Below are 60,948 nucleotides of genomic sequence, written 5' to 3'. Positions count from 1 at the left end.
CTATATATAGCACAGTGAGTAACTGCAGCCCTATATACAGCACAGTGAGTAGCTGTACCCTATATACAGCACAGTGAGTAGCTGTACCCTATATACAGCACAGTGAGTAGCTGTACCCTATATACAGCACAGTGAGTAGCTGTAGCCCTATATACAGCACAGTGAGTAACTGCAGCCCTATATACAGCACAGTGAGTAGCTGTACCCTATATACAGCACAGTGAGTAGCTGTACCCTATATACAGCACAGTGAGTAGCTGTAGCCCTATATATAGCACAGTGAGTAACTGCAGCCCTATATACAGCACAGTGAGTAGCTGTACCCTATATACAGCACAGTGAGTAGCTGTACCCTATATACAGCACAGTGAGTAGTTGTACCCTATATACAGCACAGTGAGTCCCTTTGCTCACATTATTTCAGGGGTAGTATCATTTCTTTCCAGACCTGTTTCATGAGTTTTATTTTATTTCTTTTTTGTTAAATTCTGTTGAAGCATGATTCAAAAGCAATGTATGTTTTTCATTTGTTTATTTTCCTAGAAATTGTATTTATTTTATTTTTCAGACTCAAGTTATTTCTGTGACCATTGTTGGTTATAAATAAGAGATACCAATTATTTTGTGCATGTGTGTATCTATTCCTCAAGTCAGTATGAAGTGGAGAAACTAAATTAATATAGTTTTTGCTATATAGCACTCCATTCACTTATAATGGACTTCCACGGCAGCCATCTTCAGCAGTCCCACAGGATTAATGGAGCATTTAGAAGGAGCCCTTGCAGGATTGTTTCATCCAGTGGTCAGAGACTAAGCCTTATCCTGTGGAACGGAGTTTAGAGTATTTAGCTCCAATACATATAGAGAAAAGAAGTCTCTGCATTGAACTTTTTAATGTATAGTATGCTTGACAATGGCAATAAACAGTACCTCTATGTTGATGCTTTCAAACTGAAGTAGAAACATGAGAAATAGCTAATAATTCCATCATGGCCTTGTCCCCCATTTGTGTCTTGGGTGTGGCGTCTGAGTAGGTGCTCCCCGGCAACAGATCTAGGCTCGAAGTAGATCCTCTCCTCTGGCTGTCCGACTTGAGACCACTATTTGATGGAAGGAAAATGGACCAAACATAGTGTAATACCATCTTCATTAAGAATGTAGATTTCAATACAATATTATTATACTCAAAAATGGTCTTTCAATACAAAAAATACCAAACTCCTTTGCCATTCCAGTATGGCTGCTCTATCTCAAGCACCACCCAACAAGTTTCACAAATCTGGCTTCTTCTGGGTCCTGGCCACATCTCAGCAATGTCATCTGCAGTACAGAAAACAACCATTAGGTTAAGTGTTACATAGCCAAGTAAATCAGGACATCATAAAGTAATGCCTACAGGGGATTGTGCTTTTCTCTTTCTGATGATCGCTGCAATGGTGCCACCCCACCAAATGCTGATCTGGGCTAGTCAACCAATCACTAACATGGAGGAGCTTTGAAAATAACAAAGTCAATCTACACATCCTCATTCCATGACCGTGCCATGACCTGTGTGCTGGGGCTTGTGGTTCTCCATAGAATTGTGATCTTCAACAGTAGCATTTCCTGCATTCCTCCACCCTTTTAATACTTCATCCCTTCATCATCCTTATTTCTCTTCCAATACCTTACCTCCCAACTGTCCTAGATCCAGTGGGGCGGGAATTTTTTGGGCTCTGTTCCACTGTTGCCACACAGAGTTCATTACAGTTATAATTCATAGAACCAGCAGATCACTGCACAATGACTCTACTTCTGTGGTGTGTTGTAGAGGCGGCAGGTGATGACATCATGTGATGATGTCATCCCTGCCTGCTGGCTTTAATCCTACATAAGCAGAAGTAGGGGAAAAAGGAACTTCACTGAAAGAATGGGGAAAGGTGAGTATGTGTTTATTATTTTACTGTGGGGGCACAATAAAAGAGGGAGCTTCTGGGGGGCACAATAAGAGGGGGAGCTGCTGAAGGAGGCAAAATAAGATGGGAAGCTTTGGAGTGGCACAATAAGAGGAAGGAGATCTGCTGGGTGGGGCAAAATAAGAGGTGGAGCTTGGGGCAATATAAAGCTGCTGCGGGAGGGGCAAAAGAATGGATGGAGTAAGGGGCACGCTAAGAAGGGGAGCTTACAAGGCAAAATAAGATGAGGACCCAGGGCTTGGATAATAAAAAAATAAGCTGGTGGGGGTGGCAAAATAACCCGGGGAGCTGCTGGTGGGGCAAAATTAAAGGGGGGGCTGCTAAAGGACTAATTTAGAGGTAGAGCTCCTTTGGGGCAAAATGAAGAGGGTAAGCTGCTGGGGGGGAATGGAGGGCACCAAGGGGGAAATTATACTGTGAGGAGGTTGAGTTAGGGGTGGAAATGTAGGACTTAGGGCAAAAGTAAATGCTTCTCTGCCTTTCTCTCACCTCCTTTTTTGAATTTGGGGGATGCTACACATTTAACCACCTTCATGTATATATACTGTGACCCCATAGCACATATTATCAGGGCCGGATTAAGGTTGGTGGGGGCCCCTGGGCGCAAAATCTGGTGGAGGCCCCCATTGAGTGTAGCATGCATACACATCCTCCTGCTCACTTTCCACTATCCCCGCCTCGCCCCCAGTAACACAGCTACATACAGCCGCCTCGCCCCCAGTAACACAGCTACATACAGCCGCCTCGCCCCCAGTAACACAGCTACATACAGCCGCCTCGCCCTCAGTAACAGCTATATACAGTGCCTCGTCCCCAGTAACACAGCTACATACAGCCACCTCATCCCCAGTAACACCGCTACATACCGCCGCCTCGTCCCCAGTAACACAGCAACATACAGCCGCCTCGCCCCCAGTAACACAGCTACATACAGCCGCCTCGCCCCCAGTAACACAGCTACATACAGCCGCCTCGCCCCCAGTAACACAGCTACATACAGCCGCCTCGCCCCCAGTAACACAGCTACATACAGCCGCCTCGCCCCCAGTAACACAGCTACATACAGCCGCCTCGCCCCCAGTAACACAGCTACATACAGCCGCCTCGCCCCCAGTAACACAGCAACATACAGCCGCCTCGCCCCCAGTAACACAGCTACATACAGCCGCCTCGCCCCCAGTAACACAGCTACATACAGCCGCCTCGCCCCCAGTAACACAGCTACATACAGCCGCCTCGCCCCAGTAACACAGCTAAATACAGCCGCCTCGCCCCAAGTAACACAGCTACATACAGCCGCCTCGCCCCCAGTAACACAGCTACATACAGCCGCCTCGCCCCCAGTAACACAGCTACATACAGCCGCCTCGCCCCCAGTAACACAGCTACATACAGCCGCTTCATCCCCAGTAACACAGCTACATACAGCCGCCTCATTTCCAGTAACACAGCTACATACAGCCGCCTCGCCCCCAGTAACACAGCTACATACAGCCGCTTCATCCCCAGTAACACAGCTACATACAGCCGCCTCATTCCCAGTAACACAGCTACATACAGCCGCCTCGCCCCCAGTAACACAGCTACATACAGCCGCTTCATCCCCAGTAACACAGCTACATACAGCCGCCTCATTCCTAGTAACACAGCTACATACAGCCGCCTCGCCCCCAGTAACACAGCTACATACAGCCGCCTCATCCCCAGTAACACAGCTACATACAGCCGCCTCATCCCCAGTAACACAGCTACATACAGCCGCCTCATCCCCAGTAACACAGCTACATACAGCCGCCTCGCCCCCAGTAACACAGCTACATACAGCCGCCTCGCCCCCAGTAACACAGCTACATACAGCCGCCTCGCCCCCAGTAACACAGCTACATACAGCCGCCTCGCCCCCAGTAACACAGCTACATACAGCCGCCTCGCCCCCAGTAACACAGCTACATACAGCCGCCTCGCCCCCAGTAACACAGCTACATACAGCCGCCTCGCCCCCAGTAACACAGCTAAATACAGCCGCCTTGCCCCCAGTAACACAGCTACATACAGCCGCCTCGCCCTCAGTAACAGCTATATACAGTGCCTCGTTCCCAGTAACACAGCTACATACAGCCACCTCATCCCCAGTAACACCGCTACATACCGCCGCCTCGTCCCCAGTAACACAGCAACATACAGCCGCCTCGCCCCCAGTAACACCGCTACATACCGCCGCCTCGCCCCCAGTAACACAGCTACATTCCGCCGCCTCACCCCCAGTAACACAGCTACATACAGCCACCTCAACCACAGTAACACAGCTACATACAGCCGCCTCGCCCCCAGTAACACAGCTACATACAGCCACCTCGCCCCCAGTAACACAGCTACATAGAGCCGCCTCGCCCCCAGTAACACAGCTACATACAGCCACCTCGCCCCCAGTAACACAGCTACATACAGCCGCCTCGCCCCCAGTAACACAGCTACATACAGCCACCTCATCCCCAGCAACACAGCTACATACTGCCACTTCATCCCCAGTAACACAGCTACATACAGCCGCCTCATTCCCAGTAACACAGCTACATACAGCCGCCTCGCCCCCAGCAACACAGCTACATACAGCCGCCTCATCCCCAGTAACACAGCTACATACAGCCGCCTCATCCCCAGTAACACAGCTACATACAGCAGCTTCATCCCCAGTAACACAGCTACATACAGCCGCCTCGCCCCCAGTAACACAGCTACATACAGCCGCCTCGCCCCCAGTAACAAAGCTACATACAGCCGCCTCGCCCCCAGTAACACAGCTACATACAGCCGCCTCGCCCCCAGTAACACAGCTACATACAGCCGCCTCGCCCCCAGTAACACAGCTACATACAGCCGCCTCGCCCCCAGTAACACAGCTACATACAGCCGCCTCGCCCCCAGTAACACAGCTACATACAGCCGCCTCGCCCCCAGTAACACAGCTACATACAGCCGCCTCGCCCCCAGTAACAGCTATATACAGTGCCTCGTCCCTAGTAACACAGCTACATACAGCCACCTCATCCCCTGTAACACCGCTACATACCGTCGCCTCATCCCCAGTAACACAGCAACATACAGCCGCCTCGCCCCCAGTAACACCGCTACATACCGCCGCCTCGTCCCCAGTAACACAGCTACATTCCGCCGCCTCACCCCCAGTAACACAGCTACATACAGCCACTTTGCCCCCCCAGTAACACAGCTACATACAGCCACCTCAACCCCAGTAACACAGCTACATAGAGCCGCCTCGCCCCAGTAACACAGCTACATACAGCCACCTCGCCCCCAGTAACACAGCTACGTAGAGCCGCCTCCCCCCCAGTAACACAGCTACATACAGCCACCTCGCCCCCAGTAACACAGCTACATACAGCCGCCTCGCCCCCAGTAACACAGCTACATACAGCCGCCTCATCCCCAGTAACACAGCTACATACAGCCACCTCATCCCCAGTAACACAGCCACATACAGCCGCTTCATCCCCAGTAACACAGCCACATACAGCCGCCTCATTCCCAGTAACACAGCTACATACAGCCGCCTCGCCCCCAGTAACACAGCTACATACAGCAGCTTCATCCCCAGTAACACAGCTACATACAGCCGCCTCGCCCCCAGTAACACAGCTACATACAGCCGCCTCGCCCCCAGTAACACAGCTACATACAGCCGCCTCGCCCCCAGTAACACAGCTACATACAGCCGCCTCGCCCCCAGTAACACAGCTACATACAGCCGCCTCGCCCCCAGTAACACAGCTACATACAGCCGCCTCGCCCCCAGTAACACAGCTACATACAGCCGCCTCGCCCCCAGTAACACAGCTACATACAGCCGCCTCGCCCCCAGTAACACAGCAACATACAGCCGCCTCGCCCCCAGTAACACCGCTACATACCGCCGCCTCGTCCCCAGTAACACAGCTACATTCCGCCGCCTCACCCCCAGTAACACAGCTACATACAGCCACCTCGCCCCCCCAGTAACACAGCTACATACAGCCACCTCAACCCCAGTAACACAGCTACATACAGCCGCCTCGCCCCCAGTAACACAGCTACATACAGCCACCTCGCCCCCAGTAACACAGCTACATACAGCCGCCTCGCCCCCAGTAACACAGCTACATTCAGCCGCCTCATCCCCAGTAACACAGCTACATACAGCCACCTCATCCCCAGTAACACAGCTACATACAGCCGCCTCGCACCCAGTAACACAGCTACATACAGCCGCCTCGCCCCCAGTAACACAGCTACATACAGCCGCCTCATCCCCAGTAACACAGCTACATACAGCCGCCTTGCCCCGAGTAACACAGCTACATACAGCCACCTCATCCCCAGTAACACAGCTACATACAGCCGCCTCGCACCCAGTAACACAGCTGCATACAGCTGCCTCATCCCCAGTAACACATCTTTATATCTACCTTCACCCCTACCAGATATGCAGTCCCATGTAACATACACCTCAGCCCGCACAGCCACACACACACACACATTCACTGTATAGAGCATATACATACATACCATATACACAGCAGATACAAAAACCCACATCATATATATACATATATTAAGGTGTATATGCTGATATAAATGTATGCGCGTATAAATACAGCATATACATATATACACAGTAGATTCATATATACACATATCCACAGCATATACATATATACACAGTAGATTCATATATACACATATCCACAGCATATACATATATACACAGTAGATTCACATCTGTTGTGTGTGTATATATATATATATATATACACACACAACAGATGCATATATACACAGCATACACACAGTAGATGCATATATACACATTTATACACAGTATATACATATTTAGGGCTCATTTACACGGCCGTCTGGGGGGACGTACATACGGCCGCAAATTTGTGGCCGCATATATGTCCCCATAGAGGGCAATGGCGGGCCGGCAGCGGTAGGGTGCTGATCCGCGCTGTACACCGCAAAAAGATAGAGCATGCTCTATCTTTTTACGAGTGTGCGGCCGTGCGCCGCTGTTTTCTATGGAGGGAGAAGGGATCACCTCCTCCTCCTATCCAGCACACGGTAGTATACCCGCATGGCGGGCATAATGCGTGTGAATGTACCCATACACAGTATATACACAGTAGATGCACATATACAGAGTATATACACAGTAGATGCACATATACACAGTATATACACAGTAGATTCACATATACACAGTATATACACAGTAGATGCACATATACACAGTATATACGCAGTAGATGCACATATACAGAATATATACGCATTAGATGCACATATACAGAGTATATACGCAGTAGATGCACATATACAGAGTATATACGCAGTAGATGCACATATTTAGAGTATATACACAGTAGATGCACATATACACAGTATATACGCAGTAGATGCACATATACACAGTATATACGCAGTAGATGCACATATACACAGTATATACACAGTAGATGCACATATACACAGTATATACGCCGTAGATGCACATATACACAGTATATACGCCGTAGATGCACATATACAGAGTATATACGCCGTAGATGCACATATACAGAGTATATACACAGTAGATGCACATATACAGAGTATATACACAGTAGATGCACATATACAGGGTATATACACAGTAGATGCACATATACAGGGTATATACACAGTAGATGCACATATACACAGTATATGCACATATACACAGTATCTGCACAGTAGATGCACATAAACACAGTATATGCGCAGTAGATGCACATATACACAGTATATATATGCAGTAGATGCACATATATACAGTATATACGCAGTAGATGCACATATACACAGTATATACGCAGTAGATGCACATATACACAGTATATATATGCAGTAGATGCACATATACACAGTATATACGCAGTAGATGCACATATACACAGTATATACGCAGTAGATGCACATATACAGAGTTTATACACAGTAGATGCACATATACAGAGTATATACACAGTAGATGCACATATGCAGAGTATATAAACTGTACATACACATATACACTGTATATACACATATACACTGTATATACACATATACACTGTATATACATATATATACACCTACATATTTACACACAAATACATAATTACACACAAATACATTTTTACACACAAATACATATTTATATACTTACATATCCAGGTGACTGTTCGTGGCGTCAGGCGGCTGTTCGAGCGGGGGGCGGGAGGTGCGGGGGATCTGTGGGCCGGACTGTTGCTTGTACGGGCGCGGGGGGAGGGGGGTGCGCGGGCCGGACTGTTGCTTGTACGGGCCGGTGGGGGGGGGGGGTTCGCATGTTAGGAGGGGGCGGGGGGACCGTGTTCGGGGGCGGCGGGAGTTGCTTGTTCAGCCGGGGGGAGGGGAGCGGTGTTCAGCCAGGTGCTTTTTCCAGCGGGGGAGTTGCGGAGGGCGGGGGTGGCGCGAGTACTAGCGGGGCAGGAGCTGCTTGGATGGCCGTGCGTGTGGGCGGGTGTGGAGGCGGTCAACTTTTCCGGGGGGGCGTGTGGCTCAGCGTTGCAGGGGAATAGGCGGAGGGCTGGCGTGGGCATGCAAGCAGATGGGCGGGTGGGGAGGCTGTGACCTGTGCCGGGGGGCGGGAAGGTGGCACTGGCAATCTCCTGTGCCGTGGATGCGGCCTGGCTTCAGGGAGATTTCGGCTCAGGAGGGGAGGCGCAGGGGGTGGCATCTGGTGGGGGCCCCCTGGGGGGGCAAGATGGTGGGGGCCCCGGGGCTCGAGCCCCGGGAGCCCCGCATATAATCCGGCCCTGCATATTATTGACACAAGGTTTGTACGGAAGTTTTTTTCTTCTATACCCTTTTAACCCACCTTTTGACTTCCAGCTAGGGTGTACTAGCGGGGCAGGAGCTGCTTGGATGGCCGTGCGTGTGGGCGGGTGTGGAGGCGGTCAACTTTTCCGGGGGGGGGGCGTGTGGCTCAGCGTTGCAGGGGAATAGGCGGAGGGCTGGCGTGGGCATGCAAGCAGATGGGCGGGTGGGGAGGCTGTGACCTGTGCCGGGGGGCGGGAAGGTGGCACTGGCAATCTTCTGTGCCGTGGATGCGGCCTGGTTTCAGGGAGATGTCGGCTCAGGAGGGGAGGCGCAGGGGGTGGCATCTGGTGGGGGCCCCCTGGGGGGGCAAGATGGTGGGGGCCCCGGGGCTCGAGCCCCGGGAGCCCCGCATATAATCCGGCCCTGCATATTATTGACACAAGGTTTGTACGGAAGTTTTTTTCTTCTATACCCTTTTAACCCACCTTTTGACTTCCAGCTAGGGTGCCCTTCTCAGTGACGTTCATCGCTGTGAACAGAAGAAAGGAAGAAACTTAAGAATGCTACAGTAACACCTTGATACAATGTAAAGCAGTCAGTGTACAGATTGTATAAGTGTAAATATGTTGTGCACTCAAAATAACTCAAAACAATTGTAATTTAACTCCTTTATGACTGCCATAACTATTTTCATATAACCTGTGAAAAAAGCAAGTTTATAGACGCCAAGACGGTGGCCAACTGCACATGGTTATATCTCCTGAACCGTGACACCTAGAAGCACAATTTTGGTGTCACATTAAAGACACCTGTGGATATCCACTACTAAAATTGCTGAGAAGTAAAATTAATTTTTATATACCAGTTTCAATTCCTGACTATAAATTTAACAGTGGATAGCTCTGGTTCTATGTCACCTAGGAATAAAATGTAGATATAATATTATAGGGGACATGGTATAGAGTATATACGGTAAGTAAATTGTTATCATATGTGAAACATTTACAAACTAATCGTCATTTAAAGAAGAGCAAAACAACATTGCAAAAAGACCTGGACATTCAGTCGCCAATGAATCAGTCATGAAGGGGTTAAATCTCTAAATTAATCGATATTACATACAACAAACCACACAGAAAAATACAATTAAACATTATTTTCAATCTTAATACAATAATATCTTAATTCTATTAGAATTTTCATATGAATGTTTGTTACAATAAAAGGGGTGTTCCCATTCAGCGTGTAAATATTGTTTGTACAATAAAAAGTATGAATATTCCACATTACACTTTTTGTATCAATTCCTCATGGTTTTCTAGATCTCTGCTTGCTGTCCTGCTATAGAAAGCTTCCAGGTTTAGGAGGCATGGCAGAGGTGATGATGGGACCTTCTTACTGTATAGTCGATTGTAAAGGTCCTTATGAACTATTAGAAATAGTAGTTGTAGTTGCTGTAGTTAATGTTACAAACTGAACCAAATATAAAAAGAAATCAATTAACTATGCAGAAACTAAAAACTATGATAGATCTGTTAAGGGAGTACATGGTCTTTCCAGATTATGGGAAATAGATGCTATAGAGCTGGCTAATTCCCATGACTGGGGAGGACCCAGTCCCTCTGAGTTATAGGAAATAGCCAATGACCCATGAGATGGCGAAATACTATAACCATTCAGCACCTCACCACTAGGGGGCGAAGAGGTCCTTCCCAGTCATTGGAAATAGACAGCTCATACAGAGCCAGCTAAAGCCCATAATGGGGAGGACAGGTACCTCTGAGTCATGGGATTTAGTCACAATCCTAGCAACATACTAGCAATGAACACATAAGAAGAATGGAGGAAATATATACACCGGCTCCCTGGGTGTACAATGTCTAGTGGGATGACAGCAGTGTGTCAGCTGGAGAGGTAGGTAAGTGTATCTGTGTGTGTCATGTATATGTACAGCATGTGTCATATGTACATATATACCATGAGTGTTTGTGTGAAGATGTTCAGTATGTATGCTCAGTAATGTATGTATGGCCTGTATGTACAGCATGTATATTCAGTAATGTATGGTATGCATGTATGTTATGTAGGTTCTGTAATGTATGTACAGCATGTATGTTCAGTAATGTATGTATTTCTAGTAATATATGTATGTACGGTCTGTATGTATAGCATGTATGTTCAGTAATGTATGGTATGCATGTATGTTATGCAGGTTCAGTAATGTATGTATGGTATGTATGTTCAGTAATGTATGTACAGCATGTATGTTCAGTAATGTATGTATGTGCGTCATGTATTTTCCGTAACGTATGTATGGTCTGTATGTGCAGCATGTATGTTTAGTAAATAATGTATGGTATGTATGTTCAGTAAGGCATGTATGGTATGTAGGTTCAGTAATGTATGTTCAGTAATGTATGTATGATCTGTATGTTCAGTTATGGATATATGGTCTGTATGTACAGCATGTATGTTTAGTAATATATGTATGATATATATATATATATATATATATATATATATATATATTAAGTAATGTATGTATGGTATGTATGTTCAGTAATGTATGTATGGTATGTATGTACAGCATGTATGTTCAGTAATGTATGTATGGTATGTATATTCAGTAATGTATGTTCAGTAATGTATGTTTGGTCTGTATGTTCAGTAATGTATGTATGGTATGTATGTACAGCATGTATGTTCAGTAATGTATGTATGGTATGTATGTACAGCTTTATACATATGTAAATATAAAATGCATGTTTGTGTGGAGGGGGTCTGTGGGTAATTATGTGTAATAGATGTGTGTACTTTTATTATATGGTTATGTGGGGCTAGTCGTACTATGGATGTAAGTATGTATTATATGTGTGTATAGTAGAAACATGCGTATTTAACCCCTTAAAGGCTTGGCCTGTTTCCATTTTGCATTCACCAAACTTTTTTATTTTTTCATGTAAAGAGCTGTATAAGGGCTTGTTTTCTAAGTAACAAACTGTACTGCTTAGTGATGGTATTTAATATTCCATGCTGTATATTGAGAAGTGAGAATAAAACCAGTTGAGGTGAAATTAGTGGAAAAAGCTCATTTGAATAACTTTCTTGTGGGTTCAGGTTTTATGATTTTCTCTATGCTGCATAATAAAAATGCCCATCTCTAATTTATTATGGGGTAGTAGTAATGGTCACAGTTATGATGGAAGGGGTCCCCGTTAGGAATTTTCCTCCAGGGCCCCGCAAACTCTAGTTACACCACTGGCTTCCAAATATAACCAATTTAGTATTTCAGAAATTATGGTCTCCTATCTAATAGTAAATAACTAAATATAGCTTGGTAAAAAACTCCAAGGTCAGGAGCAGGCTCTGAGTAGTAACCAACACTTGCCACACACACCACAAAAAAAAAATTGCCCCAAAATTGCCATCTGCTAACCTTTTCAGGGGCACATGCTGATGCCTATGCATTATACTCTGGTCTCCGCAGAATACGAGGCAATAGTTAGATTTATTTTATGTTTTTATATGTAATTTCCACTTACTACTCAACAGTTACATAAAGAATTACTTATCGAGTGCCAATAGGAGGAAGTTGTGACTAGAGTGAGGTACACGATAAATGGAAACTGGCTTCATCTAAAAAATGAGACGGTCAGTATATCGTCCTCTATACTGTGGATCTGGCCGATTGAGGTTAACATATAATCTTGAAATGTTCCCTCTTAGCGCATGGAAAATTTTCACCGTTGAGGCTTATGTGCTGACGTGGAAGGTACCATTTTACAGGGTACAAAGTTAAACATTTGACTTTGGCACAATGACTTTGTTTATGTAAATTGGCTGAGCTACTGAAGAGGATGAATTCTCAGTAAGACATTAAAGGGACACCAAAACCTATTCGGTACAGCCAGCTGGCAGCAGTTGAGCAGACGAAATTTCCCCAAGATCCTATCATACACCTTTGTTAAATAAAGCACAGACTGTTCTTTTGCTTCAAATTATGACAGAAATCTGTAAACAGATTAATAAATGTGTCCCAATATACACACGTGGAGAAAATTGTTGGGACCCCTCGTTTAATAAAAGAAATACCCACAATGGGTTTAGAACTGACAGAAGTAAAAATAAATTAAATTTCTATGAAAATGATTAAAAGAAAGGCAGACACTGCTTTTAACCTTGCTTCAACAGAATTAAAAAAAATAATAATACTCATGAAGCAGGCCTGGACCGAAATGACGGGTCCATTATCACTGCAATCACACAATTTCTGTACCTGCCAATGAGACTTCTGAGCAGGTATTTTGGGCCCCTCCCAACTACGTCAGCTGTCTGGGGTTTGATGGGGGCCTTTTCCAGATGGCATATTTCAGCTCCTTCCAAAGATGCTCAATAGGATTTAGGTCAGTCTTCAGAATAGTCCAATGTTTTTAGCTGTGTCTTTTGGGTCATTATCCTGTTGTAGGACCAGTGACCTGCGACTGAGACCAAGCTTTCTGACACTGGGCAGCACACTTCTCTCTAGAATCCCTTGATAGTCTTGAGATTTCATTTCACCCTGCACAGATTCCAGACACCCTGTGCCAGATGCCCCAGAATATATCAGAGTCTGTCCCTACTTTGAAACATGGAAAATGTGCTCAACATGTAGTTTGACAAATTCCAGTCTTGCTTGTTTATGATTTGTTTTCAGTAAAAGTGTCCTACATGGTCAGAGATAGAGATACAGAGAGGGAGAAAAAAGACAGAGAGAGACTGACAGGCATACAGAGAGTGAGACAGACTGAAAGAGAGAAAAAGACAGGCTGACAGGCAGACCGACAGAGAGAAACAGACAGATTGACAGAGAGACAGACAGAGAGACAGACAAAATGAGGCACATATATCAATAGAGAGAGGCAGACAGAGAGGCAGGAAGAGACAAAGACAGGCAGAGACAGATGGATAGACAGGAAGAGACAGACAGAAAGAGACACAAAGACAGGGAGAAATAGACAGAAATAGAAACAGACAGACAGAGAAAAACAGTGAGAGACAGAGACTGAGAGAGACAGACAGAAAGAGACAGGCAGAGAGAAACAGACAGAGATAGGTAGAGACAGACAGATAGAGACAGACAGTCAGAGAGATAGGCAGGCAGAGATACAGTCGAAGAGAGGGAGAGAAAGAGACAGACTGACCAAGAGACAGAGAGAGGCAGTCAGGCAAAGAGAGATAGACATGCAGTGAGAGAGACAGGCCAAGAGAAAGAGAAAGACAGAGAGAAGGAGAGAGAGACAGACTGACAGAGAGAGACAGACAAGCAGTGAAAAAAGCAAGGCCAAGAGAGAGCCAGGCAGAGATAGAGAGAGATATACACTCACCGGCCACTTTATTAGGTACACCTGTCCAACTGCTCGTTAACACTTAATTTTTAATCAGCCAATCACATGGCGGCAACTCAGTGCATTTAGGCATGTAGACATGGTCAAGACAATCTCCTGCTGTTCAAACCGAGCATCAGTATGGGGAAGAAAGGTGATTTGATTGCCTTTGAACGTGGCATAGTTGTTGGTGCCAGAAGGGCTGGTCTGAGTATTTCAGAAACTGCTGATCTACTGGGATTTTCACGCACAACCATCTCTAGGGTTTACAGAGAATGGTCCGAAAAAGAAAAAACATCCAGTGAGCGGCAGTTCTGTGGGCGGAAATGCCTTGTTGATGCTAGAGGTCAGAGGAGAATGGGCAGACTGGTTCGAGCTGATAGAAAGGCAACAGTGACTCAAATCGTCACCCGTTACAACCAAGGTAGGCAGAAGAGCATCTCTGAACGCACAGTACGTCGAACTTTGAGGCAGATGGGCTACAGCAGCAGAAGGCCACACCAGGTGCCACTCCTTTCAGCTAAGAACAGGAAACTGAGGCTACAATTTGCACAAGCTCATCGAAATTGGACAGTAGAAGATTGGAAAAACATTGCCTGGTCTGATGAGTCTCGATTTCTGCTGCGACATTCGGATGGTAGGGTCAGAATTTGGCGTCAACCACATGAAAGCATGGATCCAACCTGCCTTGTATCAACGGTTCAGGCTGGTGGTGGTGGTGTCAAGGTGTGGGGAATATTTTTTTGGCACTCTTTGGGCCCCTTGGTGCCAATTGAGCATCGTTGCAACGCCACAGCCTACCTGAGTATTGTTGCTGACCATTTCCATCCCTTTATGGCCACAATGTTCCCAACATCTGATGGCTACTTTCAGCAGGATAATGCGCCATGTCATAAAGCTGGAATCATCTCAGACTGGTTTCTTGAACATGACAATGAGGTCACTGTACTCAAATGACCTCCACAGTCACCAGATCTCAATCCAATAGAGCATCTTTGGGATGTGGTGGAACGGGAGATTCGCATCATGGATGTGCAGCCGACAAATCTGCGGCAACTGTGTGATGCCATCATGTCAATATGGACCAAAATCTCTGGGGATGCTTCTAGCACCTTGTTGAATCTATGCCACGAAGAATTGAGGCTGTTCTGAAGGCAAAAGGGGGTCCAACCCGTTACTAGCATGATGTACCTAATAAAGTGGCTGGTGAGTGTATAGACAGACAGGTAGAGAGAGACAGATAGGCATGTAGAGACAGACAGACAAATAGAGAGAGATAAACAGACAGAGAGAAACGGACATAGAGAGACAGACTGACCGAGAAAGAGACAGGCAGAGAGAGGCAGAGAGAGAGGCAGACTGAAAGAAACAGAAAGACAGAGAAAAACAGACAGAGTGAGAGACAGAAAGAAAAAGCCATGCAGAAAGAGAGAAATCAAGAAATAGACAGACAGAGAGAAAGAGTGAAAAAAACAGACAGGCAGTGAGAGAGACAGGCAAAGAGAGAGACAGACAAAAAAGGCAGAAAGAGACAGGCATAGAGAAACATATAGACAGACAGATAGATGGACAGGCAGAGTGGCACAGAAGGGAAGAGAGAGAGACAGACAGGCAAAGGGAGACAGACAGAGAAAGACATAGATAGACAATAAGAGAGACAGAGAGAGAGAAGGAGAAAGGCAAAGAGAGTTGGAGAGAGAAACAGATAGACAAGCAGAGCAAGGCTGCATTCACACACATGTATGGGGGACGTATATACGGCCGACGTATGTACGGCCGATATACGTCCCCCATACACTTCTATGGGCTCGCGGCATGGTACGGGAGCGGTACGGTGCAGCACACGTGTGGCACCGTACTGCTCTGTAGCCCGGGAAAAGATAAGACATTTCCTATCTTTTCCCGTATTACAGCGCCGTGGCCTATATGTTCCTATGGAGAGGGGCGGGGGTGAGTAGCGCTCGCCTCCTCCTCTCCCCGCGCTGCGATGTGTCCGCCGTGCTACGGTGTGGCGGGCCACGGCAGTGTGCATGTAGCCTAATAGATAAATAGAATAGTTTTTGTTATTCCATTTTATTTTGTAATAGTTAAAAGCAGTGATTTACTATCCCAGGCAACGCTGGTTGCTAAAGCTAGAGTGCAAGATAAGACAATATAAACAGAAAAATATATTCACCAAATATGGGTCAGAACAGAGAGTACAATGCAGTCCAAAATAACCGGATAGTTAGATAAGCAAAAGGTCAAAGATAGTAAATTACAGAAGACAGTATGGACACTATCTAGCTAATAGTCCACATAACCTTTTATATAATCCCAAAACCCCGATCCAGAACATGATTGGATCAGTTCTCAGACATCAGACAAGGCAGCAATAAGAAATTGCAGAGATTTTGTCTATAAAAGTGGATTTGCTGTTATTAAACCAGCGTAGAGATCACAGGAGACAGATGGGAGATGAAACCAGGGGTGTCGCTAGGATCTCCCTGGGTCAGCAGGACATTTGTCTCGCTGCTCGGGCATCATCCTCTCTCTCTTCACGATCCGTGTCCTCTGGACATAGTACACTGCTTCCTCTGCAGGATGTAGTACACTGCTTCCTCTGTGATGATGTCACGATCACATGACCTGCAGGGGGAAGCAGTGCACAGAGATGCTTGAGTAAGTAAGTGAGGTGAGAGGGGGATCTGTGTGGGGCACATTACGGGGAGATATGTGTGGGGCACATTGCGGGGAGATCTGTGTGGGGCACATTGCGGGGGGATCTGTGTGGGGACATTGCAGGGAGATCTGTGTGGGGCAAATTACGGGGAGATCTGTGTGGGGCACATTGCAGGGAGATCTGTGTGGGCACATTACGGGGAGATCTGTGTGGGGCACATTACGGGGAGATCTGTGTGGGGCACATTGCAGGGGGGGATCTGTGTGGGGCACATTACGGGGAGATCTGTGTGGGGCACATTACGGGGAGATCTGTGTGGGGCACATTACGGGGAGATCTGTGTGGGGCACATTGCGGGGAGATCTGTGTGGGGCACATTGCGGGGAGATCTGTGTGGGGCACATTGCGGGGGGATCTGTGTGGGGACATTGCAGGGAGATCTGTGTGGGGCACATTGCGGGGGGATCTGTGTGGGCACATTACGGGGAGATCTGTGTGGGCACATTACGGGGAGATCTGTGTGGGGCACATTACGGGGAGATCTGTGTGGGGCACATTGCAGGGGGGGATCTGTGTGGGGCACATTACGGGGAGATCTGTGTGGGGCACATTACGGGGAGATCTGTGTGGGGCACATTACGGGGAGATCTGTGTGGGGCACATTACGGGGAGATCTGTGTGGGGCACATTACGGGGACATCTGTGTGGGGCACATTACGGGGACATCTGTGTGGGGCACATTACGGGGAGATCTGTATGGGGCACATTACGGAGAGATCTGTGTGGGGCACATTACGGGGAGATCTGTGTGGGGAACATTGTGGGGGGATGTGTGGGGCACATTGCTGGGAGGATCTGTGTGGGCACATTGCGGGGGGGATCTGTGTGGGGCACATTGTGGGGGGGATCTGTGTGGGGCACATTGCGGGGGGATCTGTGTGGGGCACATTGCGGGGGGATCTGTGTGGGGCACATTGCGGGGGCATCTGTGTGGGACACATTGCAGGGGCATCTGTGTGTGGGCACATTGCTGAGGGAGATTACAAGGGGGCTGTGTGTGAGAACATTACAGGGGAGCTGCGTGGGGCTCATTACTGGAGGACATTACTGGATGGATATTACAGGGGACTGTGTGGGGGACATTACTGAGGGGATGTGTATGTATGCGGCAGTATTTTGGGAGAGTGTTAGGGGCAGCAGCAGGATAACACTGTCAGGGTGCGTTCACATGTTGCAGTTACAACTGCATCACAATCAGTTTTGAGGTGGTTTTAGGTGCAGTTTTGTTAATTTAACAAGTGAAAGACATGAACTGAACGAGTGAATTTAAGGGTGGTGGCACATGTGGGGTTTTGAACCCGGTTTTAGTCTGTTTTTTTGAAAACCCATCCATTTTTTTCTGTTTTAATTAAGATAATTAGGAAAACCCGGACAAAAACGGATGTGATTTTTAACGGACTGAAAACACCACCCTAATAGTGAAGTGGACATGTCACCGGCAGTCACTGGATGCAAGTCAGGATTTCTGTAGCTGTATAGCCCTAGTTGTCATTGGCACAACCACATGTGAGGAGATTATGTACAGGAGGGGGCATTACTATAAGTCTGAAAGTCCAAAATGCATTGGGGCCTGCGCCCCGGATCTTTTCCCACCCTAACAACGCCCCTGGATGAAACACTTATCAGTGCATCCTCAGCTGTACTTTACGGACAGAAGATAATGCAGGTACAGGAGTTAGAGCCGGTCCCATTATCGCTAACAATAATTTTGAGTTGACTGACTTCACAAACATACGATTAACCTTCAGACGTTCCTTACATGTACGGCGGCACCATCTATCGCAATAAAATGTCACTGCAACTGCAGACAAAATGACAAAACTAAGAATAGTAGACAGCAGGACATCATAAAGTAATGCCTACAGGGGATTGTGCTTTTCTTTTCCTGACTATCGCTGCAAAGCTAATTACATTGCCTTAGCCTACAGTGCAACGTAGCACAGTAAATGGTGGTGACTTGTGCTGTAAGAGGAGCCGGGGGAATGGGGAAAGGTGAGTATGTGTTTATTATTCTCTGGGGCGGGGATCACAATAATAGGGGCAGCTGCGGGGGAAGGCAAAATAAGAGGTGGAGTAGGGGGGCAAAATAAGAGGTAGAATATGTGGTCAAAATAATACAAGGACCTGGGGTGGAAAAATAAGAGAAGATGTTGCTAGGGGGGTAAATAAGAGGCTTTTTTTCTTCTACACCCTTTTAACCCACCTTTTGCCTTGCAGCTTGGTTGCCCTTCTCAGTGACGTTCATCGCTGCTGGGTATCAGTGCTCAATTGTTGGTGAAGAAAGATTTTTTTTTACCTGTGTGTGAACAGAAGAAAGGCAGAAACATAAGAATGCTACAGTAACACCTTGATACAATGTAAAGTAGTCAGTGTACAGATTGTATAAGTGTAAATATGTTGTGCACTCAAAATAACCCAAAACAATTGTAATTTAACTCCTTTATGACTGCCATAACTATTTTCACATAACCAGTGAAAAAAGCAAGTTTATAGACTCCAAGACGGTGGCCAACTGCACATGGTTATATCTCCTGAACCGTGGCACCTAGAAGCACAATTTTGGTGTCACATTAAAGACACCTGTGGATATCCACTACTAAAATTGCTGAGAAGTAAAATTAATTTTTATATACCAGTTTCAATTCCTGACTATAAATTTAACAGTGGATAGCTCTGGTTCTATGTCACCTAGGAATACAATCTAGATATAATATTATAGGGGACATGGTATAGAGTATATACGGTAAGTAAATTGTTATCATATGTGAAACATTTACAAACTAATCGTCATTTAAAGAAGAGCAAAACAACATTGCAAAAAGACCTGGACATTCAGTCGCCAATGAATCAGCCATGAAGGGGTTAAATCTCAAAATTAATCAATATTACATACACCAAACCACACAGAAAAATACAATTAAACATTATTTTCAATCTTAATACAATAATATCTTAATTCTATTAGAATTTTCATATGAATGTTTGTTACAATAAAAGGGGTGTTCCCATTCAGCGTGTAAATATTGTTTGCATAATAAAAAGTATGAATATTCCACATTACCCTTTTTATATCAATTCCTCATGGTTTTCTAGATCTCTGCTTGCTGTCCTGCTATAGAAAGCTTCCAGGTTTAGGAGGCATGGCAGAGGTGATGATGGGACCTTCTTACTCTATAGTCGATTGTAAAGGTCCTTATGAACTATTAGAAATAGTAGTTGTAGTTGCTGTAGTTAATGTTACAAACTGAACCAAATATAAAAAGAAATCAATTAACTATGCAGAAACTAAAAACTATGATAGATCTGTTAAGGGAGTACATGGTCTTTCCAGATTATGGGAAATAGATGCTATAGAGCTGGCTAATTCCCATGACTGGGGAGGACCCAGTCCCTCTGAGTTATAGGAAATAGCCAATGACCCATGAGATGGCGAAATACTATAACCATTCAGCACCTCACCACTAGGGGGCGAAGAGGTCCTTCCCAGTCATTGGAAATAGACAGCTCATACAGAGCCAGCTAAAGCCCATAATGGGGAGGACAGGTACCTCTGAGTCATGGGATTTAGTCACAATCCTAGCAACATACTAGCAATGAACACATAAGAAGAATGGAGGAAATATATACACCGGCTCCCTGGGTGTACAATGTCTAGTGGGATGACAGCAGTGTGTCAGCTGGAGAGGTAGGTAAGTGTATCTGTGTGTGTCATGTATATGTACAGCATGTGTCATATGTACATATATACCATGAGTGTTTGTGTGAAGATGTTCAGTATGTATGCTCAGTAATGTATGTATGGCCTGTATGTACAGCATGTATGCTCAGTAATGTATGTATGGTCTGTATGTACAGCATGTATGCTCAGTAATGTATGTATGGTCTGTATGTACAGCATGTATGTTCAGTAATGTATGTATGGTCTGTATGTACAGCATGTATGTTCAGTAATGTATGTATGGTCTGTATGTACAGCATGTATGCTCAGTATGTACGTATGGCCTGTATGTACAGCATGTATGTTCAGTAATGTATATATGGTCTGTATGTACAGCATGTATGCTCAGTAATGTATGTATGATCTGTATGTACAGCATGTATGTTCATTAATGTGTGTATGGTCTGTATGTACAGCATGTATGTTCAGTAATGTATATATGGTCTGTATGTACAGCATGTATGTTCAGTAATGTATGTATGGTCTGTATGTACAGCATGTATGTTCATTAATGTGTGTATGGTCTGTATGTACAGCATGTATGCTCAGTAATGTATATATGGTCTGTATGTACAGCATGTATGCTCAGTAATGTATGTATGGTCTGTATGTACAGCATGTATGTTCATTAATGTGTGTATGGTCTGTATGTACAGCATGTATGTTCAGTAATGTATATATGGTCTGTATGTACAGCATGTATGTTCAGTAATGTATATATGGTCTGTATGTACAGCATGTAGGTTCAGTAATGTATGTACAGCATTTATATGTTTAGTAATGTATGTATATTCTGTATGTACCACATGTATGTTCAGTAATGTATGTACAGCATGCATGTTCAGCAATGTATGTATGTTCAGTAATGTATGTATGTATGGTCTGTATGTACAGGATATATGTTAAGTAATGTATGTATGGTATGTATGTACAGCTTTATACATATGTAGATATAAAATGCATGTTTGTGTGAAGGGGGTATATTTACTGCATTTATGGGTAATTATGTGTAATATATGTGTGTACTTTTATTATGGTTATGTGGGGCTAGTCGTACTATGGATGTAAGTATGTATTATATGTGTGTGTAGTAGATACATGCGTATTTAACCCCTTAATGGCTTGGCCCTTTTTTGTTTTTGTTTCCATTTTGCATTCCCCAAACTCTTTTATTTTTTGATGTAAAGAGCTGTATAAGGGCTTGTTTGTTACACCACTGGCTTCCAAATATAACCAATTTAGTATTTCAGAAACTATGGTCTCCTATCTAATAGTAAATAACTAAATATAGCTTGGTAAAAAACTCCAAGGTCAGGAGCAAGCTCTGAGTAGTAACCAACACTTGCCACAAAGACCACAAAAAAAAATGCCCCAAAATTGCCATCTGCTAACCTTTTCAGGGGCACATGCTGATGCCTATGCATTATACTCTGGTCTCCGCAGAATACGAGGTAATAGTGCTGCATTACTCAGAAGTTAGATTGATATTATGTTTTTATATGTAATTTCCACTTACTACTCAACAGTAACATAAAGAATTACCTATCCAATGCCAATAGGAGGAAGTTGTGACTAGAGTGAGGTACACGATAAATCAAAACTGGCTTCATCTAAAAAATGAGTCGGTCAGTATATCGTCCCCTATACTGTGGATCCGGCCGATTGAGGTTAACATATGACTTGAAATGTTCCCTCTCTTAGCGCATGGAACATTTTCACCGTTGAGGCTTATGTGCTGACGTGGAAGGTACCATTTTACAGGGTACAAAGTTAAACATTTGACTTTGGCACAATGACTTTGTTTATGTAAATTGGCTGAGCTACTGAAGAGGATGAATTCTCAGTAAGACATTAAAGGGACACCAAAACCTATTCGGTACAGCCAGCTGGCAGCAGTTGAGCAGACGAAATTTCCCCAAGATCCTATCATACACCTTTGTTAAATAAAGCACAGACTGTTCTTTTACTTCAAATTATGACAGAAATCTGTAAACAGAGTAATAAACGTGTCCCAATAGACACACGTGGAGAAAATTGTTGGGACCCCTCGTTTAATAAAAGAAATACCCACAATGCGTTTGGAACTGACAGAAGTAAAAATAATTTAAATTTCTATGAAAATGAATAAAAGAAAGGCAGACACTGCTTTTAACCTTGCTTCAACAGAATTAAAAAATATAATAAAACTCATGAAGCAGGCCTGGACCGAAATGATGGGTCCATTATCACTGCAATCACACAATTTCTGTACCTGCCAATGAGACTTCTGCACCTCTGAGCAGGTATTTTGGGCCCCTCCCAACTACGTCAGTTGTTTGGGGTTTGATGGGGGCCTTTTCCAGATGGCATATTTCAGCTCCTTCCAAAGATGCTCAATAGGATTTAGGTCAGTCTTCAGAATAGTCCAATGTTTTTGCTCTTTGCCTTTCTTGGGTGTTTTTAGCTGTGTTTTTTGTGTCATTATCCTGTTGTAGGACCCGTGACCCCTGACCAAGAGACATAGAGAGGCAGTCAGGCAAAGAAAGATAGACATGCAGTGAGAGAGACAGGCCAAGAGAAAGAGAGAGACAGAGAGAAGGAGAGATATGTAGACTGACAGGTAGAGAGAGACAGACAGGCATGTAGAGACAGACAGACAAATAGAGAGAGATAAACAGAGAGAAATGGACATAGAGAGACAGACTGACCGAGGAAGAGCCAGTAAGAGAAATAGAGAGGTATATAGACAGACAGGTAGAGAGAGACAGATAGGCATGTAGAGAGAGACAGACAAATAGAGAGAGATAAACAGACAGAGAGAAACGGACATAGAGAGACAGACTGACCGAGAAAGAGATAGGCAGAGAGAGGCAGAGAGAGAGGCAGACTGAAAGAAACAGACAGAGTGAGAGACAGAAAGAAAAAGCCATGCAGAAAGAGAGAAATTAAGAAATAGACAGACAGAGAGAAAGAGGGAAAAAAACCGACAGAGGTAGGCAGTGAGAGAGACAGGCAAAGAGAGAGACAGACAAAAAAGGCAGAAATAGACAGGCAGAGAGAAAGACAGATAGATGGACAGGCAGAGTGAGACAGAAGGGAATAGAGAGAGACAGTAGGGCAGAGAGAGGCAGAAAGAGACTTGGAGAGAGAAACAGAGAGACAATCAGATAGACCAGCAGAGAGAGAGAGAGAGAGAGATACAGAAAAAAGACACAGAGTAATGGATAAGTAGAATGGTTTTTGTTATTCCATTTTATTTTGTAATAGTTAAAAGCTGTGATTTACTATTCCAGGCAACGCTGGGGGCTAAAGCTAAAGTGCAAGATAAGACAATATAAACAGAAAAATATATTCACCAAATATGGGTCAGAACCGAGAGTACAATGCAGTCCAAAATAACCGGATAGTTAGATAAGCAAAAGGTCAAAGATACTAAATTACAGAAGACAGTATGGACACTATCTAGCTAATAGTCCACATAACCTTTCATATAATCCCAAAACCCCGATCCAGAACATGATTGGATCAGTTCTCAGACATCAGACAAGGCAGCAATAAGAAATTGCAGAGATTTTGTCTAGCACAGTGGATTTGCTGTTATTAAACCAGAGTAGAGATCACAGGAGACAGATGGGAGATGAAATACTTATCTGTGCATCCTCAGCTGTACTTTATGGACAGATACAGAAGTTAGAGCCGGTCCCATTATCTCTAACAATAATTTTGAGTTGACTGACTTCACAAACATACGATTAACCCTCAGACGTTCCTTACATGTACGGCGGCACCATCTATCGCAATAAAATGTCACTGCAACTGCAGACAAAATGACAAAACCAAGAATAGTAGACAACAGGACATCATAAAGTAATGCCTACAGGGGATTGTGCTTTTCTTTTCCTGACGATCGCTGCAATTGGAATCGGGAATGGGGAAAGGTGAGTATGTGTTTATTATTCTCTTGGGGAGGGATCACAATAATAGGGGCGGCTGCGGGGGAAAGCAAAATAAGAGGTGGAGTAGGGGGGCAAAATAAGAGGTAGAACATGTGGTCAAAATAGTACAAGCACCTGGGGTGGAAAAGTAAGAGAAGATGTTGCTAGGGGGCTAAATAAGAGGCTTTTTTTCTTCTACACCATTTTAACCCACCTTTTGCCTTGCAGCTAGGGTGCCCTTCTCAGTGACGTTCATCGCTGGTGGGTATCAGTGCTCAATTGTTGGTGAAGAAAGATTTTTTTTTTACCTGTGTGTGAACAGAAGAAAGGCAGAAACATAAGAATGCTACAGTAGCACCTTGATACAATGTAAAGTAATCAGTGTACAGATTGTATAAGTGTAAATATGTTGTGCACTCAAAACAATTGTAATTTAACCCCTTTATGACTGCCAAGACACAAAGACGGTGGCCAACTGCACATGGTTATATCTCCTGAACTGTGGCACCTAGAAGCACAATTTTGGTGTCACATTAAAGAGGAGAATCTTCACAATAGTATTTCTAGGTACCACATAACCGTGGATATCCACTACTAAAATTGCTGAGAAGCAAAAGAAAAATGTTCCGTATGTTCTGTATTTTCAATAATATATGTATGTATGTACAGCATGTATGTTAAGTATTATATGTATGGTATGTATGTACAGCCAGTTTATTCAGTAATGTATGTATAGTATGTATGTTCAGTAATGTATGTATGGAATGTATGTACAGCATGTATGCTCAGTAATGTATGTATGGGATGTATGTACAGCATGTATGTTCAGTAATGTATCTATGGTCCGTAAGTACAGTTTGTATGTTCAGTAATGTATGTATGGTCTGTATGTACAGCATGTATGATCAGTAATGTATGTATGTATGGTCTGTATGTACAGCATGTATGTTCAGTAATGTATGTATGGGATGTATGTACAGCATGTATGATCAGTAATGTATGTATGTATGTATGGTCTGTATGTACAGCATGTATGTTCAGTAATGTATGTATGTATGGTCTGTATTTACAGCATGTATGTTCAGTTATATATGAATGGTATGTATGTACAGCATGTATGTTCAGTAATGTATGTATGGTATGTATGTACAGTATGCATGTTCAGTAAATTATGTATGTTCAGTAATGTATGTTTGTACAGCATGTATGTTCAGTATTATATGTATGGTATGTATGAACAGCCAGTATGTTCAGTAATGTATGTATGGTATGTATGTTCAATAATTTATGTTTGTTATGCATGCACAGCATGTATGTTCAGTAATGTATGTATGATCAGTATTTATACAACATGTATGTTCAGTTATGTATGTGTGCTCTGTATGTACAGCATGTATGTTCAGTAATGTATGTGTGGTCTGTAGGTACAGTATGTATGTTCAGTAATGTATGTATGGTCTGTATGTATAGCATGCATGTTCATACCTCCCAACATTTGTGAAAACGAAAGAGGGACAAAATGGCGGCACGCGTACCGCGGCGATCCCCCTAAGCCACACCCCCAATCACTCCCTGGCCACACCCCAAATTTTAGCCATATTAAAATAATAAAAATCATCTCAATAAAAAAAAAAAAATAATAACCTCATTGGGATTTGAACCCAGAACCTGCAGTGTCCATGTGCAATAATAACACAGCGCCTTAACTCACTGAGCTATAACCTCTGTGATTAACAAGGTGCAGAATTTTGGTAACTAAGAACTATATACTGCTTTGGTATATAGGGAGGGATCTTCTCAGATTATTGTAATTATTGAGACTATTATTATTATTATGGAGATTATTATAATTATTATTATTATTGAGATGATTATTATTATTTTTACCATTATTAACCTCTTAACGCTCAGCGTCCGATATATCGGACGCTGAGCGCAGTGACTTAGCGCTCAGCGTCCGATATATCGGACGCTGAGCTGATGCCGGTTCAGCTCAAGATCTGAGCCGAACCGGCATCGGGAAAGACGGGGTGCCGGCTGTGACTGATAGCCGGCACCCCAGTGTAACACCCGCGATCGGAGTTGTCTCCGATCGCGGGTGCTTAACCCGTTAAATGCCGCGGTCAGCGCGACCGCGGCATCTAACATGTATCTGGGGGATCTTTCCCCCACGATCGCCCCCCCCGAACCGTTTTCGGGGTGCGCCGATCGTTGCTATAGTAACTCTGGGGTCCGATCTGGACCCCAGAGTTACCTGCAAGAATTGCCAGTAAGATGGCGTCTGTGACGTCATCTTACTGGCACAGTGCCAGCCTATGCAAGTGTATAGGCTGACACTGATAATACTCTGCAATACATCAGTATTGCAGAATATTATCATGAAGAAGCAATCAGATGATTGCTTCTTCATGTCCCATGGTATAAAAGTGAAAAAGTAAAAAAAAAGGTATTCAATAAAAAAATAAAGTCATAAATCACTAAAAATGCCCCAAACCCCCAAAACATATAAAGAGACATATAACTAAAAAAAAAGTCTAAATCATAACACAAACCCCACATATATAGTATCACCGCGTCCGTAACAACCCGTAGAATAAAAGTAAATCATTATTGAACCCGCACGATAAACGCCGTAAAAAAAAACTGTTATAAACCCTCCAAAAATTATGATTTTTACCTTTTCAATCCCACAAAAAATGCTATAAAATGTGATCAAAAAACCATATGTACTGCGACATGATACTGGTGCAATGTACAACATGTCCCGCAAAAAACAAGCCATCAACCAGCTCCGTAGCCAAAAAAGTAACAAAGTTATGCCACTTGGAAGACGGCAATACATAAATGATAGATTTTTCCCCACATTAGGGTTTTGTTTGACAAATTTAGTAAAACGTAAGAAAATATATTCATGTTTGGTATCCCCGTAATCGTATCGACCCTTAGAATAAAGATAACATGATTATTAGTCTATACGGTGAACACCAAAAAAAAAAGAAGTAAAAAATCCAGTACAGAATTGATGCTTTTCTACTCCTGTCCTCAAAAAACGTTCCTAAATTTTCAACAATAGGTGATACAAACCCCAAAATGGTAACATTGGAAAAAGCATCTCATCCCGCAAAAAAAATGGCATCACATGGCCCCAATAACGAAAAAGCGAAAATTTTATAGCCTTCAAAAGGGGCCAATGAGGAAACTAAAATCCTGGCAGCTGCAGCGCCCTCCTTCCCTTCTGCGCCTCGCTGTGCCCCCATAACACAAGTCACAGCCACATGTGGGGGGTCTTTGTACTCAGGAGAAATTGCAGAACAAATTGTATGGTGGGTTTTCTCTTTTTATCTTTTGGAAATGTGTAAATTTTAGGGCTAAATGAACGTATAAGGGAACAATATGACCATTCTAAATTTCACCTCCATTTTGATTCAATTACTATGAAGATCTCAAGGGGTTAACAATCTTCGTAAAAGCTGTTTCTGATAGCTTGAGGGGTGCAGATTTGAAAATGGGTTGGTTATATAGGGGGTTTTGATGCTAAATATGTAAAATTTCATTCCAAACTGTATTTATCCCCAAAATAGTCAATTCTGAAAATCCGGAAAAGCGATATTCTATTTGCAAGCCGCGTGACATCAAAATAAATTATCCAGACATTTCAGAAATTATGAAAATGTAAAGTAGACAAATGGGAAATGTTATTCAGCAACTTATTTAGGTGGTAAATCGATCTGCCTGAAAACGCAATGATTTTGAATTTCGAAAATGGCAAATTTTTCCAAAAATTTATCATATTTTCTTTTTTTTTGTAAATAAATGCAAAACTTATCTGCCAAAATTTACCACTAAAATGAAGTACAACATGTGGGGAAAAAACAATCTCAGAATCGCTTTGATAAGTAACAGTGTTCAAAAGTTATAACCGTATAAAGAGACGCAAGTCAGAATCCAAAAAATCGGGCTGAGCCTTAAGCTACAAAATGGCTGCGTCCTTAAGGGGTTAATAATCATCTCCATAATAATAAAAATAATAAAATTTATAATAATAATAATAATAATAATAATAATAATAATAATAATAATAATAATAATAATAATAATAGTCTCAATAATGACAATAATAATCTCTGAGAAGATCCCTCTCTATATATCAGGGCATTAGTCTGTGTCACAGTGTAACACTGGCAGATAACATGTCTTAGTTACCAGAAATCCTCAGCTTTGCATCACTGGGCTTATAGCTCAGTTAGTTAAGCTCCTGTCTATGGTGCAGAGGGTCCCAGGTTCAAATCTCACCCTGGTCAAAACTTTATGTAATTTAATTATATAAAGAGCTTGTGTCTGGGGAAGCCCTAGAGACCATATATGGACAGATACTGATCTGACCTGATGACGTGGTCCCTGCTCACCGCTAAGCCCGACACTTCTCTGAAAAGGATTCCCTGCCCGATGTCTGCTCTGGGGAACCCTAGGAGATGCAGTGACCATATATGGACAGATGGTGATCTGAGCTGATGAAGTGGTCCCTGCTCTCAGGCTGAGCCGACACTTCTCTGAAAAGGATTCCCTCCCGATGTCTGTAGAAGCCATTCTGTACTGTGAGTTCAGACTTTCAAAGTATTTACTATGCAGCGGGACCTGGGGGGAGAATCCGTGACAATCTCATAGCTGCCCGTGACCTGAGTGAAGTTGGCCCCCCCACCTTGTTCAAATCAAACAAAATTGGTGTCAAACGTTTGTGCTACGTTTGTGCAGCAGAAATTTTTGTTTGTGCCGCTATCGTTTTCGAGATTTTAATTAAAGTTTCCAGAGGTCATCAGAGGTCAACCAGCCCCCCCACATTGCCCAAATGAAACAAAACTGGTGCCGAACAATTCTGCTACGTTTGTGCTGGTTTGTGCTGCGCAAATTTTTGTTTGTGCTGCTTTTGTTTTGAATATATGAACAAAAAATGAAAGTTCAAAAGTTCAAGCAGCCCCCCCACATTAACGGAATCAAACAAAACTGGTGTCAAACATTAGTGCTACATTTGTGCTGGTTTGTGCAGCAAAAATTTTTGTTTGTGCCGCTATAATTTTTAAGGTATGTTCAGGTGTTTGAGGTGTTTAGGATGAACTGGTAAAAAACAAACTTAGTGACACTTCCCTGGTTTGATCACCAGGGGGAGCTAGCAAACACATTGTACTTTGGAAGAAATGAACTCTGATGACCTCTGCAAAAAAGTATGAATATATTAAAAATGATAGCGGCACAAACGAAAATTTTTGCTGCACAAACCAGCACAAACGTAGCACTAACGTTTGACACCAGTTTTGTTTGATTCCGTTAATGTGGGGGGCTGCTTGAACTTTTGAACTTTAATTTTTTGTTCATAAATTCAAAACAAAAGCAGCACAAACAAAAATTTGCGCAGCACAAACCAGCACAAACGTAGCAGAATTATTTGGAACCAGTTTTGTTTGATTTGGGCAATGTGGGGGGGCTGGTTGACCTCTGATGACCTCTGGAAACTTTCATTAAAATCTTAAAAACGATAGCGGCACAAACGAAAATTTCTGCTGCACAAACCAGCACAAACGTAGCACAAACGTTTGACACCAATTTTGTTTGATTTGAACAAGGTGGGGGGGCCAGCTTCACTTAGGTCTGCCCGTGACGCGGGGCAGAGGTACGAAAAACGGAAAAGTCCCGTCAAAATCGGGACGGTTGGGAGCTATGCATGTTCAGTAATGTATGTATGTATGGTCTGTATTTACAGCATGTATGTTCAGTTATATATGCATGGTCTGTATGTACAGCATGTATGTCCAGCAATGTATGTATGGTCTGTATGTACAGTATGTATCTTCAGTTATGTATGTATGGTCTGTATATAAAACATGAATGTTCAGTAATGTATGTATGGTCTGTATGTAATGCATGTATGTTCAGTAATGTATGTATGGTATGTATGTTCAGCTATGCATGTAGTATAGTAAAATATGTAAAACATGTATGTTGAGAAGTGTATGTATTATATATTTGTACAGCATGTATGTTGAGTAATTTAGAAATGGTCTGTATGTACAGAAAGTATGTTCAGTAATGTATGTATGATATATATGTACAGCTTGTATGTTCAGTAATGTATGTAGGGTCTGTATGTTTAACATGTATCTTAAGTAATGTATGTATGGTATATTTGTACAGTATGTATGTATGGTCTGTTTGTACAGCATGTATCTTCCGTAATGTATGTACAGCATGTATGCTTAGTAATGTATGTGTGGTATGTATGTGCAGTAATGTATGTATGGTCTGTGTATACAGGATGTATTTTCAGTAATTTATGTATGATTTTTATGTACAGCACGTATGTTTAGTTTAGTATGTATGGTATGTATGTATGTACAGGTTGTATGTTTAGTAATGTATGTATCGTATGTATGTACAGCATGTATGTTCATTAATGTTATGTATGTACAGCATGTATGTTCAGTAATGTATGTTCGGAATGTATGTAACGTATGTATGTTTATTAATGTTTGTATGTTCATAAATATATGTAAAGCATGTATATTGAGTAATTTATGTATGGTATTTATGGACAGCTTATAAAGTTTAGTAATGTATGTATGGTATGTATGTACAATATGTGTGTTCAGTAATGTATGTATAGCATGTATGTACAGCATGTATGTTTAGTAATGTATGTATGGTATCTATGTTCAGTTATGTGTGTATGGTTTGTATGTACAGTACTTATGTTCAATAATGTATATATGGTATGTATGTACAGTATCTATGTTCAGTAATTTATGTATGTTCAGTAATGTATGTATTTTCAGTAATGTATGGATGTACAGCATGTATGTTCAGTAATTTATGTTTGCTATGCATGCACAGCATGTATGTTCAGTAATGTATGTATTATCAGTATATATACAACATGAATGTTCAGTTATGTATGTTTGCTCTGTATTTACAGCATGTATGTTCAGTATTGTGTGTATCTTCTGTATGTACAGCATGCATGTTCAGTAATGTATGTATTAATGATCTGTATGTACAGCATGTATGATCAGTAATGTATGTATGGTCTGTATGAGCAGCATGTATGTTTAGTAATGTATGTATGGTGTGTATGTTCAGCATGTTTGTTCAGTAATGTATTCATGGTCTGTATGTACAGCAAGTATGTTCAGTAATGTATGTATGATATGTATGTGCAGATTGTATGTTCATTAATTTATGTATGTTATGTATGTACAGCATGTATTTTAGTAATGTATGTATGGTATGTATGTACAGCATGTATGTTCAGTAATGTATGTATAGCATGTATGTACAACATGTATGTTCAGTAATGTATGTATGGTTTGTATGTACAATATGTATGTTAAGTAATACATGTACAGCATGTATGTTGAGAAATGTATGTATGGTATATTTGTGCAGCATGTATGTTGAGTCATTTAGGTATGGTCTGTATGTACAGGATATATGTTAGTAATGTATGTATGGTCTGTATGTACAGTAGGTATGTTCAGTTATGTAAGTATGGTATATATGTACAGCATGTATGTTCAGTAATTTATTTATGGCCTGTATGTTCGTTAATATATGTATGCTATGTATATACAGCATGTGTGCTATATACATATGTAGATATATAATGCATGGATGTGTGAATGGGGTATATTAACTTCATGTGTGAGTAATTACCTGTATGTGTAATAGATTAGTGCGTTTTAATTATATGTATCGTAGTACTATGTATTAAACTATGTATATTATGTGTGTGTGTAGTAGATAGATGCGTATTTAACCACTTAAAGTCTTGGCCCTTTTTTGTTTTTGTCTTCATTTTGCATTCCTCAAAACTTTTTTTTTTGGTGTAAAGAGCTGTATAAGGGCTTGTTTGTACCGCTTATTGATGGTATTTGTTAAAAAGCTCCAAGGTCAGGAGCAAGCTCTGAGTTGTAATTGTTTACGTGGTCAACCAACACCTGCCACAAACACCACAAAAATTTTTTTAGGTTTTTATAATTAATTTCCACTTAGTATTCAACAGTTACATAAAGATTTTTCAATCCAGTGCCAATAGGAGGAAGTTGTGACTAGAGTGAGGTACACGATAAATGGAAACTGGCTTCATCTACAAAATGAGACGGTCCGTATATTGTCCGTGGATCGGGTCGATTGAGGTTAACATATGATCTTGAAATGTTCCCTCTCTTAGCGCATGGAACATTTTCACCGTTGAGGCTTATGTGCTGACGTGGAAGGTACCATTTTACAGGGTACAAAGTTAAACATTTGACTTTGGCACAATGACTTTGTTTATGTAAATTGGCTGAGCTACTGAAGAGGATGAATTCTCAGTAAGACATTAAAGGGACACCAAAACCTATTCGGTACAGCCAGCTGGCAGCAGTTGAGCAGACGAAATTTCCCTAAGATCCTATCATACACCTTTGTTAAATAAAGCACAGACTGTTCTTTTTTTTCCGTTGGTGCAAAGTATAAGAGAATTCTATAAACATAAATCGGTCCCGATATACATACGTGGAGAAAATTGTTGGGACCCCTCGTTTAATGAAAGAAAAACCCACAAAGGATTTGGAAACAAAATTGGATTTTGAAAAAAGTAGAAATAATTAAAATTACTATGAAAATGAATAAAAGAAAGGCAGACACTGCATTTAACCTTGCTTCAACAGAATAATAAAAAATAAAACTCATGAAGCAGGCCTGGACAGAAATGATGGGTACAGCCCTTATCTTAATATTTTGTTGAGGCAATTCGTGCAATCACACAATTTCTGTAGCTGTCAATGAGACTTCTGCACCTCTGAGCAGGTATTTTGGGCAACTGCTCCAGTTGTCTGGGGTTTGATGGGAGCCTTTTCCAGATGGCATATTTCAGCTCCTTCCAAATATGCTCCAAATATGCCAATTCAGAATATATATATATATATATATATATATATATATATATATATATATATATATATATATATATATAATCCCTTTAATAGTCTTGAGATTTCATTGTACCCTGCACAGATTCCAAACACCCTGTGCCAGATGCCCCAGATTATTACAGAGTCTTTTCCATGTTTTAAAGTAGGGAAAATGTGCTCAACGTGTAGTTTTGTAAATTCCAGTCTTGCTTGTTTATGATTTGTTTTCAGTAAAAGTGTCCTACATGGTCAGACATAGAGACACAGAGAGGGAGAAAAAAAGACAGAGAGAGGCACAGTGAGACAGACGGGCAGAGAGAGACTGACAGGTAAACAGAGAGGCAGGCATACAGAGAGCGAGAGATAGAGACAGCTAGAGAGAGGGAGGGATAGAGACAGACTGACAGAGAAATCGACAGACAGGCAGTGAGAGACAGGCAGTGAGAGACAGAAAGACAGTTAGAGAGACAGGCCAAAAGAGAGACAAGCCAAGAGAAAGACAGAGAGAGACAAAAGGGCAGAGAGAAATAAACAGACAGAGAGAGAAATACACAGATTGACTGAGCAACAGACAGAGAAAGGCACAGAGATTGGTAGAGAGAGATAGAGAGAGAGACGCAGAGATAAAGAAATGCAGAGTGAGAGGCAGAAAGAGAAAAAGATAGGCAGAGACAGGTGGATAGACAGGAAGAGACAGAAAGAGACAGGCAGAGAGAGACACACATACAGAAAGTTAAACATAAAGATAGAGAAAAACAAATAGAGAGAGACAGAGACAGACAGAGAGAGAAACAGAGATAGGCAGAGAGAGGCAGAAAGAGATAGACAGGCAGAGACAGACAGGCAGTCAGAGATAGGCAGGCAGAGAGACAGGCAGGCAGTGAGAGAGACAGGCCAAGAGAGAAATGGAGAGACAGAGGGAGGGAGAAAGAGAGAAAGACTGACAGAGAGATAGAGAGAGAGAGACAAGCAGTGAGAGAGCCAGGCCAAGAGAGAACCAGGCAGAAAGAGACAGGAAGAGATTTAGAGAGACATATAGACAGACAGGCAGAGAAAGAGACAGATAGGCATAGAGAGACTGATAGGCACTGAGTGACAGACAAACAGAGAGTGATAAACAGACAAATGGACAAAGAGACAGACTGCCCGAGAAAGAGACAGGCAGAGAGAGACAGAAAGAGAGACAAAGAGAGAGAGAGACAGAGGCAGAGAGAGGTAGACAGAAAGAGCCAGAGAAGACAAAGAGAGAGAGAGAGACAGAAAATAAAAGCCAAGCAGAAAGAAAGAGAGAGAGAGATATAAATACAGAAAAACAGAAACAGACAGAAAGACAAAGTGAGAGAAACACAGAGAGAGAGACAGTGAGAGAGAAACAGGCAGTGAGCGAGACAGGCCAAGAGAGAGACAGACAGAAAAAACAGGTAGAAAGAGACAGGCAGAGAGAGCGAGAGAAAGAGATAGACAGACAGACACGCAGAGAGAGACAGAAGGGCAAAGAGAGAAATGGGCAGAGCGAAACAGGAGGGCAGAAAGAAATACACAGACAGACAAAGAGAGACAGACTGGCAAAGAGAGAGGCTGAGAGAGAGAGGCAGAGAGAGACAGACAGACAGACAGAGAGATGAAGACAGACACAGAGAGAAGGACAGGTGGAGAGAGACAGACAAAGACAGATAAAGAGAAACAGACTGACAAAGAGAGAGGCAGAGAGATGGGCAGAAAGAGGCAGACAGACAAAGATAGAGGCAGACAGACAGAGAGAGGGAGGGAAAAACAGAGGGAAAGACAGAGAGTGACAAGCAGAGAAAGACAAGCAGAGAAAGACAGGCAACGAGAGACAGACAGAGAGCGACAGACAGAGAGAGAGACAGAGATAGACAGTGAGAGACAGACAGAGAGAAGAAAACATAGAGAGAGGGTTAAAGATAGAGAGATAGAGAGACAAACAGTCACAGAGTGACAAGCAGAGAGAGAGACAAAGAGATACAGAAAGAAAGACACAGTAACAGATAAATAGAATAGTTTTTGTTATTCCATTTTATTTTGTAATAGTTAAAAGCAGCGATTTACTATCCCAGGCAACGCTGGTTGCTAAAGCTAGAGTGCAAGACAAGACAATATAAACAGAAAAATATATTCACCAAATATGGGTCAGAACCGAGAGTACAATGCAGTCCAAAATAACCGGATAGTTAGATAAGCAAAAGGTCAAAGATACCAGAATACAGAAGACAGTATGGACACTATTCAGCTAATAGTCCACATAACCTTTTATATAATGCCAAAACCCCGATCCAGAACATGATTGGATCAGTTCTCAGACATCAGACAAGGCAGCAATAAGAAATTGTAGAGATTAGGGCTCATTTACAGTACTTACCCGTCTGGAGGAGTTAATCTAAAGTGCATTGTCAGTCTATAATGCACTGTGCGGCGATTCACTAAGATCCTGTGTCTATTATCCTGCATGTGTCGCTTCCCCGCTCATGTCCGACAGAGTTCACCTTCTTCCTGGTGCATGTAAGTGCTTGATCTTGCAACACAATTTGAAAGTTAAGCAGCTGCACAAAATCTGATTTTGTGCAGACATCTTAAAGTAATGCCTACAGGGGATTCAGCTTTTCTTTTCCTGATGATCATTGCAATTGGCTGATTGAACCTGAACAGCTAATTGCATTGCCTTAGCCCACAGTGCAAGATGACACAGTAAATGGTGGTGACTTGTGTTTCCGCCCCCCTCCTCAAGTGGGAGGTATGTTCTGGGACATCAGCTCTGCCGGCATCTTCTGGGCACCATTACAGTGGGAGTTCACTACAGTGTTAGTGCATAGAGCTGGCAGATCACTGCACAATCACAGTGACTCTACTCCTGTGGTGTGTTGTAGAGGCGGCAGGTGATGACATGTGATGATGAGGGGAAAGAGGAGCTGTATTGGGGGAATGGGGAAAGGTGAGTATGTGTTTATTATTCCTGGGGGGCACAATAATAGGGGGAGCTGCTGGGGGGGGCAAAATAAGAGGTGGAGAAGGGGGGGGGGACAATAAGAGGCAGAGCTTGGGGTCAAAATAATACGAAGACCTGGGGTGGAAAAATAAGAGAAGGAGCTGATGGGGGGCTAAATAAGAGGGGGGGATGGTAGTGGGCAATATGAAGAGGGGAGCTGCTGGAGGGACAAAATAAGATGGGGAGCTAATGGAAGGGAACACTGTGGGGACAATATGAGAGTAGGAGATGAAGGGCACTAAGGGGGAAATTATACTGGATGGGGGTTGAGTTATGGAAATGCAGGGCTTAGGGCAAAAAAAATTCTGCAGGCCACAGAGCGCACCACACATTGGGGCTTATTAACTAAGGATCCGCGGAACGCACTTTAGTCGGATTTTAGAAATTTTGGGGATTTGTGCCACTGTGACAGCAATTTAGAATGGGAATTGTATCGCACGCAAATGGATTTTGGGGCAATTGTGCCGGCTTTCATGCGACGGATTTGGACTGAGCGTGGGAATTATCTTGTCTAAAATTGTGTTGCGAGACATGCACTTACATACACCGGGAAGAAGAAGGTAAACTACGGCGGACCTAATCGGGGAAGCGACGCATGCAGGATATTGGCCGCACAATCTAAGTGAATTGTGGCACAATGCATTCCAGTCGGACATTCCGGATCGCGCCAGGGACTGGTAAGTAAATGTTCCCCATTTTGTCCCTCTTTCTCTGATCTGAAAGAAGGGAGGTATACCCTATCCACATTCTGCTTCCCGTCCTTTCTCTCACCTCCTTTTTTTAATTTGGGGGATGCTACACCATTTTTTAACCCCCTTCGTGTGTATATACGGAATGTATGTACAGAAGTTTTTTATTCTACACCCTTTTAACCCACCTTTTGGCTTGCAACGAGCGTGCAATTCTCAGTGACATTCATCGCTGGTTGGCATCTGTGCTCAATTGTTGGTGAAGAAAGATTTTTTTACCTGTGTGTGAACAGAAGAAAGGAAGAAACATAAGAATGCTACAGTAGCACCTTGATACAATGTAAAGTAGTCAGTGTACAGATTGTATAAGTGTAAATATGTTGTGCACTCAAAATACTTCAAAACAATTGTAATTTAACTCCTTTATGACTGCCATAACTATTTGAACGTAACCTGTGAAGAAAACAAGTTTATAGACTCCAACGGCAACTGCAAATGTTTATATCTCCTGAACCGTGGCACCTAGAAGCACAATTTTGGTGTCACATTAAAGAGGAGAATTATAACATCAGAAAAGATAGACATAGAAGGGTACTCACCCTCCCTGATGGTTCAATCATCAGAGGTGTTGTACAGACAAGCGATGACTGTTTCACTTGTGCAATGCTTCTTCCGGCCATAAGCTTGCTTACTGTGTCTAAACCACTGGCAACAAAAGTGAGTACATCCTTAAATGAAAATGGCAAAACTGTGCCCAATTAGCCATTTTCCATGGCTGCTGTTACAAGGTGTCAGGTGTGAATGTGGAGAAGGTGTGTTAAATTTTGAGCTATCGCTCTCAAACTCTCTAATACTGATAATAATAACTTATGGCAAATGACTCTCTGAGTACAAAAGTATACATATACTATATAAATATGGCCCAGGATATAAGAAGATTGTCAACCCCCTGAAACTGAGCTATTGCATGCTGGCAAAGACCTTACAGTCAGTGGCGTAGCTAGGGTTTCAGCACAGGTGGGGAAAACAAATTTGAGTGGCCCCAACCAAATGTTTTTAACTCCAAAGCCACATTATGTTACCCCTATCACCTGTTTCTCCTTCTAACCCAGATCTCTCAAAACACACAGCGTTCTTCTGCTTCAGTCCAGGACCTGCGGTCTGCTAGCAGTGCTTAGGGCGCACAATCTTGCTTCAGCAGGGCTGGAACACGCCCATTTCAGCGCCCAAGGCAGACAAGCTGAATTGCGCCCTCCCCCCTCCTGTAAAATTGTAGAAAAAATGCAGCAGATTTAGAGTAAAGCATATAGGGAAAATTAAAATACTCCTCACCACAATGAAAAGAAAATCATAAGAATGAGATCCAAAAGGGCTTCTGAGTTTCAGGCCTATCAGTAGTAAATATACAGCACTGGTAGAAAAATGCGTCCCTCCAGCGAAAATACTACATGTTTACAGTGTATACACTGTAATATATTCCAGCAATGAATATACCAAGCACATAGATACCAATGACTAGGTAGCACATATAAATATTTGCCAGCAATGAATAAATAGCACATAATATCCAGCACTAAATATGTACTGAAAATGAATATACTGCAGCATAAATATATATATCAGCAGCGAATAACCTTATAAATATATACCAGCATTACATGTCCTGCACATCTGGGCTGCACTTTGGCACAGACATCACATACTCTTAGGCTGCAGCTGTCTCCTTCTTTGTCTGTGTTGGCCTGGTCCATCAGAGTTTTCTTCCTGTAGTCTCCTCATAGTTGCCAATCCTTCTCCATTAGGTTGAGGATGTCATGGAAGCTTCTCCAGGCTGTGACTTATCTCTACAGAATTTACCACTCTGGAACATCCCCACACTCCGTCCCTAAAAAAAAATCATAGTCAATATAATGCCTCCTAGATAACAGCTAAGTGCTCCACAATGTGCTTCCTGCATATACACATAATACACAGAGACCCCTCAAAATATCATAATATACACTACCGTATACTTCCTCCTCATTAATTCATATTTAACACCAAAAAATCCTACATTTAGATAACTTAGATAGCAGAGCACCCCCAGTATATATGTAGCCCCAGTATACAGGTAGCTCCCCAGGTGCCTAATGAGTATACAGGTAGCCCCCCCCCTTTTGCCCAGCAGTAGACAGGTAGCCCCACAAATGCTAAGTAGTACACAGGTAGTTCCCACATGTGCCCAACGGTATATAGTAGCCCCCACACATGCCTCAGCAGTATATAATAGCCCCACAAGTGCCCAGCAGTATATAGTGGCCCCGATATATGCCCCAGCAGTATAAAGTACTCTTCACAAATGCCCCAGCAGTATATAATGGCCCCCACTCAATCCCAGCAGTATATAGTCGCCGCCCCCACACATGCCCGGCAGTACATATTGGCCCCCCATACATGCCCAGCAGTAAATAGTGCCCCCCCACACGTACCCCTGCTATTTATAACATGTACAGCAGTATATAGTGGCCCCCACATATGCACCTGCAGTATATAGTGGCCTAAACTAATGCCCCTGCAGTATATAGCGGCCCCCACACATGCCCAGTAGTACAGTATATAGTGGCACCTCACACGTGCCTTAGCCGTATATAGTAGTGCCCCAGACATGCACAGCAGTATATAGGGCTCCCACATATGGCCCAGAAGCATATATTGGCCTCCACAAATGCTCCAGCAGTACATAGCAGCCCCCACACATGCCCCAGCAGTATACAGTGGCCCCCTACAAATGCCCAGCAGTATTTAGTAACCCCCACACATGCAGAAGTACTGTTGAAAGAAAACAAAAAACTGAATACTCAACTGCCTGCAGCCGCCTCCTCCGCGCTCCTGGGATCTTCTGCCTACAGCTGTCTCCTCCACGCTATTGGGATCTTCTGCTCCAGGCACTGACGACAGTGCTTAGCCGATGGCGCCTGGGTCACAGAGATGTGTCCTCTCTAGGACGTGCACAGAAGTATATAGCGGCCCCCACACATGCCCCTGACATATATAGTGGCCTCCACAAATGCCCCAGCAGTATATAGCAGCCCCCACACAGGCACCAGCAGTATATAGTGACCCCCTACATATTCCCAGCAGTTTATAGTGTTGCCCCGCACGTGCCCCAGTAATACTTAGTAACTCCTGCATGTGCCCCAGCAGTATATAGTGGCCGCATACATGCCCGGCAGTATATACTAGACCCCACACATGACTAGCAGTATTAAGAAACCCTCACATGTGCTCCAGCAGTATATAGTGGCCCCCACACATGAACAGTAGTATATAGTGGCCCCCACACATGCCCAACAGTATTAAATAATCCCCACACATGAACAGCAGTATATAGTGGCCCCCACACATGCCCAACAGTATTTAATAATCCCCACACATGCCCCAGCAGCATATAGTGGCCCCCACACATGCCCAGCAGTATTTAGTAATCCCCACACGTGCCCCACCGTTATATAGAGGCCCCCTCACATGCCCAGCAGTATATAGTGGTCCTCTACACTTGCAGAAGTACTGTCAAGAGAAAACTAAAACTGAATGCTCACCTGCCAGCAGCCGCCTTCTCCATTCTGGGAACTTCTGCTCCGGGCACTGACGTCAGTGCATAGGCAACGGTTCCTGGGTTATAGAGATGAGTCCTCTCTATGACCCAGGAACCCTTGCCTAAGCAACTACGTCAGCGTCTAGGCCAGACAATGGACGCCCCAATGGCAAAAATGTGTACATTTTTTAAAAAACACATTCATTTAGCCCCAAAAAAATTTTAATTTGAAAATTGTACTCAATCTTGTTTGAACCCCTTTTAAACAATTAAAGGGTTTACAAATTTCATAAAAGTTGTTTTACATATGTTGAGGGTTGTAGTTTCTATAATGGTGTAATTTATGGGGTTTTGCACCCTCTCAAATCAACTTTAAAGCTGAGCAGGTCCCTCAAAAGCATGATTTTTTTTGCTGTTATGACTAGGTGTGGAAAAAGTAGAACGTTTTCAATTTCTAAAATCAAGACTTTTTCCAAATGTACAAAAATATCTCTTTTTTTTTTTATAAATAAACGCAAAACATGCCACCAAAATTTTTCAACTAACATGAAGTACAAATTGTCCCGAGAAAACAATTTCAAAATCACTTTTCTATGTTAAAGTGCTCCAAAGTTATAACCACTTATAGTGACACAAGGGACACGTGTCAGATTTGAAAAAAATGGCCCGTGTCAGAAAGTTAAGGGAAGTTGTCATAAGGATTTATGCTCATAAACTTGAATCAGTAGATTCTCAGGATCCCAATATCCCTCAATACTATGGGAGATTTAGTATTATATTGAAAGAGATCATTGAATTCTGTAGATCTTTTATTTTATATAAAAGTAAAAAAACATAACACAAACCAAACATAATATACAATATATATAATATCTTACCTGCTGGTCCAGCCCCATTCATACCTAGCAAAAACAATAACTTAAAATACACCGAAATGAATAAATACCAAATACCACAACCCCCACCCAACCGATTATCACAACCTAAACCAAACCAATAAACAATGACAAGCCACACCCACAAATAAACAAAAATGACCATAAATATACATAAACCCACCCCACACCCTCTAATAACAAACCACCCCACACCCCTTTTTTTTTTCTAAATATATAATAACAAATACACACAACACTACACTAAACTAAATCCCTCGCCCGCACCCTCCCCTTCCCCCCAGACACTGGTCTGACGTGAATTCTGTATTTAACTGACAAGTAAGGAGTCATGGAGCAGTAGAAGAATCATGCTAAGATGTCCAGTGCTGGTCTGAATGCTGTCCCATAGTCCCAGTACATGATGTCAGGTCTGCCTGGCAGCCACTGTAGATAGCTCGTGATGATGTACCTGACCAGGAGGTGTCAGGCCAGGGTGACTCTTCTCTACACCCATGACCTCTCAGTTTATTTTTATGCAGTGTTAACAGCTCTATTTCTTTTGTAATTCTGAATCTCCCAGAATATAGAGTGACATTACTGTTATCCTGTTACTGTCCTCGTGGTGACTTGTGAGTCTATATCCTCATAACATGTTCACTTTAAGGACATTTTGTACCCAATGTTCTTACCTTCAAGCTAAGGAGGACGTGGGTGAGAGGACAAACATCTGACTTTTTGCAAAATAACTTGCTGTATTTAAATTGGCTGAGCTACTGAAGATGAGAAATGCGCCCGGATTTTCGGCATTACCTAAGGAAACCACTGAAGAAATGCCAGTAGGTAAACTTCTTTCAGCAGGATGTACCAAGTTATTGAAGTTGAACGTTGAAGATCCTATCTTGCACGCACATCGTTTCCAAAATAATCTTCCCCCAGGTACTTCCTTATTAATTGGTCTTATGACCTAGGACTGCATACTGGATGCAAAGCAAGGCTTTATTTCATGGCTTCCTTATGCAGAATTAAAGAATTAGACATTGAAGCTGAATTAATATGAAAGTACCCTATAGTGGAAGAATGGCTTAATTTTTCACAACTTTTAGATTTTTGTGAAATTATCTATATAAAAATATATTATGCACATATTTATATATTTACACACATTTACAAACCTGTTCCGACCTACTTACAAATTCAACTTATGAACAAACCTTGTACATAACCCAGGGTTTGCTGCATTGTAATAAGATATAGATGAATACAGGTGTGTGAAGGTTCCTCTCTTTGTCAAAGATATATAACACTATCCACTGCTACAGAGACTTGCACAACAATATTTAATTCTTCCCAAAATCTTGCAGATGATGAGAATATGCTGCAATACATTAGTATACATTAGTTCTATACTCTGCAAAACAAGTCAACCATAAAAATCGATACAAATGGGGTATCGCCGTAATTGTGGTGACCATTAGAATAAAGATAACATATTGGGGGTCATTTACTAAGGGCCCGATTCGCGTTTTCCCGACGTGTTACCCGAATATTTCCGATTTGCGCCGATTTTTCCTGAATTGCCCCGGGATTTTGCCGCACGCGATCGGTATGTGGCGCATCGGCGCTGGCATGCACGCAACGGAAATCGGGGGACGTGGCCGAACGAAAACCCGACGGATTCGGAAAAACCGCCACATTTAAAACAAAAAGTTGGTCGCACTGGCCATACTCACATGCACCACGATGAAGACGATGAACTCCGGGGCACCTCGGCGGACTTCGGCGCAGCAGCGCCACCTGGTGGACATCGGTCGCAGGACCTTCATGAATCGCCGGAAGACCCGAACGCTCGTCAGAGAAGCCGCCGCTGGAACGCGAATGGACCGGGTAAGTAAATGTGCCCCATTATTTTTAAGGTATTGTGTGCATCCATCAAAAAAAGCTAAAATGACTGATTTTCTTATAACCACCAAGAAAGAGCAAATAAAATCTCATTATTAGCTATGTAAACCCGTACAGTAAATCTCATACAGAAAAAATAAGCCCCCATATGTACACATTACAAAAAAAAGCATTTTAAAGCCTGTAAAATATGACTGAATGGCGCCTCCTTACGTTCTATGCCTGACTGTGCGCCCATACAGCTGTTTACTAACACATATGGAGTATTGACGTACTTGGGAGAAATTGGGTATTAAACTTTGTTAGTTTTTCGTTATTTAATTTTGTTTTGTTAATATTGTGAATTTTTCATTCTTGCATTGTCCAAAAAAGTGAGAAATTGTAAATTTCACCTCCATTTTGTTTAAACCCCTGTAAAAAATATATTTTTGAAGTTCATTTCTCATATGTTGAGGGGTGTAGTTTCTATAATGCGGTAATGCAGACTTAGTCCGAAAGCCCTTAAGTGGCTTATCCTTAATGGGTTAAAGTACTGAAATTGTTTGAAATTGAGTACTACTGCAGTTTTTAAAGTCTCCCTGTCCTTATTGTAACACTTGGAGGAAGCATTATGGCAAATGGATGATGTCATGGTGTGTTGTTTTATTCAGTTTTGCTATGTCTTAAAGGAATTGTCGACAGGACGTGGGATAGAAATCTGGGGGTAGAGGTCTGTCTGCTAGGAAACCCAAATATTATAAGAACTGACTAAAAAACAGAACTGAACAATGCATCCTGCCACTCCATTTTCTGCTTTTGGAATTGCTGAAAAATGTTCTCCCAGCACTCACACATCGCTGGCACTGCCATAGACACTGAATCATTGTCAGTCAACATGTGACAGCCACTATTACAGTCATCAGTCCCATAACTGTCCCTGACATGAAACATTCAGAGCATGTTCATACGTGGCATTTTTATTGTATTGTGAAACACCATTTAACACACACGAAGTTATAGTGAACCTGTCACCACACTAAGCCTCTCAAGCTATTTTTGTCCCATTGGATTCGCCAAGACGCCGAGCTACACAATGTGGATTTTATCTTTAGGTCTTTTTATAGTTTGTTTGTAAGTAGATGGAATAAATTGTTTAAAAATCTCTATCAAATGGTATTTCTCTATGTTTATTTGCTACTCCTGATATTGATCTCTTGGTGAGGAGAGGTCCATTTGGGATCATGAAAACACAACAATACCATGATGTCTGCATGAGTGTTTACTCAAAATACTTTCATCCGAAAGAAGGATAGCTCTACAGTTTGCGGCCTTGGATGCATACTAACAGTAATAGAAAACCCTCTGGAAAATCCTTGGTGTTGAAGTTATGGCCAAGAAACCCACAACACTTACAGAACTATGGAAGAGACTTGGAGAAGAGTGGACCAAAATCACATCAGAGCCATGTGAGAGACTAGTGGTGTCCAGTGGCCACAGATGTACTGAACTCATTCAAAGAAAAGGCCTGTGTACTTCCTACTGATTGCTGTTACCTTTAGGCAATTTAATTATAATCTTTATCTGTGCTATAGTCATTGCTGTTCTCTAATTATGATAATTGTGTTTTTTTGCAAAATAAAGGTTTTATGTTGATATATCACTTATACTTGAGTATAAGCCAAGTTTTTTAGCACAAATACTGAATGTACTGAAAACCCCTAACTCGGCTTATACTTGAGTCTTTAAAAAAACAAACTCTGTACTCAACTTACCGAAGGCCTCCCCCTCGGAGGTCCTCTTCTTTCTTGCGATGCTCTGGAGCGGTGGGACATAGGCGAAACGCTCACCGGTGCGTGTTCACCTATGTCCCACCGCTCCATCTGTAACTTAGAGTGACGTCACTATTCACTTCCGACTCATCGGGGGGTCGAGCCACCGGCCGGGCTCCCACACTGAAATGCTCTGCTCTTGGACTGACTTCAAACTTAGCTCACAGAAAAAGGCATCTACTACATTGGATACCTACTATCCTTGTGGGACTATTCACACTGCGGAGAAACTTCCTGATCATCACTATCTCCTCCATTGAAGACTGTTTTAATCAGGTCAGTTACCCACTCAGCCAATACATCTCATCACTTCGTATATCACTGTTTGCTTCAGTAGTCACAGTCAGCGCAGGTATATTGTTATTTTGTCTTACTATAATATTGCTTTCACTAGAGCTTGGCCAAAATGGCTGCCCCCATAATCATGGAGAGAAAATTTAAAAAAACAAAACAATCAAAAAAATATAAATCAGACAGGTCATGTGATTCTTTAGTAAATGCAATAATTAGTTACTTGTGTTAGACTTTAAGAAAGACTTTGAAACGTGTTGGTCATTTACTACTGTACTGCTATACTTGCATCTGTTTGATCGATGGCATTTTAATGGACTGAAAAAAAAAAGCTAAGAATATTATCCAAGACGCTGCAGTTTTGGGCCATTTAATCTTCTTTTCTCTATAACTGCCCCCAGTTCTGGTGCCCCCTGCTCCAAGTTCTAGTTCCCCTCTCCCTCCTGTATGAAGTTTTAGTTTCCCTTTCAGCTACTGCCCCCAGTTCTAGTTCCCTTCTCCCCTCTTGCCCCCAGTTCTAGTTCCCTTCTCCCCTCTTGCCCCTAGTTAAAGTTCCCCTCTCCTCTCCCCAGTTCTAGATCCCCTCCTCTCCTGACCCCAGTTCTAGTTCCCTCTCCCCTCTTACACCGAGTTCTAGTTTCCCTCTCCGATCCAGCCACCAGTTCTATTTCTCCTCCCCGCCCCCAGTTCTAGTTGCCCCTCCTTCCTGCCACCAGTTCTAGTTCTCCTCCTGCCCCCAGCTCTAGTTCCCCTCTCCCCTCATGCCCCCAGTTCTAGTATCCCCTGACACCTGCCCCCAGTTCTCATAGCCCCTCCAGTATGCCTCCAGTTCTAGTTCCCCTCCTCTCCAGAACCCAGGTCTAGTACCCCTCTCCCCTCCAGCCCTCAGTTCTAGTCCCCCCTACTGCCCCCAGTCCCAGATCCTCTATCCTCTCCTACTCTCAATTCTACCCCCCTTTCTCCTGTCCCCAGTTCTAGTTCCCCACCTGCCCCCAGTTCTAGCCCCACTCTCCTGCCCCCAGTTCTAGATCCCACTCTCCCCCTGCCCCCAGTTCTAGTTCCCTCCTGCACCCAGTTCTAGTTCCCCTCTCCGCCCTGTTCTAGTTCCTCTCTTCCTCCTGCCCAAGTTCTAGTTCCCCCCTTCCCCTAGTTCTAGTCCCCCCTCTTCTGCCCCCAGTTCTAGTTCCCCTCTCCCCACCTGCCTCCAGTACTAGTTCCACTCTGCCCCTGCCCCAGTTTTAGTTCCCCGCACCCCTCCTGCCCAAGTTCTAGTTCCCCCTCCATCCTGCTGCCAACTCTGTGTTCCCCCTCCCTCCAGCTCTAGTTCCCATCCTGACCCCAGTTCTAGTTTCCCTCTCACCTACTGCCCTCAGTTCTAATCCCCACTCCTGCCCCCAGTTCTAGTTGCCCTCTCCTCTCCTGCCCCCAGTTCTATTTCCCCCTCCCCTCCTGCCCCCAGTCCTAGATGCCTCTCCCCTCCTGCCCTAAGTTCTAGTTCACCTCTCTCCTCCTACCCCCAGTCCTAGCCCCCCTCTCCCCTCCTGCCACCAATCTCTAGTTCCCCTCTCACCTCCTGCCACCCATCTCTAGTTCCCCTCTCCCCTCCCACCACCCAGCTCTAGTTCCCCTCTCCTCACCAGCCACCCAGCTCTAGTTCCCCTCTCCCCTCCTGCCACCCAGCTCTAGTTCCCCTCTCCCCTCCTGCCACCCATCTCTAGTTCCCCTCTCCCCTCCTGCCACCCAGCTCTAGTTCCCCTCTCCCCTCCTACCACCCAGCTCTAGTTCCCCTCTCCCCTCCTACCACCCAGCTCTAGTTCCCCTCTCCCCTCCTGCCACCCAGCTCTAGTTCCCCTCTCCCCTCCTGCCACCCAGCTCTAGTTCCCCTCTCCCCTCCTACCACCCAGCTCTAGTTCCCCTCTCCTCACCATGAGCAGCCCTGATATACAGGAGGCTTTATAGAGGAGAAGCCAGACAGTCATGTGATAATGACATCATCACAGGTCCTTGAGCTTCCTCTGCATACAGCAGGATAGATTCTGTAGCCTCATGTGCTTACTGCACACGTTTTATTACACTTTTGCTGCGAATCGCCGCAAAAATGTAATAAAATCGCAGCCCTGCTGCTGCACTAGAAGCTGCAGTCAGCAGGGCGGGGGCCGTAACCTGAGGGTTGTCGAACTGCGGGTTGTGCACCCCCTGATCTAAGGGATATACAAACATTTAATGTTGCAATATGAAAAATGACCACAAGATGGCAACAAAGATTAACATACAAAATATATTCAATAGTAAAAGAAAGTCTAAACACCGGATTCATTTCACATCCATTTGCTTTTAGGAACATGTTTACCAGTATAAAACACAGTGATTTGTGAAAAAAGATTTTCACAATCAATATATTTTATGAATATAAAGTAGACAATTTTTATTTGTAATTCACAAAATATAAAATGGCAGGTAATCAGTGAAAGACTTAAAGCAAGCAAGATTAGTGCTACAAAGAATCATGAGAATATAAAGTTATCCCTCGTAAAGTGCTGGTCTGATCTTGTAGTTATGGAATATTCCCACATTAATACCAGATACAAATGAAATGTAAAATACGGTAACAAGGATAGAATAAGAGGGTGTTTTGCAGTTGCTGCTTCCATCCCCTTATTTGTATTATAACTACATTTGGATGCTCATTATTCTAGCAGTCATGCCCCTAGTTCTAGCCCCCCCCTCTTCTGCCCCCAGTTCTAGTTTACCTCTTCCCTCCTGCCCCCAGTTCTAGTTCTCCTCTCCCCTCCTGCCCCCAGTTCTAGTTCCCCTCCCCACCTGACCCCTATTCTACTTCCCCTCTCCACTCCTGCCCACAATTCTAGTTCCACCTCCCTCCTGCCACCAATTCTAGTTCCCCTCCCTCCTGCCCCTAGTTCTAGTTTCCTATCCCTCCTGCCTCCAGTTCTAGCCCTTACTCTCCTGCCCCCAGTTCTAGCTCCCGTCTCCTCTAATGCCCCCAGTTATAGTTCACCCTCCACACTTGCCCCTGTTCTAGATCCCCTGTCCTTCTGCCACCAGTTCTAGTTCCCTCTCCCATCCTGCCACAATTTCAAGTTCCCCATCCCTCCTGCCCCCTTACTAGTTCCTCCTTCCATCTGCCCCCAGTTTTAGTTCCCCCTCCCTCCTACCACCAGTTCTTGTTCCCCTCCTTTCTGCCCCCAATTCTTTTTTTCCCTCCCTCTAGTTCCCTCTACTCCTGACCCCATTTATAGCTCCTCTCTCCCCTTCTGCCCCCTAGTTCTAGTTACCCCTCCCCTCCTGCCCTCAGTTCTAGTTCCCCTCTTCCTTCCTGTCCCCAGTTCTAGTCTCCCCTCCTGCCTCCAGCTCTAGTTCCCATCCTGACCCTAGTCCTAGTTTCCCTCTCACTTTCTGCCCTCAGTTCTAATCCCCCATCCTGCCCCAGTTCTAGTTCCCACCTCGCCTGCCCCAAGTTCTCTCCGGCTTGCTGTTAATTCTAGTTCCCCTCTTCCCCATGCACCTAGTTCTATCTCCTCCTTCCTCTCTTCACCCCAGTGTTAGTTCACCTCTCCCCTCACTTATAGATCCCCCTCCCTCTCGCCACCAGTTCTAGTTCTTCCGCCCTAATGCCGCAAGTTTAGTACCGCTCCTGACCCAAGTTCTAGCCCCTCTCTCCAATCCCCAGTTCTATTTTTCCTCTCCCTCCTGCCCTTAGTTCTATTTCCCCCATCTCCTCCTGCCCCCAGGTCTATTACCCCCTCCCCACAGTCCTAGTTCCTCCCTCCCCTCGTGCCCCCAGTTCTAGCTCCCTCTCCCCTCCTGTCCCCAGTTCAAGTTAACCTCTCCTCTCCTGCCCCCAGTTCTATTTCACCCTCCCTACAGTTCTAGTTCCCCTTCCCTCCTGACACCATTTCTGGTTCTACTCTTCCCCCTGCCCTCAGTCTTAGATGCCCTCTCCCCTCCGGCCCTAAGTTCTACTTCCCCTCTCTCCTTCTACCCCCAGTCCTAGTTCCGCTCTCTCCTCCTACCCCAAGTCCTAGTTCCCATCTCCCCTCCTGCCACCCAGCTCTAGTTCCCCTCTCCCTTCCTGCCACCCAGCTCTAGTTCCCCTCCTGCCAACCAGCTCTTGTTCCCCTCTCTCCTCCTACCCCCAGTCTTAGTTCCCCTCTCTCCTCCTATCCCCAGTACTAGTTCCCCTCTCTCCTCCTACCCAAAGTCCTAGTTCCCCTCTCCCCTCCTGCCACCCATCTCTAGTTCCCCTCTCCCCTCCTGCCACCCAGCTCTAGTTCCCCTCTCCCCTCCTACCACCCAGCTCTAGTTCCCCTCTCCTCACCATGAGCAGCCCTGATATACAGGAGGCTTTATAGAGGAGAAGCCAGACAGTCATGTGATAATGACATCATCACAGGTCCTTGAGCTTCCTCTGCATACAGCAGGATAGGTTCTGTAGCCTCATGTGCTTACTGCACACGTTTTATTACACTTTTGCTGCAAATCGCGGCAAAAATGTAATAAAATCGCAGCTCTGCTGCCGCACTAGAAGCTGCAGTCAGCAGGGCAGGGGCTGCAACATGAGGGTCGTCAGGCTGCGGGTTGTGCACCCCCTGACCTAAGGGGATATACAAACATTTAAAGTTGCAATATGAAAAATGACCACAAGATGGCAACAAAGATTAACATACAAAATATATTCAATAGTAAAAGAAAGTCTAAACAGCAGATTCATTTCACATCCATTTGCTTTTATAAAACACGGTGATTTGTGAAAAAACGTTAACAAATGGATTAACTAGCAAACCTTATATCATAGGGTTACACACCAAAGATTTTAATAATCAATATATTTTATGAATATAAAGTAGACAATCTTTATTTGTAATTCACAAAATATAAAATGACAGGTAATCAGTGAAAGACTAAAAGCAAGCTAGACTAGATGGGGACTCCTGTTGCCAGTTCTAGTTCCCCTCTGCCCCCAGTTCTAGTTCCCCCTCCACACCTACCCACATTCTAGATCCCCTGTCCCCCTGCCACCAGTTCTAGTTCCCCCTCCCATCCTGCCACAATTTCTAGTTCCCCATCCCTCCTGCCCCCTTACTTGTTCCCCCTTCCATCTGCCTCCAGTTTTAGTTCCCCCTCCCTCCTACCACCAGTTCTAGTTCCCCTCCTTTCTGCCCCCAGTTCTAGCCCCCCTCTTCTGCCCCTAGTTCTAGTTCCCCTCCTGCCCCCAGTTCTAGTAAAGAACCTCCGTCTCCAGCCAGCACAAACAGTACGTCCAACCTCACCTACTATCTCTCCACACAGGCACAGTCCTCCTCCGGCTCTACCTCCAACCAACCACGGCCGCAATATCCTTAACCCCTTCATACTCGGAGTAGGTTCACTTACCCCCAGCATAACAACGAACATCCACTTTCTACAATAGGCTTATTGTTATTTTCCTTTTATACCCAGTTAACAACACCAGCAATTAAGGAGGATCACTCACCCCTTATATCCCCATAGGAGGCTCTACAAACCCTTCTTTCTCATGTTAAGGAGGTCGCACTGGTTTCGGACGCCATCTTGACTACTGTCCGCCATCTTAGATACAGCGGCCACCTTGGGGGGGGGTATGCTTCCCTTTTAGAACCTATAGAGTTAAATGTTTTAATTCAGCTATTTTTCTCATTTAAACTGTTGTTTGCCTTTTCACAATATCCTTGAAATTTCTTACTGTCCTTCGGGCCTCTGTATTCTTGTTATTTATTTTGGTTATGAAGAAGCTTCTAGGAGCCATTGTGTAGATAAGCATGGCTGTAAACAAGGCCTAGTCATTTTTCCCAGAATGTGCTGGTACAAAAACATAATGGCCAATAGAATCTAAGTGTCTTATCAACATCCCAAATGCTGATCTTCATGTGTTAAAATATAGCTGTATCTGTTTGAAATAAACAGTGTGATTTGAGTGCATTGGAAGACCGACTGTGTTCTTCATTTACTCTGTCAGCTCGCTGCCGGCAGCTATCTCATCCTCCCTCAAAGGGTTAATTAGGACTCACCTTACAAAAGTCAAGAGGGCTGTTGGGGCCCTGCATAAAAATCCCTAACACTCATCACATCATTTATTGGTTTATTTATGTTTTTATAAAATTTTTTTAACTATGTATGATCACACCATTTGTTTACTGGTTTATTTATGTTTTTATATCAATTTGTATCTATTTTATACTTATGCTTTGTATGTGTTCAAGTACTCTACATATCTCAATTTTACCATGTAATGTATACAGACTGCAGTATCACCTGAGGAAGGGAGCGTTACACCCCCGAAACGCGTAGTCTGATTTCGAAATAAAGCATTATTTACTCTGAGAAGCGCGGTTTCACGTTTTTACCTCCACAAATACTGCCCCCAGTTATAGCCACTCTCTCCTGCCCCAAGTTCCATTTCCCCCTCACTCCTGCCCCCATTTCTAGTTCCTCCTCCTTCCTGCCTCCAGTTCCCTTCTGCTGACCATAGTTATTGTTCCCCTCTCTACTCCTGTCCCCCATTTCTAGTTTACCCTACTGCCCCCAGTTCTAGTTCCGCCTTCCACTCCTGTCCCCAGTTTTAGTTCCCCTCTCCCACCTGCCGCCATTTCAAATTCACCTCTCCCCCTGCCCCTAATTCTAGTTCCTTCCCCTTCCTCCACCGAGTTCTAATTCCCCTCTCCCCCGGCACTCATTTCTAGTTCCCCCTCCTGCCACCAGTTCTAGTTCCCCCTCCCACCTGCCTCTAGTTCTAGTTCTTCTCCTGACCCCAGTTTTAGTTCCTCTCTCCCCTCCTGCCCCCAGTTCAAACCTCCCCTCTCCTGCACCCAGTTCTAGTTCCCCTCTCCTGCCCCCAGTTCTCGTTTCTCTATCCATCCCTGCCCCTAGTTCTAGTCACCCTCACTGTCCCCAGTTCCTTTCCCTCCTCGCTCCTGCCCCCATTTCTAGTTTCCCCTCCTGCCTTCCTCCAGTTCCCTTCTCCTTCTGACCCTAGTTCTTGTCCCCCTCTCGCCTCCTGCCCCCAGTTCTAGTCCCCCCTACCCACCTGCCACCATTTCTAGTTCCTCATCCCTTTTGCCCCCATTACTAGTTCCCCTCCTCTCCAGTTTTAGTTCCCCCTCCTCTCTACCCCCAGTTATCAATCACCTCTCCCCCCAAGTTCTAGTTCTCCTTGCTCCCTGCCCCCAGTTCTAGTTACCCACTCCCCTCTTGCCCCATTACTAGTTTCTCCTCCCTCCTGCTCCCTTTACTAGTTCCCCTCTTCCAACCTGTTTCAGCCTTTTCTCTCCTGTCCCCCAGCTCTAGTTCCCCTCTCACCTACTGCCCCTAGTTCAAGTTCCCCCCTCTCCTGCCCTGCAGCTCGAGTTTCCCTCTCCTCACCATGATCAGCCCTGTTAAGCAGAAGGCTGCAGAGGAGAAGGCGGACAGCCATGTGATAATGACATTACCAAAGGTTCTTGTGCTTACTGCACACGATTTATTACACTTTTGCCAAAATTCGTGGCAAAAATGTAATAAAATCGCAGCCCTGCTGCTGCACTAGAGGCTGCAGTCAGCAGGACGGGGGCCGTAACCTGAGGGTCGTCGGGCCGTGGTTTGTGCACCCCCTGATCTAAGGGGATATACAAACATTTAAGGTTGTAATATGAAAAATTACCACAAGATGGCAACAAAGACTAACAAAATATATTCAAAAGAAAAAGAAAGTCTAAACATCATATCCATTTGCTTTTAGGAACATGTTTACCAATATAAAACACGGTGATTTGTGAAAAATAGTTCACAAAGGACTCGCAAATTGTACTGAATGGATCAGGTTTCAGGCTTCTTGCTGGAAAACCACACCCAGAGCTGCCTGTGATTGACAGCTGCATTTCTGATTCTGGGAAAGCTGGGTGTGTCCAGGGGCGGACTGGGAATTCAAAATGGCCCTGGAAAAAATATAAAAGTGGCCCCATTTTATGGGTGGAATCAAAACAAGTGGGTGTGGTCAGATAATGTGGGTGGAGTTATAACAGACAAATTGTTGGTAGATGGCCTTAATGCAAAACAGGAACATATTTTGCTAGTAAGTGAATCTAATGTGCAAAGAATGTGACCTGTCGATCAGTAAATGATGCAAACACACGACCCGATAAGCCTTAAAAACCCTTCCCCTGCGCCATTCATGTACAATTCAGAGAAATAATATATTGATACTGCCTCCTATGTACAAGAATAGTGCTACAATAACACATTCAATCCTGCCTTCTACATACAAAATAAAACTACAACAATACCTTCTTCCATACACAAGCCAACTACTATAAAACTGCCCCCTATGTACAAGGATAAAACTACTATAAAACTGCCCCCTATGTACAAGGATAAAACTACTATAATACTGCCCCCTATGTTCAAAGATATAACTACTATAATACTGCCCCCTATGTACAAGAATATAACTACTGTAATACTGCCCCCTATGTACAGGAATATAACTACTATAATACTGCCCCCTATGTACAGGAATATAACTACTATAATACTGCCCCCTATGTACAAGAATATAACTACTATAATACTGCTCCTAAGTACAAGAATATAACTACTATAATACTGCCCCCTATGTACAAGAATATAACTACTATAATACTACCCTTGCCTAAGCAACTACGTCAGCGTCTAGGCCAGACAATGGACGCCCCAATGGCAAAAATGTGTACATTTTTTAAAAAACACATTCATTTAGCCCCAAAAAAATTTAAATTTGAAAATTGTACTCAATCTTGTTTGAACCCCTTTTAAACAATTAAAGGGTTTACAAATTTCATAAAAGTTGTTTTACATATGTTGAGGGTTGTAGTTTCTATAATGGTGTAGTTTATGGGTTTTTGCACCCTCTCAAATCAACTTTAAAGCTGAGCAGGTCCCTCAAAAGCATGATTTTTTTTTGCTGTTATGACTAGGTGTGGAAAAAGTAGAACGTTTTCAATTTCTAAAATCAAGACTTTTTCCAAATGTACAAAAATATCTCTTTTTTTTATAAATAAACGCAAAACATGCCACCAAAATTTTTCAACTAACATGAAGTACAAATTGTCCCGAGAAAACAATTTCAAAATCACTTTTCTATGTTAAAGTGCTCCAAAGTTATAACCACTTATAGTGACACAAGGGACACGTGTCAGATTTGAAAAAAAATGGCCCGTGTCAGAAAATTAAGGGAAGTTGTCATAAGGATTTAAGCTCATAAACTTGAATCAGTAGATTCTCAGGATCCCAATATCCCTCAATACTATGGGAGATTTAGTATTATATTGAAAGAGATCATTGAATTCTGTAGATCTTTTATTTTATATAAAAGTAAAAAAAAACATAACACAAACCAAACATAATATACAATATATATAATATCTTACCTGCTGGTCCAGCCCCATTCATACCTAGCAAAAACAATAACTTAAAATACACCGAAATGAATAAATACCAAATACCACAACCCCCACCCAACCGATTATCACAACCTAAACCAAACCAATAAACAATGACAAGCCACACCCACAAATAAACAAAAATGACCATAAATATACATAAACCCACCCACACCCTCTAATAACAAACCACCCCACACCCCTTTTTTTTTTCTAAATATATAATAACAAATACAGACAACACTACACTAAACTAAATCCCTCGCCCGCACCCTCCCCTTCCCCCCAGACACTGGTCTGACGTGAATTCTGTATTTAACTGACAAGTAAGGAGTCATGGAGCAGTAGAAGAATCATACTAAGATATCCAGTGCTGGTCTGAATGCTGTCCCATAGTCCCAGTACATGATGTCAGGTCTGCCTGGCAGCCACTGTAGATAGCTCGTGATGATGTACCTGACCAGGAGGTGTCAGGCCAGGGTGACTCTTCTCTACACCCATGACCTCTCAGTTTATTTTTATGCAGTGTTAACAGCTCTATTTCTTTTGTAATTCTGAATCTCCCAGAATATAGAGTGACATTACTGTTATCCTGTTACTGTCCTCGTGGTGACTTGTGAGTCTATATCCTCATAACATGTTCACTTTAAGGACATTTTGTACCCAATGTTCTTACCTTCAAGCTAAAGAGGACGTGGGTGAGAGGACAAACATCTGACTTTTTGCAAAATAACTTGCTGTATTTAAATTGGCTGAGCTACTGAAGATGAGAAATGCGCCCGGATTTTCGGCATTACCTAAGGAAACCACTGAAGAAATGCCAGTAGGTAAACTTCTTTCAGCAGGATGTACCAAGTTATTGAAGTTGAACGTTGAAGATCCTATCTTGCACGCACATCGTTTCCAAAATAATCTTCCCCCAGGTACTTCCTTATTAATTGGTCTTATGACCTAGGACTGCATGCTGGATGCAAAGCAAGGCTTCATTTCATGGCTTCCTTATGCAGAATTAATGAATTAGACATTGAAGCTGAATTAATATGAAAGTACCCTATAGTGGAAGAATGGCTTAATTTTTCACAACTTTTAGATTTTTGTGAAATTATCTATATAAAAATATATTATGCACATATTTATATATTTACACACATTTACAAACCTGTTCCGACCTACTTACAAATTCAACTTATGAACAAACCTTGTACATAACCCAGGGTTTGCTGCATTGTAATAAGATATAGATGAATACAGGTGTCTGAAGGTTCCTCTCTTTGTCAAAGATATATAACACTATCCACTGCTACAGAGACTTGCACAACAATATTTAATTCTTCCCAAAATCTTGCAGATGATGAGAATATGCTGCAATACATTAGTATACATTAGTTCTATACTCTGCAAAACAAGTCAACCATAAAAATCGATATAAATGGGGTATCGCCGTAATTGTGGTGACCATTAGAATAAAGATAACATATTGGGGGTCATTTACTTAGGGCCCGATTCGCGTTTTCCCGACGTATTACCCGAATCTTTCCGATTTGCGCCGATTTTCCCTGAATTGCCCTGGGATTTTGCCGCACGCGATCAGTATGTGGCGCATCGGCGCTGGCATGCATGCAACGGAAATTGGGGGCTTGGCCGAACGAAAACCCGACGGATTCGGAAAAACCGCCGCATTTAAAACAAAAAATTGGTTGCATGGGCCATACTCACATGTACCACGGGCACCTCGGCGGACTTTGGCGCAGCAGCGCCACCTGGTGGACATCGGTCGCAGGACCTTCATGAATGGCCGGAAGACCCGAACGCTCGTCAGAGAAGCCGCCGCTGGAACGCGAATGGACCGGGTAAGTAAATGTGCCCCATTATTTTTAAGGTATTGTGTGCATCCATCAAAAAAAGCTAAAATGACTGATTTTCTTATAACCACCAAGAAAGAGCAAATAAAATCTCATCATTAGCTATGTAAACCCGTAGAGTAAATCTCATACAGAAAAAATAAGCCCCCATATGTACACATTACAAAAAAAAAGCATTTTAAAGCCTGTAAAATATGACAATGCAAATCTGATCTGAATGGCGCCTCCTTCCGTTCTATGCCTGACTGTGCGCCCATACAGCAGTTTACTAACACATATGGAGTATTGACGTACTTGGGAGAAATTGGGTATTAAACTTTGTTAGTTTTTCATTATTTAATTTTGTTTTGTTAATATTGTGAATTTTTCATTCTTGGACCAAAATGAATGCATTGTCCAAAAAAGTGAGAAATTGTAAATTTCACCTCCATTTTGTTTAAACCCCTGTAAAAAATATATTTTTAAAGTTCATTTCTCATATGTTGAGGGGTGTAGTTTCTATAATGCGGTAATGCAGACTTAGTCCGAAAGCTCTTAAGTGGCTTATCCTTAATGGGTTAAAGTACTGAAACTGTTTGAAATTGAGTACTACTGCAGTTTTTAAAGTCTCCCTGTCCTTATTGTAACACTTGGAGGAAGCATTATGGCAAATGGATGATGTCATGGTGTGTTGTTTTATTCAGTTTTGCTATGTCTTAAAGGAATTGTCGACAGGACGTGGGATAGAAATCTGGGGGTAGAGGTCTGTCTGCTAGGAAACCCAAATATTATAAGAACTGACTAAAAAACAGAACTGAACAATGCATCCTGCCACTCCATTTTCTGCTTTTGGAATTGCTGAAAAATGTTCTCCCAGCACTCACACATCGCTGGCACTGCCATAGACACTGAATCATTGTCAGTCAACATGTGACAGCCACTATTACAGTCATCAGTCCCATAACTGTCCCTGACATGAAACATTCAGAGCATGTTCATACGTGGCATTTTTATTGTATTGTGAAACACCATTTAACACACACGAAGTTATAGTGAACCTGTCACCACACTAAGCCTCTCAAGCTATTTTTGTCCCATTGGATTCGCCAAGACGCCGAGCTACACAATGTGGATTTTATCTTTAGGTCTTTTTATAGTTTGTTTGTAAGTAGATGGAATAAATTGTTTAAAAATCTCTATCAAATGGTATTTCTCTATGTTTATTTGCTACTCCTGATATTGATCTCTTGGTGAGGAGAGGTCCATTTGGGATCATGAAAACACAACAATACCATGATGTCTGCATGAGTGTTTACTCAAAATACTTTCATCCGAAAGAAGGATAGCTCTACAGTTTGCGACCTTGGATGCATACTAACAGTAATAGAAAACCCTCTGGAAAATCCTTGGTGATGAAGTTATGGCCAAGAAACCCACAACACTTACAGAACTATGGAAGAGACTTGGAGAAGAGTGGACCAAAATCACATCAGAGCCATGTGAGAGACTAGTGATGTCCAGTGGCCACAGATGTACTGAACTCATTCAAACAGGGCCGGCGCTATGGGTAGGCAAAGGCGGCAATTGCCCAGGGCCCCCAGGGAGAAAGGTGCTATGGATCCAGAGATATTCAGGTTTAAAGTGAGGATATCAGGTGCCATATTTATATATAAATATCTCCGTTTTCCTACATTTTAGAAACACAAATTTATATTCATATAAAAGAGGAGACTCTCTTCTTTCACAGGAAAAAAGAAGTGAGGTTCTATGAGTCACAGAACCAGAGATACAGCCCCCTGAAGTGTCTCCCCCATCTCCAGATTCTTAGCCATCAGGCTGCAGGGAGCATTTGCTGCACACAGGAGCTGCTGCACCTCACAGATAATGGAAATATTCACTTTATATGTTACTAGTACTAAATTTTGAGAAGGGATTATATCAACTAATATTCATGTTTTTAACCCTTCTCTATGCAAATCTAAGAACACACTTTGGGCCACATGTATCAATCGTTTTTTTCTGTTGTTTTTGCGCCTTTTCATTCAGGCGCACCGTTTTTGTGCCATTTTTGCGACTAAATGCCAAACTAGCTGCGCAGCAAAAATAACCAGCTTTCCCTCATTTATCCTAGCAATCCAGATGTTTTGATGCGCCTAATGATATTCATCACTTGCGACTTTTCATTTAGGCGCAAAAACACTCCAGCCCGAAGGTGGCGTTAACTGAGAAGAAAGCACTGACCCCCTTTGCAGAACAGCTCATTTCTAGCAGCAAAGCTCATCCAGACACTGCAGACACTAGAACAGATCATACAGACATGAGATACTCTGCAGACACTAAAACAGTGGTGGCGAACCTATGGCACTGGTGCCAGAGGCGGCACTCAGAGCCCTTTCTGTGGGCACCCGGGCCAACGCCCCAGCACACCAGACAATACTCACAGAATCTTCCTGCAGTTCCAAGCAACCTAAAAGATGCTGCTTTCAGTAATACTTTGATACTTACTTCACTTTTTGGGACTGTAGGGAGAGGGAGAATGAATAGACAGGGCCGAATTATCTTAGGAGGACCTCTTGCTGGTCCTGTTCACAGAGGGACACTGGAAAGAAGCTAAAATGATGCAAATTTTCCATCTTTCTTCTGTGTTGCTGTCCTCAGGTGGCCAATATGATTGAAAGTTGTTGAACAGGGAGCAATAAGTTGCTGCTTTAATTTTTGGTTGGCACCTCGCGATAAATAAGGGGGGGTTTGGGTTGCTTTTTGGGCACTCGGCTGCTAAAAGGTTCGCCATCACTGCACTAGAACATATAATACAGTCATTAGATACTCTGCAGACACTGCAGACAGGAGCTGCAGACTCTATTTACAGTTCATCACCTTCTATTTACAAAACATTCTGCAGAATCCTGAGCTCACAGCAAGAGAGAAGAGAACGTTACAGAATGTTGCACATAGTACTGACAAGTGTCCCCCATGTAATTCTGCACAGTATCACCAGTGTGTCTGAGGGGGATCCTGTGCAGAATTACAGGGGTGCAGCAGGAGACCAGCACTGGGGGATCCCCTCCAGGAGAAGCCCCTGCTGAGGAGGTCACTGGGTGCTGGGTGTCACACTACTGGGTGCTGCTGTGAGTGTTATCTTCATTCTGGGCTGTGGGAGAAGCAGAGAGGAGCTTGTAGCAGGATCACATGTAAGTGCCCGAATCTAACATTGCGCCTAAACTGCGCCAAAATTGCGCCTAAACTGTGTTAAAGTAAAGTGATTAATAAGAGGCAGGAAATTACCTTATCACAGATGGTTGTAGCTTGTGATAATTCTGGAAAACAGTGCGCCAGAATTTACGCGCAACTACTACACTTAGGCGCACAAAAGTGATAAATGTGGCCCTTTCTCTCTTATTCCCTTTTATTTTGTGATAGTTATTTTCTGTTGTGAAAATTGACTGATACGATGAACATTCAATCCTCTTCACTTAATGTTACTACACCGCGACCAGAACATGTCCATAAAGTTATATGTAACACCAAAAACACACACAGGTTCTGGAATAAAGTTTGTATGTTATGACATTCTCACTTTCATTCTTATGAAGCGCGGAGGGTTCTGTTATTGTGCAGCTAATACAATGGCGCACATCTAAATGTGACTTTTATTATCTCATTAGAGAGGTTTATGGATATATAGTTATTTATTTGGGTTACCATTGTGTAAGGAACAGACAATGATACATCTGTGTGAATTTTCTGCAGTTCCCTTTGCTGCATATTTTGGTGAATATACACATGTGGGGTATGTATGATCTCCTCACATCTTACTGTTTTAGGAAAGTAGATTTTCTTTATATAAGTATCTGGATTTGTACATATTGTAGAGGAAAATTTGAATGTTAATTGCGAAATGCATCGCCTGGTTGTCTGCTTTCAAAATTATATCGGGTTTATGGCGCCTTTACTTTTTATTCTGTTTTATTGATATATTTTGCAGGTTGTGACTGTCTAAAAATGTGTAGCTGAAAAGCAGATATCTAGTTATTACAGTTTTAGTGATATTATGTGGATTTATT

The 60,948-nt window shown here is 43.2% G+C and overlaps 1 long non-coding RNA gene across 4 annotated transcripts; it reads right to left on the bottom strand.

Annotated features, from left to right (window-relative positions):
* Positions 1-546: 546 nt before the first annotated feature.
* LOC140126517 (uncharacterized) lies at positions 547-38,422 on the bottom strand. Of its 4 annotated transcripts, none has more exons than XR_011854854.1 (11): positions 38,257-38,422; positions 37,765-37,870; positions 37,354-37,444; positions 24,745-24,838; positions 22,868-24,411; positions 19,960-20,098; positions 19,102-19,194; positions 9,299-9,342; positions 1,215-1,320; positions 931-1,100; positions 547-822 (listed from the first exon to the last, which is right to left on the bottom strand). It is a non-coding gene; the product is annotated as an uncharacterized lncRNA (long non-coding RNA). The 4 variants fall into 4 exon arrangements; XR_011854856.1 differs by having other exon boundaries at positions 1,220-1,320; XR_011854853.1 differs by having other exon boundaries at positions 931-1,320.
* Positions 38,423-60,948: the final 22,526 nt, after the last annotated feature.

This window comes from Engystomops pustulosus, chromosome 4, assembly GCF_040894005.1.
Source record: "Engystomops pustulosus chromosome 4, aEngPut4.maternal, whole genome shotgun sequence".
NCBI classification, from domain to species: Eukaryota; Metazoa; Chordata; class Amphibia; order Anura; family Leptodactylidae; genus Engystomops; species Engystomops pustulosus.
Note: the sequence above shows the minus strand (reverse complement) of the source record. Positions and strands in the feature narration are given on the sequence as shown.